Raw genomic sequence first — 72,089 nt, forward strand, 5'->3', positions numbered from 1 at the left:
ATTATTTTTTATATTGTTTTATGTTACATCATTTATAGATTGTAATTTTTTTATGCATGTTTATAAAGCCCCTACCAAAAAAAAGTTGCCATATGATTTTGGACTACGAATTTCCTTATAACACTGTTTGTTTGGCATTCAATAAGAATATATTCAATGTATAGTGTATAAGCGTGTAGTTAAGTTTTTGATTTTTCTGAATTAGTTAATCAAAATGGATTTTTCTAGAATCAAACAAAATTAATTTTTACAAAAGTAAAAAAAAAAACTAAAAAAAATTAGTACTAATTTGAATTTGAAAGGCTTGTAATTCTTGTTAAGCAAATTTTAATCAGTTTGGCAAAATTGATCGTTAATTATTGTTTCTTTGAGAAATGTGGATTGTATTATTAAAAAAAAACATGACAAAACTTCATTGTACTCCTTAATTAGTGTTAAATTTAGATCATATTTCTTTAATTGTTCCAAATATTATTCATTTTCATATTTATGATATATTTTATTTTCACAAATAGAGATTATTGATTAGACCAAAGACCTTCAATTCACTTCTATGTTAGGAATTGTCTTATTTGTGAATATCTTTTCCCAAGCATGGATCCTTCACGGACAAAAGCAAGTACTAGCATCTTTCATTATTCAACCACCTTCCAAAATGATCATGAAAGCATAACATGCATATTGTAGGATATCGAACGAACATGGAAGCATTACTATAAATGGAGTAATGAAGAAGACACACCATTCTACCCTGTAGCCAACGAGGAAAGAAAAATCCCTGCAATTCAATGTTATACAGAAAAATTAGATCAGCTTTGCCAAATGCCTTATGAAATGATGTAAGTCTTCCAAAGTAAGACATTCTCTTTTAATTTTAAGATATTGAACATTTCTTTATATAGATATTTTGATAAGTAAGTTATACCAACTCATCTTTGGATTTCCTATATTTGATGTATATTTGTAGGAATTTACAACTCCAATAGTAAGTATAACTTATAGAATGTATAAAATCCTTCATAGTATATTTGTTTGATTAATTGAATTTTAGTCCAGGACATAGGAGTAAGTAAAATCAGATAAATATTTAAAATAGTACTAGGGAAATACTTTCCTGGTAATTCTGTTCCCTATAAAAAAATTCTTTGTAAAATTCATCCTTGGACATTTTATGTCCATTTTGGAGAGGGATATTTTATGACGACATACGGTTTATATTTCTAATCTAGTTTTGTGTAATACTGTACAGAGAGCGTATTTGACCTTCAAAATCAATATTGTCAACCTAGCCATTTGAAGAATATTTTGGATGAGATCAGCTACAATCTACTGTAACAAAGAAGAGAAGGAAATAAAGAAAGACAAAGGCAATAATTACTACAATGTCGATCCTCGATTCTACTCTAAGTCAAACAAGGACTTACAAGTATAACTCCGCAACAAATTCTCCATTTTTCATGAGCGCACCCAAATATTCAATAAGGTTTTGAATATAATTAAATCTATTTAGAAAAATAAGTTCATCTACATAGAAATTTAATGATAATGATAAATGCTCAAAAAAACGGGCACCAAAGCTACTAACTAATTCAAATACATAAGCTGTATGGTGTTACTAAATATCCATTTTTAAAGAAGGAATTGAATATCCAGAGATGAATTCTGAAGGGAATGAATTTCCTGGGAATTGAATTACCAATATCGAAAAGACATTAAATTAAATTTTGAGGAATGGAATTACCGGTCTCAATTTAAAATGGATAAACGTAAGACCACATGTCAAAAGGAATCTTAAATGATCTAATAAATGAATCAGAAATGGTTGCATGAAGTGGCGGAGTATCAAGGAAGTCATGCCCCCCTGCCATTAATATTTTATAGAACTCCAAAAGTTAAAGGGGGACCCAATTTAAAAAAATAAAATACGGAAACCAAGCAAGTCAAACTTATTTTCTTAAAATCTGTTACCTAGGGTCACCAAATACATTCTGAAAGTGCGTCTAATCGAAAGAAGATCTTATTTTTATTTTTTTTTAAATGCAATATCCAAAATTTTCTTAACGAAGAGCTATTTTTTTTTTTTTTTTTTTTTAATATACTTTTTCATAAATGGGTAGCGTAATGCAATTAATTTTAGAATAACCTCCTCCGTTAAAGTTGTGCCAGTCCGACGTTGGCAACATGATAATATTAAAAAGATTTAGTTTTTTTATTAAATATAATAATTTGCGAGTTTAGTACAAGTGGTTGGATATTATCCTTACTGGGTTGGACTAAATGGTTTGACGGATATAAGGCTGAAAGGAAAGGATTTTAAATCAAAATGTGGACTGCGTAATAATGTAAGTGTACCTAATATAATCAAGTTTTGTAACCTATTACTTATTATTCTTGAGGATTTCAAATATAATGAGCTAATTGATAATCGGGACAAAGTTATGCCAGCTCCGTTACCAACCGTTGTGGCAAATCAAGTTAGTATTTATCTGACACATTTATGTAATCTTTACATTTATTATTGGTTTAGCTTGCTGCAGTAGCCCATTCAGCTACATTAGCCATTACACAGTCAACCCACAATTTTTTTGCCAACATCTTCGGGTTTCAAACAATCAGAACAGTAATCACCCACCTATTAAAATTACTAATTTTAAATGTCATTTATTTATTCTCATTTAAAGTTAAGTAGTCTCTTCTTTGATGAAAAAGAAGTAATAGCAGCAAATACATGCTACGATTACCCTTGTGAATTTGTGATTCATCGTAAGTAGAAAATATTATTCCAATTGATCACATATCTACAAGACTTTTTATACATACTATCAGTGGATTTACTTGACTCTCCACGTTCACACTTCAATGGCTACTATCTTCTTCACTTCACCCATAATGTATATTATCCTGGAAAGCCGATGTATAAGCATATATTCAAGAACCTTTATATTTTTAAAATAGGTTAATATTTTTTTAACAAATTATAAAAATATATTAAGTAAGTTCATCCTATATTCTCATTTTTATGAAAGACGAAAAGTCCTGGGTAATATCATCGGATCCACAGAGAAATAAGTTATTTCCACAAATCGCAATCACACTAGAATCAGAATGGGGAATGTACAATTATTATGGACAGTCTGCCAAAGGATGCTTTTCAAAGCTAAGAAACTTGAAATGGATCGTGAGTGAATGTAATGTATAAACTACAACACCCAAATTTCGTTGTTTTTTTTAAACATAGATATGGAATTCACAAAAGGGTTGGTCATAAGAATTTCAGTATTTACCATAAGAGTTAAATAATATTTATGTTCCTTGTAAGATTATGAACTTCAACCCACAGCCATTTTAACGGCAGAAACATATGAATGTGGCATTATGTACACCGAATCCAATAATAAAGTAGTAACATCGGGAATGAAGCCATGGGTTTTGGAATTGACCATCTACAGCGAGGATCATATGTAGGAATAATAATCATATATAGCAGAATGTATTTACCACTTAATAATATTAGGATCCTACATACTTGTGTTGGAACTCTTGTATCTGTGATGCACATCCTTACTGTTGGAAGTTGCTTTAGCCAAATCGATGTAAGTGATATATTTTTCAAGCCCTTCAATTCTACTATGATTCAACGTCTCCAATTATAGTACTTTGATCTACCCAAGACACTCATTAATCAATGCAAAAGTAAGGATTGGAGAGACTGTTTCCGTTGGTTCAGAAATAATAACTATGAAAATGGGTAATAGTAATTTCACGGAACTTATTATAATCACTCAACCTACTCCTTTCTTATAGAAGTGTCATAGTTGAAGCTAGACCGTATAAAAATAAGTACAATGTTCAAGTTTTCCCCATGAAGCTTCAGATTGAATGGATTGAAGTGAGTTTAGGATCATACATCACAAATACATGGTATATATTTAATTGTGATTGCAGTATCATCCTTTATATGATGGAGTAGAATATGATGTTGTACTTTTGGGGCTTACTTCAACAATCCAGCTATCATCCCTTCTTTATCCTATATGTCTTCCTTCTTTTCTGGAAGAAGATCTCTATTACTCCTATTTATGGGAGGGATATGAGCCGCTTTACTCATTAAAAGTACTTTGAAATATTATAAATACGTTAGGGCGGCATAAAACGAGTGTGTATTTGCTTTTGGAGGCTTGTTCCAAAAAATTGGATGCACTTTTCATATGCTTCACGTTTGTTTGTTAGCATAAGTTACAAAAGGCCCCCAGCTAATAATTTTTTTATAGGCACCAAATTTTGAAAATTAGGAAAGATTGAAATTCCTTTTATTTAAAAGGTCTTCTTTCGAAAGGTCAGCGAAATAATAAAAAGGGTCGACCTTATCTTAAATAAATATCATTTTAAAAAAGTCGTTTTCGGGAAAAATAAATCATTCAAAAAAGAAGTTTGAACTTCCCTAAATTTTTATTTTAACTATGCACCCCATAGTATATGCTACATAGAAGTATTTAAGTGAAACTTCCATAATTCTTGAAAGGGAAGAGTTACAAACCACAATCCGAAATAAACTCATTTGACCCCAAGCTCCTTTTATATATTTACTAACTTTTTCCATTCGTTATTTGTCTTGGCAGAATATTGTACGTGAGCAAAAATGGAATTCAAGAATTATAACAGATATAAATGGACCTAAAAAATTTGAAGTAAATAATATAATTAAAAAATAATTATAACTTTTCAAGGATAGAGACACTACTAACCAGAGGTGGGAGACTTAGAATTGAGACTTGCGACTTAGCATGGACTTACTATTTTGAAAGCTCATAATTCGACTGAATCTCAAAAACTGGAGACTCGACTTGGACTCTAAAACTTCATACTGAACTCAAAAAAAACCTCAACACTATGGATCCTATATCATTATTATGGATTCGATGATATATTCATGGACTTGGACTAGACTTGGAATTGTGAACAAAGACTTCATACTCAAATTGGACTTACGATTATAAAAACTTTTTCCCACCTCTTCTACTTACTACCCAAGATTCATTTCATATATTATTTTATATGTCATTTTAAGTTTTCTTTTTACTAAATAAGAATAATTACATAACTGATCTACTACTTTTAAGGAATGTGAAACAACCGTCTGCTTTAAAAGCACAAAAAACCTACCTCATTCTCCGGAAGACAAAAAGTTTCCTCACAACATTAAAGATAAGTATGTTCTGAAATCAATTGCTGTTGCCAATTAATTATATTTATCATTATTTATTGAAACGTAGAAACGCAAGAGGGAAATCCGTGTGCAATCGCTTTTATAACCTACTGGAAAAACAGGAGCAAGTAATTATATATTAGGCAGGATATATTATTTGCTTTAATCTAATTAAAATTATTACCGATAATGAAATTAAAAGGAAGGTTTGGAGGTTATTTATGGTCTACCTCGTGGAACTATGGAATGTTTTGCTAAAGTATCCTTTCAATTCCCAAAAGTTGAAGGAGGTTAGAAAATCATTATATCTTGTACATAATAATGATACGTAGTGTTGTGTTTGTTCCTTATTTAATTGGTCCAATCCAGTCTTAGAACCGGTCCTATCTGAGCTACATTTGATTGCAGATATTTGAAATTCAATCCTTGCAACATTTTAATAATGAGGAAATAATTTCGCGAAACGAAGAATATATTTTTTGGAGTAGGAGGAAAAAAATCTCGACTTTTTGAGATATCTTAAGAATGAGCACTTTGGAGGGTCTTGAAAGTAAATTAAAGGTCTTATTATTTGGAGAAAGTTATGAGGTTCGTCTCAAATCATTTTTTCCTGGAGGGAGGGATTCGGAGTCGATCCATTGACAAAAGGAAGTCTAACTTGGAAACTTATTCGAGTAATTGTACTACATCCCACTTCTCCGACTCCAATAACGTATTATTCGTTTTGTGAAGTGTTTCCTCGTTGGACTCAGCGAAGTTAATTCCTTATGATTAAAAAATTGCAATATTTGAATTTAAACGATACACTGTCACTGTTTTCAATTTCGAGTTAGAAAGGGAAAGTATGACGTGCAGGCAAACTTATACCATTTATTTATCTATCACTGCTTGAGACTGGTCCTTTAAACCGTCAGTCCTTCGGACTGTCATTACTAGAGCTCAAGGCAATAAAAATAGAAGGTTATACCATAACTCGTGTACGACTGATGTTTGACTTACACCACGCTTTTAACATTCACGTCATAGTAGATGAGTGGTTGCATGTTTTGTCAAAATCGCTTTATCCAGCCTAACAGTCGGTACGATACATTAAATTGAAAGTTCTAGCAATAATTGTGTCACAGACTATAAGGGATTGCATGTTTTCTCAAAATCTGCCTGTCTTACCTAGTAGTCAGTACAATACGTCAGATTAAGAATTCTAGCAAGCCCAATTACATGATGGTCTAACCTTGTATTTTTATTAACTTTGCTAGAGCTGATAAAAAAAAAGAAATAAGGTTGTGTGACGTCATCAAGGAATGAACTTGATAAGTTTTAGGACTGATATCCAGGACTTTGCTGGAGGGGACTGTAGTCTTCAGTCCTAAATAAGGGCCCCCACAACACAAATGAGACTTACTTAGATACTGTTATACGCTTTAGATTCGGGATATTCCATTGGTGATACAAGGGAAGGTATGACACAAATACACAATTACATTACTATTTATCAACTCATTTTCTACTCATTACAGCCAAAGGCGCCAGGTGTTACGAAAGAAGGCATAGGTGTATAAAAAGTATGTATGTTAAATACCAGGCTTGAACCTCAGGGGCGCACGCAAGGGAGGGCTGGAAGGGATGTATCCCCCTCCAAAAAATAATAATCATCATCTTTTTTTATTCTAATTAGAAAATTTAATCTTTAAAATATTTTTTTCAAAAAAACAAATACTCGAAATTTATTTTAATTTTTCAAATTTTTTTTCCAAAAATTTAATTTCCTGTAAATAGCTATTGATCCTACATATCTACATCTATTATATAATAGATATTGATGTGTGAACGGCTAAATGAACAATAAATGAAATAAAAATCATTATCATTTTTCTGTTGAGGTGCTCAAAAATAAATTAAAAGCATGAATGGCGCTTATTTTACTCTCAAACTCCAAGCCTGATAAATACATAAGCTTTTACATATTTTATTATTTTGTGTTAATTATCTAATTAGCTTTTGGTTGGTGTCCCACTGTGGACTACACAAAAGATATAAGCTTACTTTATTCAGATGCAACAAATTTTACCACTACAAAACCCTCATTTACGAACCCCACAATGGATGTCAATAGTACTCAATCCTCTATTAATAATAACCTCCCGAAGGATACTAGTAACGTATATAATTAACACTAATACTCCTTGTTATAAGTTATACAATATCACAGATTCATTTTTGATTTACAGTTAGATTACGGATATTGTGGTGAGTTTAATGATGAAGATTTAAACCATGTGAATGAGAACCATCCTCTCTATGAAATCCCAACTTTTGTGCTTCCAAGGCAGGTAAGGATATGAGATGGACTCTTGAGTTAATGACACATAAATCAAATATTCGTTTGTCTTCCACAGGAATGTCCAACCCTAAGATCCAAAACCAACATTTGCACTGGTCCATTAGCCACTGAACCTACAGAGTATGTCTTTGAAGTGTCATATGATGAGAAAAATAATTTGAAGTTTACTGTTGTCCATTACGTATGGGGTCATCAAAGACCCATTGCAAGTACTGAAGATTTTTTCTCACAACCGAGCGAGACATTGAGATCGTAAGACAGATTTTGTTTAGATTTATTAGCACCCTTTTTAAAATTAGACATAATATGTACATATATTTATCTTGGACAATAGGCAATTACGTGGCTTTTGTCACGGTCATGGAGATCATGCTTATGAGAAAGACATAGGAGCACCCACATATTTCAAGTAAGGTTATTATAAATATGGGATATTACAAATCGTTCGATTTGGTTGAGTTTCTACATCTATCGTACGTGTACAAATAAGCAACGAGTATCATTTTTGAACAGACGAATTTAAGAACCATGCATATTATACTTGAAGCCTTTACATTTCAAAAGCTTTCCTTTTGAAAATATGGAGGTTAGGTAGTTTTAAATATCTCTTGTTCTATGAAAGAAAAATTTGATAAACGCCTGCAATAGTTCCTTCATTTTTACATACGATTTTTATATAATATATGTACAATGTATATCTATTATTTCTTTTCTTTTTAAATATGACGTGCATACAAACAGAATACTTTGCATTATTAATACAGGTGATTTAATTTTTGGAAAAGGAAATTTTAGCCCAAGAGCTAAATTTCGGCCTATGTTTTAAGTCTGAAACCGTAGTCTGGAATAAATTACTTATGGTCAAACTTTAAAAAATTATCTCGGACCGAACATTTAACATTAGCGTTAACACAAAAATGATTTATTTTATTCGTTTATATCATAACAAACTTGAGAAAAAATTCTAAATATATATTTTATATATACATTAATCACCTTTAAGACGAAGAAAGAGTGTCGGAGAAGCTGGACAAAATATTGAACCAGGAATCTCCATTGCCGTACTCTATAGTTTACAAAAAGCCAATGGAAAATATTGTGAGGACTACAGATATTACACGGACCAAGAAGTTCTTATTGCCAGAAAGGATATTATAGGTAGGCATGGAGATGTTGTTGATATTATAATATATTTTTAAAACAGATAAAACTGGGTAAAAAAAGATAAAAAAGCAAAGCATTATTAGGACTCAATAAAACACAAGTGCTCTTTTGCTCTTACTCCAGCTCTTTTTTAGTCCAATGAGCGTGATGATCCCCCCCCCCCTTTGCTCAGTCAAGAAAGAAAAATTACTAGCTGCTTTTGTAGAAAATACATTTTCTTTAAAGCGCTTAAATGAGATATTTGTAAATCATGAACGTGCTCTACCTCATAAATACTGAGCGCCACTTACTAATGCTTTGCAAAAAAAACAAATTTTTGTTCATATGGAATCATTTAAACTTGATTGTGCAGATTTTATACAATAAACACGAATATAGAATTATAGTCTCGAAGGGTCGTTATTGAAAATCAAACATGGTCCCAATTTGAATAAAGTTTTATATGAACGTTTATTTTATTATTTTTTTTCCTATACTGAAAGACTTTTTAATTGTTTTGTTTTTTTTTTTCATTTTTGTGTCGAAATTTCAACAAAAAATTAGATTTACATTTTTTTGTATCCTGACTTCGATTTTTGATACTAAATTTACAAGACCCAAATTTCTTATTGGTGAGCAAACGTCCTTTTTACAAACAAGTAAGTCTTCATTTTGTAATTTGTTTTAAAAATCTAAGATATATCCTGTTTTTTTGTCGTTTAAGTCAAATTTTGTTCATTTAAAATAAAAAGTCGATTAAAAATAAGGAAAGACCAAATATTAAAAAGAATATTTTTAAGAAAAAAACTTCCAAAATTAACAAATATTTATCTCTTTTACATATTTCCTATATATATTCTTAGTGTCAAAATATTAACAAATCCCCCTTAAGAACTAAAACTGTTTATGATGGAGCCACGTGTCCTTTTTTCTGGAAATCAAAATATACTATGATATTTGAGGAGTTATGATCTCAGCAGCAGACATATATTGTATGTCTTCTATAAATATTCTACGGATGCATGTACCAAATTGGGATTTTCTACAACAATTTGAGTGCGTGTATATATTTGTTGTAATAATAAGGGGCTTTTTGGTATCACCAATTGTTTCATGCCTTAAGCCCCTCAGTATAGGTTTTTGGCTTCATATGTTCATCAGTTTTTATGATATTGTATAGATAGTTTAATTGTATTTGATTTTGAAGTATTTAGAAAGGGAATTAATTTTTTATATAAACGCAGTTTTTCTTATATTTATTTATATTCATAAATAAAGATCTCTCTTTTGAGAAAAAAATATATAGCTACCCTAAACATGGACTAATTAATATTTGGATAAACTATTCACTTTTAAAATCACAAAACCTCTGTATTATAACCATTACTGTTTTATAATTTAGTAATCATTATCATCATTACAGTACTGAGTATCAGTGGCGTCGTTAGCTCCTTTTTCATTGGGGACAATTATGTACAAGTTGCAATTTGTATAAGAAAAATGTACAAGTGTTCACAAAAATGAGATGAAGAATTTACAATACCTTGGATGAGGATATTCCATGAAATAAGTATAAAAGTATTCTGTTGCATATTATAAAGTTTAATTGCCCAGAGTTATATTACTTATAGTTAGATAATAAGCATGTCATTTTAATCGATGAAAATGAAAATTAATAAACGGTAATTTGCACGACAAATATTGTCATCAAATAATGCATTTTTAGACGAAAAAGGTACAACTTGTACAGACATCTTAACTTGTACACTACAATTATGTAAAATAAATATATTTATATCAGTAATTATATAAATATCTTTTGGGACAAGAACCCCCCCCCCCTCTCCCCGAACAATGAAAGCTAGCAACGCCTCTGCTGACATATTTTACGGAATCCAATATGTGTAACGTTTCACAAACACATTTTTCCATAGAATGGATGACTGAAAGTATTGAACGCCTTCCAGATTGGAACGTTTACTATTCCACAAAGGCTAACAGTGTTCCAATTTATCAAAGCTTTGAGGAAAAGAGCACAACGTCCTGGACGACGACATCCTATCCTCCGGTAATCCTTCATTTTTAATTAATTATTATTTAATCCATGAATCTTTTTTTCTTTTTTTTTCATAGACCACGACTGACAACGGTTTTAACACATTTTTTCAGGGATTTTTTTTTTTTTTTCATATGCTCAAAAAGAGACAAATTTATATCAAAACCTTGAAAAAATTTGTTATGTTAAACCTGATCTTTTACAAGATTTTTGGACCTTCGACCCTTACTTGTACACATATACTCCGAATATCACACCAATACAAAGTTTTATCACAACTCCTCCCATGATCTTTATTGAAAACTATCCAGAGTTGACAGAAGATGATCCCAACAAACCTTTTGAATTTTGTAAGAGCAAATAATACTTACTGTACATATATAGGGTCAGTTAGATAAATTTAGACTATTTTAAACCTTTTCAAAAAACTTAATCAAGAACAAACATTGAAAATTTATTATTTGGAAGGGAGGGATTAGGTGTTTAAATGCATATTTGTTTTCTCAGATAAAATAAGCAAGAAGTGTAAAGTTTAAAATAAAAGTAAAAATATGTACACATTAAACTAGCTCAAGCGAGTTATTGTCGTAGTGCAATCAATAACTTGCTTAGGTATACCAGGAGTAAGATTTATGATGCCTATAATCGCTGGAAAGGATGACAAAGTTGTCAAAAAAAAATCAAAAAGCCAATGTGTGTAAATAAGAGGTCCGTATTTTTTCCCTGACTTAAAATGGTACATTAGGTCCAATCTTAGTATTGTATCCGTATTCGGCCCAGAAAATAGGAATAAGAACAGTTGACCTGTCACCAAAGCCATAAATTTAGACCTTAAGTTGAAGCCCTATAAAAATCAATCCTTATAAAAAGTATAAGTCACAAATGGCTAAAAATTGTTGAACAAATGAAGTTCATTGGAAGAGTGAGTATATTTTTTTGTCATGAGATGAATTGGAGAGTGGGCAGATGTTCTGAATAATTGCTGGCTAGCTGAAGTGGGAGATGATGGCTCTCACATATATGAAAGAAAACTTCCATCCATAATCATGACCTTGGAGTCATTGAGAGCAGTGGCAATGACATTGAGCTTATATTTCTTCTGTGTAAGTGATAAATGCCTGCAATTCTTTTTGACATGGTATTGAGTGAAATATTTGATGTTGAAGATGATTTAGTTGAATAAATGAATAATTTTAGGCTTGTCGATATATTTTATAACACAGTTTAAAATGCGCTTTTAAAATAGTCTGAATGTATCTAATAAGCTATCCTATTGGTATATAACTTATTTATATGACTTTTGTACAGGGGAGAGAAACTATCAGCGATTCAACCGAAAATATCGGGGAAACGATGGAATTACTCATAGACTAACGAATGTCCTTCTTCTAAGTGTCTTGTTTCTTCACATACCATTTTTTTCTTATTATTAATTAGTTATAAACGTCGTAGCGTCTTGAAAATAAACTGCTGTCTCAGCAAATACTTTCATTTAAAAACATGTCATATACATCTTAGTAGTAAATAAATGCAATTATATTGACAGTGAGTGACTTATTAAGGTTCATATATCATTAAAAGAAATTGACTGGAGAATCATGGATGAAATTATTGAGCAGGTAAGTTAAGAAGATGAACTATTAATTCAAACGTTTTCCAAAGAGTCATTTTGACTTTCTAATCAAGAAGATTTAAGATGAAAAAAAGTGGGTTTTTTTGTAATCTTAGAAATTTCATGACATTCCATTTAATTTTGAATGATTTTACGCTCCCAATTTTTGTTACATTTAGATCAGAGCACACTGATTTGATTATTATATCACCACTCATTTGAAAAGGGAACACAAACGTACTTTAAGCCTGATACGGCCCCATAATGCCTCCCTCCCATATTTGCGCAGAATAGCAATTTATAATTTCATTCAACACTAGAAGGACAAGGGCATCATCATTTTTGATATCTAATCGAAGTTTAAAGATACATATTATGAAAGTTACAAATTTATTTTTCTCAAATTTATGCAATTTTTACCTAAAAACAAAAATATATTCAAATACATACATAAACAATCAAAATTGGTCCAACAGTCACCTGTTTTAAGTTTGTTACCCTACTAATGGTCCACATTCAGTTTTCAAATTTAGAATTGTTACAATAAGGGATTCCTGGTTTAACAAGTCACCTGCACTAAGTGACTCTTTTTCAGTTTTCCTTGCTTAACTTCTTAATACAGGTTTGACTATATATTTATAGATATATATAAGGTGGACCTTAAATACTGTAAAATAAATAATCGCATATTAATTTATATTATTAGACACCAAAAATTTTGTATGAACGCTACTGGATATTATATCAAAAGGTGAAAAAATATTATACAAAATAATTGTACATTTGGAGAAATTACAACCTAGAGTCGGTTTGGTAAGGCATAACTGTAGGTACAGAACACCTCCATGGGAATGTTGTCCCAATCCCTAATTAGGGAGGCATAGAGTACATATAAATTTGAATGGGCATTTTGCTGATCCTGTCCTGAATTGAGCATATTCCAAAATCCATCAGATTCAAATATGGACTGGATGGAGGTTAAAAGTTATTATTCCAAAATCTAGGAAAATGAGTGACACACCGTTTTGGATACCATATGGGGCATGCTACACGAAACACCATATTGTTGGAAGTTATAAGTATTTTCCCTTAAGTGCGAATTGGCTAATTGGATATCTTTCTGAAGCATGGTGCTCACGTATTCAATGTGGTTAATTTTGAACCCCAAGGGGTGAAACTCGGATAATTTTCTGATTTGAATATGACCTCCACAGAAAAACTTTACCATCAGTAAAAAATATTATGGGGAGGCGTGCCAGACTTTAGAAAACTAAGCGATTTATTGCTTCTGTTGGCTCTCTTTTTTCTCGTAAATGAAGGATTACCAAAAAATGTTTTAAACAAACATTGTTACATTTAATCAGTTATTTATTATGATTTTTTTTACAATGATATCTCTAAATCTCTATGAGTTATATAATTTTTATTTTAGTTTTACCTTTATTTAGGGTCCATCCAGAATATGTAGTGTTATTGATTAAAAATTATGTATAAGAAAATTTTTCAACGTCTCATTGCACTTTATTTAACCAAATCATCAGTGATTTTAATTATCACCAACTATAAATATGTTCACCTATTAAGAGTATTTAAAATTATATCATTGTATTTAAAATTATATCATTATAGGCACTTTAATCTTATAACGTGCCACAGATACGTATTAGGAATTAGTAATTACCAAATAAATAGTTAAAAATTAAACCATTAACATATCGAATAGTCAATTATTGATATATTATCTCATTTTTTGGTTGCAACTTGTTCAGTTTGTTTATACAAGTTACAACTCGAACAAAATCTTGTAGCAAGCCCGCCGTTAGAACTTTCTTCCTTCCATCTCGGTGACGCTTCTCCATGCTGTTGTCGTCCTTCCTTCTTCTCTGGACTGCGTACACAAGGGTTTTGGACACGCCCACTTGGCAAATAGTCTTTCCCAAACTCATCCCTGCATGAAAGAGTGCCGAGAGCATAATCTTGTGGTCTCTTTCCGTACTAATCATAGACTGGAGATAAAAATGCAAGTAATAAACACTGCACCTCATCGAGGGATCCTTTGTATTTCAGACTTTTGAACTTTTTGTAAAGATTGAAAATCTGCTCCCAGGATACAAAACTATTTTATGGGGAGGGAAATTCCCAGTATCTTTACGAATATACTAATCATTTCAAATTAAATAACTCGTATATGCAAATATCTATTATTGTTCAAAAATGAAAAGTTTTTTGTCAAAATGATGATCAAACGAACATAGAAATAAAGGAATGCAGATTCATCGAAAGAATGAGCAACAATATATGGATGAAAATAACATGAGGGAACGTACATGTCAAATTATCCACCCTCGTTTCTATTAGGAGATACCCATCTTTATGTCTTATATTTTCCTATGTCCCTATTATGAGCAAACAGAAATATGTATGTATAACCCGTGTAATTAATTGGAATTTTTTTGAATCACAATATAGTAGAGTTTGTTTTTGCGTCCAATCCATTGATACGATCATCACGAATCGTTTTCTGCTTATCTTATAGATGATTTATTCATATTCCTTCCATGTTATCGAGTCATTTCTACGTATATTGTGAGAAGGATTTTTAATACATTGAAGGATAAAATTGTTAAAATTATAATACTTAATTTATGGTATATTAGGGTAGTATTAGTCATTAATATGGGACTGAAGATCGGTCCCGTTCCAAGTACCGTCCAGTACTCCTTGTTTCTGTTTTCTGTTCTTGTTAAACGTCACGAATTTTAGATATCCTTCTAGCAGGCAACATTTTCCTAATATTATAGTTTACACATTGAATTAGTTTAATAAAAATTTGCAAATATACTTAATTTGTACCTCCTTTTTTATTTTCAAAGATTCCCAGAAAAAATAAAGAATAACAACAGATAAAACAAGGATTACATAACGCAAACACGCGTTTGTAAAATAAATAATATATAACTAATCAAGGATATGATAACATACTCCTGGGATTAATCAAAAAATAAAAGAAGACAAGGTAAGTCCATGAGAGAAAGGTTATGATTAGTGATGAAAATGGTCTGTTTTTAAATGAGGTTAAAAAAAAAGAACGTTACCAAGAATTTCTCCGATGTCGATCCACAATTCTAATCTAAGTCCAAGAAGGACTTACAATTATAACTCTACCACAAATCATCAGGGTGACGGTTCGTGTTTTATAAGCACACACGATTGTTCATTCAGGTTTTGAATATAATGGAATATATTTAGGAAAGGAGGTTCACTACTCAGGAATGAAATAATAATGACGACAACAGCTAAGGGGGAAAAAAATCATTCTTCAGATTACCAATTCCAACTTCTAAGAAATTGATAGGATTTACATCACTAGTCATCATGTCAATGAAATTTTGCAATGTTTTTATTAAGGAAGCTACTGCTACTGTTCTGTTTATGTTGATAAATTGATAGTAGAACATCTGTTATTATGCACGTCCAGCTTTTTTATCGGTTCTCAACCTCGATTGTCAATAGGGATAGGAAACATTTGGAAAAACTTATTTTAACTACTCTTCTGCATTTGCCAAATATTAATTATGTTTTAAAGAATCGTTCTTAATTATTATATGCATTGAATTAATAATTTAATCAATGACAGAAATTAAATCAAACTAATTCTAAACAAAGGACATTGATTGATATAAATTGCTGTAAAAAAAATTCAAAAGGTCTGAACACTATAGCATCTGCTACCTTACGACGGGAGACAACACTATAGCTACTATAGAAAAGGTGGGAAATGGACTAATTTCTGATTTACAAAAGAGCCCAATCTTTCTTCAGCCGGTTAGAGGTCTTGTTATTTGTAAATAAGGAGCATGAAGTTAGTTTATAGTGAATCAACTTTTGTTTTGAGTTTGTGAAGTAATTTTGTAGAATACATCTTTTATTATATAAACTAGATTGGTCAGGAGGATACCTTAGGATTTAGATTAACTTAAAGTATTCATTATTCATATAAAAATTGTTGAAGATTGATTAATGATCAAGTCATTAGGCAAAGATTGTTCTTGCGTTATTACTTTTGTAATGTATTAGGGTTTTCTTCACCCTTGTTCTCTTCTCTTATTTTCTAGTATATATATGTGTAAAGTACAGTCTTTAACCTCGTTTTGAGTATAAATACTCGTGTATTTTATGTATGTATTAGAGTAGGTTTTTGTTTAACTAATAATATAGATGTTCCTATAAACAAACCTTTGTATCATTCCCCCACGCATTTCCTTCTCCTCACTTCTCTCGGTCGTCCTGGATCTCTCCACCTTTAAATGGTTTGTGTCTCCTCAACCTTGTCAAGACACAACAGCTTTTGTGTCCGATTCGGACACGTCCTTAAGATTTAGGACGGGACTACTACATGAGGTGAAATAGTTAATATGACACAGTGGCAATAAAAGGCTAGATAAGTAAAAAATATGGCAGTTGATAAAAAAATACATAGGAGCTGTGGATTTCCTTAATTGTATATCGTAATCTTTTATGAAAAAGAAATACAATTAAAGGCCCCAAATCTGTTATCCAGATCTGTACAACTACGAAATTATTGTTAAATACTTGTTACTTAGCTAATTCGAATTCAACCAATCAATCTTTAGAACACGGATAATGTTAAAAGAAGGAAAATCAAAAATATAATGTAATTTTTTATATAAGTGAGTGTACGATGTACGATGTTTTGTATGCACCATTGTAATTGAGTTAAAATTAAGATTAAGCTCAAAATATAAATTACATATAATTAATCAATCAAAAATCCATTTTATAGAATAAATATTTCGGTACTTTTACAAATAACTCACTCAACTCTTCTTTAGGTTTACTTCGTCTTTGGAATGGGGGAGTGCGAAGAGTACTTTTATTAAAATATTCTGACTTATATCCATGAACAGTGGATCCAAATGCCAGTTATTGTTTTTATTTTTTTTTATTTGACTACTTTGGCCAGGAAGGGTGTGTTAATCCCCACATCCCCACAGGGGAATACCTTGAAAGAAAAGAAGAAGAAGTTTAATCCCATGAAAAATAGGGATCTTTATAATTTATTTCAATATAAAAATAGGGGAAAGGAGACTCTAGAATTGTTCCAAGTTGTTTTTATGAACATTTACAATATACATATATATTAGATCCTTAGAAAATGAAAATTTATTGTATAATAATAAGATAATCAGTCCTTCGTTTCTCTGTATGTCCCTATCTTTTTTTGATCATTATATATTATTTAGTTCTATGTAGCTCTTTCATCATCGTAGGGGAAGACATTTTGTTTTTCTCCTTATTTTCCCTTTTCATTCTTCTTTCTCTTCTTTTTTCAATGCCCATAAAATATTTAAGGCACATAGAAAATCATATGATGTAATTTGTTAAGGGAAATGAAGGTTATAGACATAGTAGATTGTAGAACACATAAAGAAGTTAATTTACATCTTTTTTTATTTCTCTCATTTTCTATGATAATTCAATTATTTACATCGTACATGGTCCTAAAAGTTTCTCATATTATGATGCTAACTTCTTCCATCAATTCAGTAAATAAAAATAAAATATACATATTATCATGTTAATAAGCCAGTAGAAGGCATTGCATTGAACAAGTTATAATTAGATACATATTGAATGGGTATTGAACGGATGTATTCTGTTGTACAGAGTCGATTTTTTGATTTTTTTTGCTTATTTTCCCCTAAGCAGTGTTCCGATTGCTTAAATTAACTCATGTTGAGCTGTGAACAGTTTTCGTCAATGATTACATAATAAATTTAAATTGGACAAAATTTTGGTCCATTTTTATTTTTTTTAGAGGGAAGGTTGTGAGATACAATAAAGATATTTAGTCAATACATATAGGTAAATAAAAAACATTCAAAAGAAACACCATATAGGAGGTACATTTATTAATATAGTCATATATATTATATACACAATATTGACAATTATACAAGGAAATTTTAAGAAAGCCCATTTAGTAGCCAAAAAAATTAATAAAACTTAACTGATTTGGTAAAGGAACAAAGTATTTATTCTGATTAAATTTGATTGCTTATGCAGTCAAGATGGCTAACTTCCAAACTGATAAAGTCACGTAAATCTGTCTGTCATAGATATATTTATATTTAAAAATACAATAAATTACACTTATTGTATTTTGCAACCCTTTCAAAATTTAAAATTACACCGTCTCTTAGAGGTTGTGTGATGATATTTAATTGTAAATTCTTCCCATTAAATCCAACTATAGCAATCATCCTTGTATTTATCAAAAAAAAATTAAAAAAAGGCAGAAATAATTTTTAGTAAACCAATTATTTTCAACTATGGAATTATTATTTAATAATATTCGGGGATAATTTAAAGTTTTGAATTCAATTAATTAATGTTCAAGTAGAAAATTAAGAAAATCGACAGTTGATTATAAAATTCTATGTATTTGTTTCAATATTCATATAATTTTTGAGATGGAGTTGCACTGATAAAATATAAGTAATTACTCCATTGCGTTTCAAATCCATATACATATTTGGTAGGGACAAAATTCGGGAAAAGTAATTAGCTTTTTAGTCCTAAAATTTTTGATTCTCTTAAAATTATATGACATCATTGATTACAAACTTTTAAAAGAGGTCTTATACGTGGCAGTTACTCAAAAGATGTCGAACCAATAATACCAAAGACAATTGTCTATATACTGATGTATTGTTACCTTACACGACAATCGCAAAAATCATCGGATTGAACAAAAGGACTGTCCGAAAATAACGAAAACGGTTAAAAGCCCGAATGAAGCCGTGGTATCGAACAAATTTCTATCCTCAGCTATGGTTTTAGGTGTCATCTCATCAAGTGGTAAAACATTTCTACCAACCATTTTCCTAGAATTAACACCAATTATTCAAAGAAGCATTTGTGTGCTAACAAGATGGTGCTCTTGCTACAACTCTAAAAAATCTAAAAAGTTCTGCTCTTTGCAATTTGCAATTCTGCATCATCTTGTGCTCATAGTCTTGGCGAAAATTGTTAAAATCTGAATTTTCTGTTTAATATTTGAAACTTCATAGTTTTCTTATAGGCCTTTAATCACTTCAGGCATGAAGTATTCATCACATAATGCAATATTCGATCTATTTTCTTCAGGAGAACCAATGACTAAGTCTAGTTTTCTTTTTACGGATTCTTGTACTTTTTTTTGCTTTGATAATGCATAGGTTTTTGATTTATCAGCTTTTCGTTGGTCAAATGGACTTTTCCCTAAAAGAGTCAGTGACTGATTTAAAGTATCCATTTTAATATTTTTCTCCGAAATTTCATCCTCAGTAAATATGTAATCAATTTCTGCTGCTATTAGACCAACACTGATTTATGTTTCTGTTGGTGATATAGGAAAATCTGTTTTATTGAGTGTTTTCCTGCATACACTGCCTTTAATAACAAAGAAAACTGCACTAAAAGGGGCTTTGAAACATCCCGAAGATCTGTTTCGTAATACTTCTTTTTGTGTGCTTTTATAGGATCTGCACAATACTTACGAAAATCCTTTTTATTAGCAGATGCCATTTTGTGAGCTGGTTATATCTATCAATTTTAGAATGTGTCTGACTTAATAGTTTTCTTCAAATTGCATGCAATAATGCATTTCGATGTTTCAATTATTTAATGCGCAATAAAACTATGTGGGGATTTAAAGTGCTTTGAGTACGTAATTTCTTTGTTATGAATACTAACTTATTGACTTTATCAATATCATAGTGTTATTTTTATTGTTATTTTATAAAATATATAAATTTTCAATCATATTATACTGAAATAAAATCCTATTTGACTTTATTAATCAACAAAAAATATATATATTATAAATAATACGAGTTTAAATATAAAACAATCATACCAATATGCTATAAAAGCGGCTCTATATAATCTAAATAATACCCTTGTTGGAGGTGATCCCAATAAGATCCCACTCGGAATTTTGGATATGTTTGAAAACATATACTGATCCATGTTCTACGAAAATAAAAACAAAATTGGGGTTGCTGTTTGGTAGGGGCGCCATTTTGAAGGCTGCACTAGAGCCCCAAACTTTTATTTTTGATTAAAACAGGACTATGATTAAATATAAGTTAAAGTTTGTGTTCTTGTGCATCTTTTGACGTAACTTGTGTTAAAATCGAGCCAGTATGAGCGGAATAATGGCCTTCTAAACAACACAGGGACAACACATAAGACCCAACTTTAAGCGGGCCTATAACGGCACAGGTGAGTCACAGAATCCTAATATTTCACACACTCTCTTATTTCATTTAGAAAAGCCATCTTACCAAAAATCCTCAAAATCGGTGATGGGCATTCTGCAAGGGTGAGTACACTTGACGCGGAATGTCCCACATTTTGTATATTTCCTTCTCCAGGAGCGCCCGAATTTAACCTAAGCACAATGAGTTCAGGATAATAATTTATCCCTAGTGCGTTTTTACTGTACTACCCATGTAAATGTATTTGTTATTAAAATGCCGAACTGAACATTGAGTGTCTTAGGTATTTTAAGGTTCCAACTTTGATTTCATGGGTAATTTTGACACATGTTGTAATACATATAAAGAACAGATTTAAATAAGTGCACGTAATGAGAATTGTTCATCCAGGAAGTTGTTGAATCTTGCTACAGAGAATACTTATATTGTATATACAAGACGTTTTGATTGTATAGGAGATCTTTATGCATGTTGTCTTACTAAAATCCACTATTCTTGACTAATTAGTATAATGATGGGATATTTAGTAATTATGGTGCATACAATTATAACAATAGATGTGAATAAATCAGTAAGTAATTTTTTTTGAGGACTTTTATACCTGGGGAATAAAAATATATTTTAAAAAAGAGTGCTTTATTCTCTGAAATTAGTGTTGTCATGATACCAATATTTAGGGATGGGGTTTTGTAGACCACGAGGAAAAAGTGGGAGAGATGTTAAGGTACCACTGAATTAAGAACCTAATTCAAATTTGCTGAATATTATATAGGGTTGATTTTATTTAGTGGTAAACATTTTATTATTTTCAATATCAAATGACATTGGTGCAAAATCACGGAATAGGACAACAAGGCATCTTACAACAAACAAGCTGAGACGGTTCGAAAATTTTCTCAAGACCAACAAACATTCGGTTAAAGTTTTTCTCTGACAATGAAATTTCCACAGTTGGTGGCACTTTAAATAAACAAAACAGGTGCTACATCACAACCGAACATCCAGACAATGTTTCGGCTTCAATAAAACATGTCTTCATTCTTCAGGAAAGGGCATCTAAGTATTGAGTATAAATACGTAAGAGCGTGCACATGAAAAACATAGAATAACACCAATGATTTGTCAAGGAATTATCTTCTAAGTTATTAAAGCAATATATTATGTTTCTCGACGCCTAATTACTCCGGATAATGCTCGGTACTACCACTATTATATTTTTATTTTATTTTATTGTCTTTTAAAATATACACCAAAGATAAAAGGTAAATCCTTTTTCAAAGAAAGAAATGTGAACACCACGAAAATATATTAATTTTTTTTTTAAAAAAGCACATCCCATATCCATGTTTCCTTTTCTGACAACAAAACAAAGTATTTTTCTACCAAAATCGCATCCTTAATAACATTTTTATGCAAGTTTTGCTACAAAAATTGGTCTAGGTAATCTGATACTTTTTTAAATTAAAGTATACAATAAACAAACACTCCTAGCCCCTACCAATGGAATATTATAGTAGTACGAAATGGGATCTCAATGGGAAAGTTAGGACTATTCTTGTAAATGGTTGGAAAAAAATTCGAAACGAAGTACCTTTGAAAAAAAAATTCACTTTAGAAAAATAAGTACTTTTTTTTATGACCAGCGGAATAAGGAAATAATACCCCTCCAGTTTTTTAAGTTTTATAATAAACCGTATAAACATTCATTTTCATACAAGGTCAGGCTCAGGTTCGGAGGTCTTCAAGGTCAAATTATAGTTTTGAAGGTAATTTGCCCTTTTTATATTCCAAGTCTTAAAATGAAAACAGAATTGGTTTTCTGGGATTATTACCTTTTCAATGATAGTTCATATATCGATATTGATCAAATTTGTCTACCACAGGCATCAATTGTGCCAAGTTTCATCAAAATCGGAGATGGTAGGTTTACATTTTTTTAAATTTTTTTTTGGGTGATTTGAAATGGAATGCCCACAGGTAGATGGTATTTTGAGTGGAGAGCCTCGTTGTGTGGAACAAATAGCGTCTATTTAGTATCCAGTCTTGGGAAGATAGGTTAATCTTTTTGCTTAAAATTCGGTGTAGTGTAATCATATCTTTACTTTAATTGCACGTCTTTAAGTAATGAACCCACATCTTTTGATTTTGCATTCGTAGCTCTCGTTATCTCCCAATGAGGGGAGAAACGACGAAAACCTGGCTTGCACCTTTTCTAAAGAATCAATCAAATTGTTCGTGCAAGTGTTTAGAATTATATAAAGATATTTCTGTGTAAAAAAAAAATTAAATTGATTTATATTAAAACCTTATTTTCAAAAGAAAAACGTCATTCAATAATACAGAATAAAAAGTTATTTTTTTAAGAAAGGCCTCTAGAAAAAAAAAATATACACTAAGACTTTACAGACCATTCCGAGGTTAGATGGATTCATGGTAATACTACAATGCATACTTATACTTAATCAGTCCAACTCTATCCGACCAATTAAAAGAACATTAAAAATAATGCGATCTCAGTCGGAAAGTTTAAAAGTTTTTTTTGTTTTTTTTGGTTTAACGTTACAACTATATTTCATACCATCATAATTACAATATGTATTCAATACAAACAGGGAGACAGGGGGTTCTCGTACTTCTAAATTTATAAAAAATATGCTGAATTTTGGTTAAAAAATATTTAAAAGAAAATATTGATCATACTTTTTGAAATAAGCAATGTGTTATCTCTTTTATTTTTGTAAGTTGACTCTTCCTGAATTAATCAACTGACTCTAAGATAGTTTTCAGATACTATAAAAAAATATAGCACGAATTTTCGACTACGTTTTCAACTGAGATAACAAGATATTACAATGAAGTACAATTCATGGATATCAGATAAGAATTCTTCTAAGTGTTCCTATTATCAAATTTCAGAATCTTAATAAAGCGATTCCCTCCCAGATTATTTACTCTACGATTAAATGACCTTTTTTAATAAAGTCAATGAAAAAATGACTTTTTTTAAACAGGTATTTTTTTTTTTTTAAATTATTATAAATGTAACTGACTTTTTTTTTAGAAAATAAATTACTTTTGTTTTTTTGTTAAAAAAAAAATTACTTATTTACAAAAAAACATAGATGGCCTTTTATATGATACCTTAATAGGTAGTGATGTAAATCATATGTATTTTTTAGCTTGCCTGGTTTTTTTTTTGGAATCGGTAACTGTCTTTATTATTCTTCACCGCCTGATAAGTGAACTTTTTTTCCTACTGCATTCAACCCAGGGTAGAATTAGAGATCGACATCGGAGTAAATCTTGCCAATGTCCTTGTTTATTTCCTTGCTTTCTCCCTCTTCCTATGTCACAGCTGATTGTAGCTGTTCTAATGAAAAGTCATGACAGCTAAGCTGCTCTCCCCCAAAACTTTCTTCAAATTGTCATGGTTAACTGTAATGTTTTCTGCACCCAAACATGGACGAAATACAAACGATCTTCATCACTATTAATTAAAGTCTAGAACGTCTTGTCAGTTGATGTGAGACGCTAGTATCGCGTCAAAAACTCCTAGAATTTGAAACGATAGTTATGACTCAAGACATCCAAAAAAAAAGTTTACATTATGGCATGGGCCACACAACAATAAACAGACACCTGAAAAAGAACCTAGATATGTTCTCTTACAGTCATCTGAAGAGACAACTCCTTTTGGTCATAACTAAGGAAAGAGAGTTTATGAAAGTAAGAAACTTCTCAGTCGGTTGAAGTCGGGCATAGCTCCCAACATTATCTTTAGTTATGAGAAAGTTAAATGGAACTGTCAAAATGATTGGCGTTTGGCTCTAAAATGATCTTATATTACGTGTAGAATCTATCGGACGCAAAAAAAAACACGGTCAGTGATGGTCTGAGAAGCCTTTACGTTGCATAGGCATATCTAGTCTTTTTACACTCTGGAGTCAAAATTAACAGCTTAGAGTACGTAAAACACCATCTTAGAGAAAAATTTGCTTTCATGGTCAAAGTCAAAAAGAGACTTTGACCTTTTGCAAGGATTGTACTCCATTTCATACGTCCAATATGATGCAGGTAGGGTGCTGCTTTCTAGCTTTTGGAACTGTTACTTTTGGCCTAAATTAAGTTTGGATGTGAACCAGATGCATGTTGGAATCTAATCTATTTTGAAGGACAGAGCCTCCAAGAATCATCATCTAAATTTGGATGCACTAAATTCGAAAATGGGACAAAATTCCCATGAAGATAGTCCTTTCCTGCTGCAATACATTCCTTTACAGCCTCAATGCTATAATTTTGGTAAAAGAAGACTATTTTGAATAAATTTTTTTAATCTTATAAGTAATTTAGTGGATTACTTCACTATCTAAATTGTTAATTAAAATATACTTAAATTTTATACCATCAAAATATGTTGTATGTGATTATAGCTTTATACACGTACTGTCGTACTGTACAAGAATTTTAACTATACTTTAGAACCTTCATTTGATTTATTAAAAGCCACGATATGGCCTTTCAAAATAAACTATTAATCCATTAATATTTGTTATTTCATTATGACGATTTATTTTTGCTACTTTGAGATAATTTTTTTACGACAACTCAACAAGGATTAATTTTTATCCTTTATAATTTTTTTATATATTGTCAAATTATCACTCACCGAATAGACAGTTTCCAGAAAAAAAAATATTCGTATATGCCATGATGATTCAAGGTATAATGCTTTGTAATTATAATTTCTATTCATGTTACTCAATTTTAAAATATAAAATATGGAACTATTTGGAATGGAATGATTAAGTGTTCATTAATTAATTATCGCCTCAAACTATATAATTTTTAATATGGGTTGGTCATTCTAGGATAAACTTTCACTACAGAAGGCGCACAAGTTCTTGTGAAATACGAACATCGATAGCGGACTACAAAATACACTTTATATTTTTATATTAGCAAGGTAACACCCTGGTTTATTGAGTGGTTGTCACTATACTTGTTACAAGGGATCTAATAACTGTTTGAGCATTCTCATAATGAAATGTCTCCATGAATTATGAACTAATGAGCACTTAATGACACGAATGGAAATCATAATTCAAAAAATAGATTTAATTTTTTCCGCCAATGTGGCTTTTGCCTAATAGTTTTCCGGAAGTGTGTCCTAGAACCAATTAATTAGTCGTTGAAGAATACAAATTTAATCCAGACTCAATTTTGAGAAAGAATCACTACATAAAGTGTATTTCTTCCTTCTTCTTTTGTATCAGAGGTTGCGTTGCACATAATATCTAATTTGACAAATAAGTGCTCTCTTATTACAAAAGAGTTTTGTTTCCTTTTCAAAGCAGTGGATTTTACCTAAACTCAATACTACTACAAATAATAACAATAACAAGAACAATAAATATGCTTTCTTTTCATGATGAGAAGGAGTTCTAGGATTGGTGGTAGGTAGGTAGGGATGGGGGAGTTAGGAGGAGGAAGTTCCTTTCTTTTATGTGTACGAGTACTCACTACATACATAGAAGAGGAAAACGAGAATTGATGGGATCAAATTGCTCTCCTGGGAACAGAGCCGAAGATTTAATTCGTTTTTTATTTTTTTAAATAATAATAAAGAGAGAAAATAAATATAAATGCTGCTTCAACAGAGTTGATGAAAGCTCTAGCTATATATTATTAGACTGTCCCTTTTTTGGATTCTTATTTTGTTCCCCCCTAAACCAAAACCTTTCCTGCTGAGGAGGACAATTAAATAACTGAATTTGGCTACGTTTAAAGTCTCTTTGGTGAGATACAGGCCATGTTGTTTTGAAAAAATGAAATTTTAGAGTCGAAATTGAACATTTTAAAGTCTTTTGTCAAGTGTTGGATTCTATGACAGATTTTCTAACCTGTTTTTTCACACACACTCTGTCATCTAATTGGTTAAACCTTTTTCACCATTAAACAGTCCTGAGGACTGATTAGTCGATCCTACAGTTCTAGCTATCTTTTAAATTTAATTCACACCTAACTAAGATTACAGAAAATAATGAGTTAGAACCCATAACAGGTCGTTACCTCAGAAAAACAATAATTTACTATGTATTTTGCTGTCAGCTGTGGATGGGTATCCTTCTTTTCCTCTTATCAATAATTATTATCCAATACTTCCATTGTTGGCCAGAATGTGTCTATAATTGTCAAACTATCAACTGATTCTGGCCTATTTTTTATTTAATTAGTTAATTTTCTGCTTCTTCTTTTACTTATATCTTTCAAACACTTGAGTGCATTTAACACCAGATCCAACGACCTCACTGACTTGCGTACACTTTGGATCCTTGAAGTGACAAATAGTCTTGGTACTCTTTTGTGAGTCCAATTTCAATATTTTTTCAGAGATAAAAGTTGTTGCTCCGTCCATAGCGATAAGAGTGTCCACTGTACAACCTTCAGAGGGAGTTTCCTTGAACTTCTTTCCGACTTCGAACTTCAACTGCATTGACTCCACTAAAAGTTTTGAAAGACCACACTTTGTCCTCCGCTCATTCAAGAAGTCCTCGTATTTCTCGGAGGATGTTTTTCCATGAAATCTTCCATGGTGAAAATAGAATTGAATGCATTTACTTTAATGTGGGACCATTTAGTTAGGAACTCTGATGTGGGCTTTTTAATCTTTTTTTTTTTTTTGGAGGAAAAGCTGTAAGATACCATAAAGGTAACACGGGTATATTTTTTGATTATTTTACGTGCTAGCCGCACACTTACTACTTTCAACTTCAGATATATCGTCTATTTGAAAGAATTTAACATACAACTTTAACGGCTGGAATGACGTAGTTACCATAAGAGAAAGATAAGGGTTGGCTGTAAGACTGATAAAATTACTCAGTACCAAACTGATAGTCCTGCAATCTTTGTATACCTATCTAAAACTACTCTTGTACCCTCCTAAATGTAACTTAATGAGCCACAAACTGTACTTTTTATATTTTTTTGTATTTGGTTCATCAGAAAAAAATACATTGTACACTTTGCTTTTATAATTGAAAGGATCAAAGATGTGCTCAATGTTTTAGAATTCCCTAATTTATTTAATTGTAAGGTAATCTCCCTCCTTGCATAATTTGCAAGGAACTTCAAATTTTTGTACACATCTTAGACCTCTTAAATTATTAATCACAAGGTGCACTGTAATTTTTAATGATAAATTTAATTTCTGCAGTTGAAAAAATATATTCGTCAAAAAACTGGGACAGTCTACTATACATACATTATGTATATATATACATGTTACCAAAGCAAGAAAGTAGAAGAAAGGAAAACAAAAAAAGGAAGAGATAATTTGATAATAAAAAGAAGGATCATTCCTAAACAATAATTTATTTTAAAATCTGTCAAAACATCTGTTGAGTTTTTTTTTTACGTATATGTTTATTCAACACTATTTCTCTCTTTTTTTTTTTTTTTTTAATTATTTTGTAATTGTATTTATATACATACATATCATGGAAATGTTATAAAGATAATCCTTATAGTTATCAATCTGTTCTGAAAGTGACTTGACAGTCCAGTTAATCTTCCTTAAATCTTCTATTTTAGTAAACTAAACACAACTCGCTTTTTGAAATAAATTAATAATCTATGTATCCATTCTCTTCAGCTAAGAGTATGTATGAATTTAAAAGGATTCAAAGAATTCAAAAGGATATTGATTAAATTATGTGAATTTTTGGCAAGCAACAAATATTTATAAGTTTCGGTACATTTACTATTTTGTTGGGAAAAGAAAGGTTGCATGTCGTGAAAATAATATATTTTCTAAATAAATAACGAGGTTTCGTGATTATTTCATGACAAGCCTTATAAAAAATATTCTGAACAAATAAGTACAAGGTGTTTATATTTGAAACCGGAATTTAGATTGCACCATTTCCTTTGTTCTAAATTCTGGCATAGAAGATTTGACATTCTCCACAATACAGGCTTCATACAAAAGTACATTTGTAATAGCGTTGAAAATGTGGAATTTTATGCCTTGAGACCAAGTCTGTAGATTTGGAGTCAGATATATATATTTTTTTTAAATTGGAGTAAGGAGTCCGAAAATTTATAATGACTTCGACTCCTGCTACGAAAATTAGTATATTTTTTTGAATAAAACTTATTAATAATCTAAGGCTTATATTCAGTTTCTTAAAAAAAATTCTAAACGCTTATAAATCATAGGTATTATATATTTAGTACTATTCATCTGTTACACTTGAAAGTTGAAACTAATTTATAAGTTTACTTCACCAAATGCAACCGTGCTTTATAGGTGCTTTATAGTTTATATAATCGCAATTCCTGAACACCTCTAAAGTCCAAATGATTATGTTGCGTAGAGCGTATTCATTAGCCATGCTAGTTAATTACTTAGTCATGTGAATAGTCAATGTTGTTCTATTGAGGAGTTGTGTATATTGCTTATCATCAGTTACGAGTGCATAAATTATTTTCAGAACTTTATGAATGAACTAGCAATAGTTTTAAGTCATAAATCGGTTGATATATTTCATTTGCTGTTTATTATATTAAAGATTTTATATTCCAAATATTTTCTTTATACCTGGAACAATTAGATAGAACTAATAACTACCTACATAACTTAAATATATATTTAAAGTCCTTCCACTCAAACGACTCAATAGTACTGATATAGGGTAGAATGTAGTATTATAGAATTGTGCGTTGGAGTAGGAGTCGGACATTTTATGCACCGACTCGGTAGCCCTACCGGGAAATACAATTTCCAGACAGCATTTATTTTCTGTAACCATTTAAAAAAACAGCTTCAAAATTGGATCGAACTATTGTCAAACCATTTTCTTGATAAATAACAGTGCTTTGATTGGTTTAAAACATTCAAAAGTGATCATTTTTAATATATTCATCTAATGCCAAATTTTATCCTAAATAAGTCCCTAATATGTATTGAAAACATGTTAATTTATTGAATGTTACAATCTTATTTCATATTGTAAACAATAAATTAAGTATATCTGCAATTACTCTACTTTTCTCGTCCTTAACCAATCCAGTCATTTCATAAGAATTTTTAATACACATTCAAATGATTTAATTTAAATATAACTGTTTGTCTTCTACATCAAGTTTTTATACTAATTTATATTCTTAAAGCCATTCGTTGAACTTTCATCATAACATAATAAAATATATCAATTTTATTTAATAAATACTAGAGTAGGTTTGCCTGGTGTTGCCAGGGAGATTAAGAATTTTAAATAATTTCTGAGCTCTTTTGTATAATAAATAAAAAATATGAAGTTCCATTTTCACACAGATCTTGTATGGCATCATCCTATACTTTGATTAAAAGTAAAGAGTAAAATACAGTGAGGAAATAAATATATATTTTAAGCGTTCGGTATGTTGTTAACATTTGGTCAACTACTATGGCATCAACTACTTCCTCACATCATTACTCTATGTTGTTTATCTGTATGCGTACAACAATCGGGAAGAATGCCGTAATAAGGAATGAGCATTCTTTACTTTATAAACAAGCAGCAGAGAGTGGCGCCATCTTGCAGAAAAATAATACAACTTCCTAAATGATAATATTATTTAATATTAAACAAGAGTGCTTGCGTTGCAGGGCTGAACAAAGAGGAAAAAGAAAAAAAAGAATGAAGGTAGAAGAAAAAAGACAGAGAAGGGTAGATCTAGAAAGAGAAGAGAAGGAAAGAGAAATAGAAAGAAAAGAGGAAAAGGGAGATTTATTTTCGTCAAAAAAGCCTCTTAGTGACTTTGGAGGCCAAAAAAAAAGATCATAGGAGAATATTTATTTATTTCCTACGTCTACTTTATAAATTTCAGACTGATCTGTTCGACTGTTTTGAGTTGTAACAACCCCAAAAACAAAATTATAAATATAAATAAAATATGACATGACCATTAACTTTGCCGTGAACATTTTTGCCTCTGCCAATTTCCAATTTTCGAGACTTTGTAGTATCATATTTTTAACGTCGTTGTATTTTTTATATAATAGGTTCGAACTTTAACTTTAGTATTTACTTTTGTATCTCGGCTATAGACCTAAAGAAGAAGAAAAATTGAAAATACTGAGCAAATAACGAAGGATCGGGTCTAAATGAGTCACAGATCCAGGATCATTAATCCATTTCGAAAGGACTTATGTTTTAATACTAAAGGCATAACACGAGCCTATAATATAAAAACATAAAAAAGATGGTGGACATATTTGGTGTCAAAATTTCCAAGAGGAGAAAAGGTATGCGGCAAAATTACCTAGAATCAAAAGATGGATATTTTATTCACATAGAGAGTGTATAAATTATTATTTAATTGAAAATTAAGAGGGAATCCGCTTTTTATTTATTAATGTTGGGCGTCCAAGCTCCAGACTGTTACACTAGGACAATATATTGTTTTTAGTCTGATCATGCCCTATTGGGATTGAGCAGTAATTTTAGTATTTTTTTCTTCTCAAAGAAAAAAAGGTTAAAAGATGTTAAAATAATAAAGATCGCTATGTGGCTTATTTGTTTATAAATTCTTTGATATCATAAAGAGGTGTAATAAAAAAAAACGCAGCCAAAACATAGAGAAAAATATTTATTATGGCACACTCTGTATTTTCTATGTATTTGTACATTATACAGCTGATAGGGGTACATTAAACGGAGAAAAACAATATTTATGTATCTCTCTTGGTTTTAGAAGATTATTTATTTATTTCCACCGTGACAGTTGCTTAATGCCTCTAGGATTTCCCTTTTTTTTTTAGCTGAAAAACAATGGATTTATTTATAAACATCCCTACTGTGCTACAATAACCTTTAAATGTATTTTTTTTTTTTTTTGACCCATTGAGTAATTATGTTGACGCGTGGGTTGAAAATAATAATAACAAAAACAATACAAGAGAGAGAGAAATGAATGGTTTATAAAGAACCAAGACCATTATTGATATCCTTAACGCCTCATTAAAAGGGCAGACAAAACAATGTCAGAGAAAAAAAGGGAGAGAACACACAAAGAGGATTAATGGCAAATTAACAAGAAAATCTCCCAGAAAATCAGAGGAATTACATCGCCATGAACGAATGGGGTGATGAAGAAGGGAGGGAGGATAATTCCTTCTTCTTTCTATGGATGGGTTTTTAGTTCTCGTTTATTTTATTGACCCATAGATCTTTGTCACTAATTGCTGCGCAACCATTATTATGACATGATAGGGATCGACTAATTTGATTCTTACCCATTACTGACAACATGGCTGCAAATGACGTCATTGGCTATAAGAAAGAATATATATAGAGGACTCACTTCATGTAATAAATAAATATGTAGCGTATTTTCCTTGCGGCTGTTTTCATTAATTTTCATAACTTGACTCTTGTATAATTGGAAGATATTACATAAGATTTGGTTATTTATATAAACTTATCAAGGGCCATCGTATTGAATTCGTTTCATTTCATACTATCTTTTTGATACTTATTCTAATTCAATGTAGTTAATAACTAACAGTTGATAACAAGAAAAATACAGACGAGGCTGAGAGTGGATAAAAAAGCTAGTCATGATATTTTTAATCACAAAGCTATTGCATTTGTACACAAACATCACCTCAAAAATATCCTATTAACTGTATGAACTAAAGGAAGAGATTTCTTTGTAAAATAAGGTATAATGGTTTATGAACCAATGTAAAAATGTTGTCAAAGGTAGTAATTATTCGATAATAAACCAAAGTATATTTTACTCTGCAAGAAGCTTGTTTCTATCTTTTTGATTCCTGATCCCCGGCTTTGAAAAAGTAATAGAGCGTTTTAAAAATATTTGAACAAATTATATTTGACACTCTAAATTATTAGTTTAATCTTTAAAACCTAGTAACTTTGAAATAATCATTTTGTCATATAATTCAATTTATCAGTTGATTAACTAAATCAATAAGTAAATGAGTAATTTCATGGTTAATAATTTAAAATATGAATTAAATACAACCACATGACTGTTTGGAGGGGGGGGGGGCGGAGGTGGGAATAATTTAACAAATGTTGAATCTACAAAAGCCTAAATTGGTTTTCAAAAAACAAATATTAAGAAATTTACCTTTATAGAAATAGGATCTACAATTTCTGGCCAAATCACTAAATCACCACACCCCCAAAACATTAGTTTTAAACACAGCCTTCCTTAGTAGTAAATTCAGAGTTCCATGAGAATTGACGCGTTGGAAGGATACTGACATATTTTTTTAAAGGTTTTATAGCAAAAATCCACAGCTGTTCCCAAAAAATAAAAAATTTTGAAAAATAAACAGATATTGACAAAAAATTATTTTTTTGAAAAAAACATTTTATAAATAAAGCTCTTGGAAAAAAAATTCAAATATTCTATTTATTTGAGAAAATTTTCAAAAGTCTATAGCTTTTATAGAAAATCATATTTGTTTGAAAAAAATTTGGTGAATTATATTAAATTTTCTAGTAAAACGCAAAAAATCATAAATGGGGGGGGGACTACAGCCCCTAAAGCCCACCCCTTGCAGACGCCCCTCTATAGGGTCACATAGGTACATTCATTTGCCATTTGCTATCACTTCATTAAGTATCAAGAACTTCCTTATTATCACAACTCAAGGGATTGAACTTCTTTTGCTATTATACTTAATGGGCTCCGTAAAGATCCATGTAACTTTGGTTGTGGTTTATGACCGTTATGTCGCTAATCTGCTACCAGAGGGTTCGGGTGTTCTTTAATACTAAAATGTTAGTCAAAAAAGTGAGCATTAAAATGAACGTGATAAAATGTTGGTATATCAGGATGATTTCAGCAACAAGTAAAGATCTAATAAAAATTTACAGTAGAATTGTTGATCATATTTAATAAAATTCGAACTACCCAGTTATATATTTCATATAAATTTTATAATTGATGCGGTCTGTCACTTCCTTCTCTCTGGGAACTTCATCAACACTGAGGAATGACTCCTTGCAAGGCTCAAACTGCTTTCTTACATTGAGCTGTTTTAAGACATCATTTTTTGTCCCTAATCTATAATATCCGTTCTCTACTGCATGCATCACAACAACCAAGACGTAGTGGGGATCTATTTTTTCACGGACGATACTTGGAACTGGGACTTCAACGAACTGTCCTACCTCAGTCTCCTTAAACTGCCTTAAGGAGAATTGCATAATCCTGTATATGCCTATTCTTGTTGCTTGGGATTAGCTCTTATCTGTTGCACTTGGCCGTCCTGAGCAAATTGTCAATTTGAACACTTTAGATATGTCCAATCATCTTCATTTTACCCCATAGCAACGTTGAAAGGTTCTGAAGCGTGGCATTTAAAACCGCTGATGGAAGAATTTTGTTCTCGGGGTACAGATTATTGACAGAATACCTATTTATTGTCATCAAACGGTGTTATCTCTATGCCCCCACTTTGGGCCTTCCCTGGTCTATATCTCCGCACATCTCTAATAGAAGCTACTCCATGGTTATGTCACACTCTTTGGATAAATGTAAGCCCTCAAGTCCGACCTTAGTATCCAATTAATTGGGATAAACTACGCCGAATACCAGAGTGAAAGCGGCATAGGATATTGAAATGAGTCTTTGATGCTCTGGGAAGCGGTGGTGGTGGTTAATAGTCCAACTTTTGGACCAGTGGTTCAATTGCACAGTCTGTTGGCTAGGGTGCATCATAGGATATTAGAAGGTGTCCTTGATACTGAGTATAGTGGTGGCAATAGGTTTTGATCCACCTTAGAGACTAGCTGTTCACCTGCACAACCTGTTTGCCGAAGTATATTTTGCAAAATAAAATGGAGTCTCTTATGACAATTGCTTATCATACTATAGTTAGATTATCTTAATACAATATAAATTTCAAAGGAAATGTACTAGATCAGGAATGCCTTTTAATATAATTGACTGCACTACCACTTGAAATATTTTAATGGACCGTAGAGACTATTAAGTTAAATTTCTTGAAAAATGGCTACATAAAATAAAACTACTATATACAAATTTATTTGAATTTTAGACAAAATATAAAAAAGGTCCAATCTAATTTTCCCTGGCAAAACTGCTTAAAGAAGCCAATTTGGCAACTCTATTACGAGATACCGTCAAATATTTTTCATTGTTTGTGCGTATTATGATTGTTCTATGCGTTTTGATAATATTGGGACAATTTGGATAAAAAATACTAATTGAAGTGAAAATGAGTAGTAGAACACACCTAAACATTAGGCAGTCTGCAATACACAGATTGGAAATCCCTGCACTAGATTATCAAATTGCGTGCAAGGAAATTGTATCTTAATCAAATCCTTAAAGATCAAGTTCCTTGTAATGAATTGTTTAATAATCAAATTACCCACAATTATTTTTTCTGGCAATGTAAATTAATTATTTGGATAATCTATTGGAAAATTTAAAGACTACACCGGCATTTTTCACATTGCCCGTAATATATTCATACATAAATATTTGGAAAAACATCTCCCACAATTGCTTCAATATTATTGCATGTTTACTTACCAACTCTAATATCAAATCCCTACTATAAAATTTTAAAAAAACAGAGCCTTAGTTTAATGACATTTCCATTAAAACATGTAAAGCCCTTCCAGCCGAGCCTCTTTTTCTACCTGGATCTCCGTCAATGACTAAAACTACCTGTTATGAATGCAGTACGGTCCTTGGGATTTCTTTTTTATGCAAGAGGGGGTGGGCTTAATTCCTTGATTTGTGAGAGTGACTCAAGCTCCTCCAGCCAACCCCTTGGGGATGCCCTTGCAGTGAATAGATAGCAGTAGTTTTATATTATCATATTTTCGTTGTACCAGTCCTCAAAGGCCTCCCATAATATAATTTAAGAAGAGATCCGTGTAAAGAAAAAACTAAATATAGCAAATAGAAAAGAAAATACGTTTCATGCATGTGCTCTTTTTTCTTTTTGTTAATAATTTAATAAGTCATGGATGTGTTAACATCTCCCTTGAAAGAAAACAGGTTCAGGAATTCAGAAATTCAGGAATACCATATCTCCACTTCCGCCTTCTCCTTGCGCTCTTACATAAATTCCATCTTTATTATTGTTATTATTATTATTTCTTTTAATTAGCATATTTATTTTGTCACTATTATCAAATTCAGGCTTGACACCATTCTTCTATAAGTAATTACTTCTAAGTTTTCAGGACTTATTATAACATTCTAACCTCTCCCTCCGCCCCTATCTCTCTCTCTCTGAGGTAACTCCACGTCCCTACATCTGAGAAAGCCGGCTTTAACATATGGTAAAGAGTGAAAAGCATTTGCAATCAGAAACGAACTAGCTAGTTTTGTTCCTCCAACGACAAATAATTTGCACACACACACACCCTCCTAAGTCAACAGTCTCATAATAATTATTATTTGGATGGGCCAACCGGATAAATTACGGCCATCTATCAATTTTCTACTCATTCATATTTCCATTATTACCTTTTCCAAAATTGTCATCCTTATGCTTTAATATTTGAGAAAAGAACCTCTAACAATAAGGCATCCATGAGTGAGTAAGTCCTTATTGAACTTGGAGTAGAATTGAGGATTGACATCGGAGTCATTCCTGTCTATGCCCTTACTAAATACAAAGTTGTTGTTTTTTTATTATTTTTTTTATCTCCCTCTCATAGATGCTTGCAATTAATCTAATTAAACATTTATATGTTGCTCTTCTTGTAAAAATTGTCTGGGTTAACACGTCGTTATTGTCAAAATGAAACGTAAATTTCATTTTTCAAAGAAGTTATCCTTATGATTTCATTCTTGAGAAGAGAACATCTAACTCTATATTTGTAAATCCCTATGACTATTTGTGTTCATGAGCTATGGAGAGTAACACTAGGCAGGTGAGGGGGATTTTTTGGTGTAAGTCCTTATTGAGAATCGACATCAGAGTAATTCCTGATTATGCTCTTTCCAAATGCGAATTTGTGGTTAACGTTTATTTTCTTTCCCTCCCTCTCATAGGTACTTGTGGCTAATCTAATTTAAGGTCAATATGTTGCTCTTCTTTCAAACATTTTTCAAATTGTCTGGGTTATCATGTTAATTTTTAGGTTTTTTTTTACATAACAAAAGCTTGTAGGGTTTACAACTCTTTGTATTCAAGGAACTTTTTTTACAATAACATAATATTGCAGAACCTCTATGGGACTGACGTTATGTTAATTAGTTGAATTCAACTAGTTTGTACATATTTTTCACTATTACTCATTATATTATTGATTCATTATTCACTTGTCATAATTATATGAAAAAAAAGATAAAGCAAAATTTTAAAAGTATAATATCATAGTATGTTGTATGTAATATGATGTACTTATTTAAATGTCAAACCCATATTTCAAATTGAGCATTTTTTTATACTTTATTACTATTGCAAGTGAAATGCTTTTTCTTCAGTTAACAACATCTTACATGTATTATATTTTCAAATGTACATCTTATTTACTCATCAGTATAAATTTTTGTAGCCTTCGAAATAGGAACATAATATTGTTATATACTGCAGCTTTTCCCTAGACGATGATCAAATAATTACTTATTTTGAAATAATTGTACTACAACAAATGTGCAACCAACAGCTGGAGGTGAAAGGTTATAATTGACGTTTTATTTGTCATAGTAAGACTATTCGCAGTATAGTAATAATTCTGACAATATTCAATATTTACTAGCTATAGGTATTAATGCAGGCCCCTCCGTGTTCCGTGTCATTCCTCAGTGTTTATTAAGCTTGATAAGAAAAAGAAGTTACATGGCATCTGACCGTATCATAGACTATTTTATTGTTAGCGAGGTAACACTGGTTTATAAATAGAGTGTTCAAGAAGATTTTGGAATTAAAATGCCTTTCATCTGGAGTACATATAAGTGCCATAATAATAACTTTGTTTGGGGAAGTGTGCTGATTTGAGGGATTATGGAGGATGTACTTTTAATATGGTTGATGAATACTGCAACTGAAAAAATTATTGGGCGCTTGAATCCCACTGCTTTTCCGGTGGTTACATTACTGCATTTATGTGTGTAGTTAACAAAAATCAAGTTTAAAAAAGATACATTTTACTTTTATCAATATTAGCTTGACATAAATCCCATTCCTGTAATGGTTTGAGATACCCAGGAACGTTAACTAGACTTTAAGACAGTGTTTCTCAAATTGTGTACCCCGTGGAAAAGATCTAGTGGTATCCCAATATTTATGTTATAGCTTTAGGAATTTCATACTAAAAGTTTTTTAATTGGCAGGCCGCCTCATGATTTCAGATTTCTTCTTATATTACTTCTACTTTGAAAGATCGAGACTATTTCACATATTAAACTAATAGCCCCTTTGTGTATAATAAATTTTGTATACTAGTTATTAATTTAAAAAGTGTTGTTAGATATAATATTATATGCGACCTTCAACTTCAGAGCGCATTTTTTAATCCTGTGTTGACACAACTTAAGCACTTAAACATTTGAAAAAAAAAATATTTTAAATTTAATGTAATTTTTCAAATTTTTTTCCAAAAAATTAATTTTCTGTTAATAGGTATGTATGCCTTATTAAAATTTTCCTCCAAAAAAATTAATTTTCGAATAGAAACACCTAAACTTCCATATTTCCGCATAAGTGTACAACTTAATTGTTCCATTGCAGCCACAAATAGTAACGGAGATACGGGACATCCTTGTCTACAGCTTTTTCCCAAGACTATATGGTTACTCTGTAATCTATCAATCACTATAGTTGAAGTTCTATTGAATAGGGCAGCACGAATTGAATTTGAAAAACTTCTAGGAAGATATTTCATTACAGCACGGAGGATAAAATTATGACTTACAGATTCAAAAGCCTTGCTGAAATCAATGGCAATATTTGGTACAATTTTTATTTTATTTTAACGGAAATAATAGTTACCTGAATATTTCGGGAAATATCGGCAATATGTCATATTTTTTTAAATCCTTATTGTTTTTATCCCAACTTTTTGTTAAGTATAGGCTCGATCTGTTTAGCTAAAACACCTGCTAAAATTAGGTATGATTCATTAAGTATTGTCAAAGACATCCAATGACAAAAGTTTTATTTTTTGGATTTTATTTGAAAAAAATTACAAACACCAAGCCCTCCCCCTCCCAACCCCCCAAATATATATATATATATATAACCCTTAGCAACAAAATAAAGATCATACAGCACTCAGAGGCTGACCCTCACAATTATTATTGTTATTTAAGCTGTAGAACACGAATATGACCATTAAAACTTTCAATCTCAAAAGATTTGACCTTTAAAGCTTTTTTTAAAAATTCACGTTTATACAAGGGAATAACTACGATTCAGTGCCATATTTCGACATAAAGAACTATATAGATGAAAATCAAAGTAACTAACAAATTGATCCGAACATTTTAGGATTTAAAAAATGGATTATTTATTACTTTATCTAGATTAGAATTAATAAAAAATGCATATAACAACCAAGAAATCAAGTAAAATGAAGGACCTTATATAAAGACTAATATCTTTTTTATTTTTTATTCAAGTACTTTATATCCTAGCTGAAATTATATAATAGACCTTTTTAATATTCATAAAGAAATTTATGATGAAATTTCTCATAATTTCGTCAAATAATTGTATTAAAATTAGTTTATCGATACTTCATTTTCAAAATAATTGTATTAAAACAAGTTTATAGATATTTCATATTCAAAATAATTGATTAATTGATTGTTTTAAACTGTTAAACAATTCAATTTTTCCCCCCGGAATAATATTGTAATCTATATTTATGCAACCTAACCAGCTTATTATATTTTTTACATGCATTTTTTTTTAAATTGAAATATTAGGCTGATTATATAACTTCAAGTAGGATACAAAGCACTTGAAGTAAAAATAAAAAGACGTTAGCTTCTTAGTAAAGTCCTTCATTTTACTCGATTTTTTAGTGGCTATATATATATATTATTTATTGTAATCAAAATAAAGTAAAAAATAAGTCATTTTTCAAAAGCTGAAATGGTTGCATCAATTTTTTAAGTTACTTGGATTTTCATCTATATAGTACTTTGATGTCGAAATAAAGCATTGAATTGTAGGTATACCCTAAAAACTGAATTTTTAAAAGAAGCCTGTAAAGGCCAAATATTTTTAGATTAAAAGTTTTAATGATCAAAATTTGTGGTTTATGGCTTAAATAACAATAATAAAAGTGGGTTTCAGCCTAAGGGCAAAAATGTTGTTGCATGGTGTAATCCTTCAAATGCCCCTCAATTTCAATTATAAGACTTTGTTTGCCTGTGATGTTACTTTTCAAATATTTATCATACTATTTCTCTTTATTTATGATTGAGTGAACTATATATGAAATATATAGCACTTTCGAAAGATTCATTCGAATTATTTATGAACAGAAATGGAAGATAGATAATTAATTAATTAGATAGATAAAATATACAAATACATGTGATCCAGAAGTTTTATTTAAATACTTGTGTGTAGATGTGTTGACAGATCACATAATACATATATATATATCATATACTTCCTTGAACTCCTAGCATGTCGATAATGGGTTATTTCATACTAGAATATTTCCTTCCAGGAAAAAATATTCAACTATGATATTTAAAAAGGAATATACATATAAAGATATGCAGTTAATTTTAAAGTTAGGATTGAAATTAATATAGTATATTAAATGTCGTAACAGATTATGCAGATAACAACGTTTAAAACAAAGTAGAGTTTAAAATTTAAATGGTGCTAGGTGATTTCATTCCTAGTCAATTCATTCCCTGTCTCTTTATTCCTACAAATTTCATAATTTTCATTAATATAAAAACTATAGTTACAACTACTTCTGATCCTATTAAAAAACAAAAAAATGTTCAAAAAATTATCACAAATATATGGTTAAGCGAATATTGGAGTTTTGTAATACGTAGATATACATTAATTCATTGCAATTTTGTAATGTCGTCTGATCTTTTTCTTTTTGCATTTCCTTTGTTCCTTGATTTTTTGTTGTCTCAAAATATCATAATATCAATTGTCCATTAGACGTTTTGTCTTTGGACGTTTTTTCCGTGTGTCTTTTGTCCGTTCGACGTTTTGTTCGAGCACTGTTATGTCTACAAAATTCCGACTTTTGCGTCTGAAATGCATTATTTATTAGAACATTGTCTATTGTAAGTCTCAACTATTAATGTAAACTATCATTAACCTTTGATTTATTCAAATTACATTGTCACTATGTATTTATGAGTAATAAAGATGTGGGTATTTGAACTTTATATCGTGCCACAAAATACAAATATTGTAGGTATTTGTATTAAAATAACGAAAAATTACACATCAATTATAAATTGATCATCCATGCAATAATGGAATATTGCATGGTCCTTATTCCAAGAATTGACAATCCTTTATTTTAAATTATTCAACTAGTACAATTTTTTAGACAACTTGTACAAATTGCAATTTCTGTATTTCTACGACACATTACACTTTATTTAATAACATCACCAGTCAGTTTAATTACCAACTATATATTGATGCTATCATGGTATTCTCATCTATTCAAATCATACCTTTATGATTTATTTAGGAATAATACAACATAGATTGTTTGAACTTTATAAAGTGCCACAGAATAAATGTCAATTAAAAATTTTGATTGAACAAGTCAAAAATGTCACCATTAATATATTGTCAATCCGAGAAATATCCAATTGTTGCATTATCCTTATCACAAGTACTCTTCATTTAAAATAATTTACGTCATTTTTGGGATACAACTTGTACAGTTTACTTATACATGCTACAGCAAACCCTTAAACAACACCTATATTTCAAAAAAAAAAAAACAACTACAGTATAGCTGAGTATTTGTAAAAGTATTCTCATTGCGTAAAGATTTAACATTTAATTCTATAATATAAATGTCAAAAGTAACTCTGAAATGATGCGAAATACATGTACATAACATAAAGTTAAAATAAACATAATTATTCAGTTAAATATTTTGATGTCTCAAGAGTAACTGTTGTGAAGATTCTGTTTACTAAGCCTTCTAGTTCTATAATAAAAGAGTATGGAACGGACAAATCTTGCGAGCCCATCAAATATGAGCAATTTTATAATTTACCGGGAAACAGTTTTTCAGTGAGATACTGGAGAAAAACTTTTTGAATCACGGGATCCTGGTTAATTCTCTGAAATTTAAATATATATTAATACATGATAAAAAGAAATCATTATATATTCTTCATTCTCATTTTATTATTAAAACTAATGGTGTCCAAGTTGTTTTTTTAGATCCCACGGGCCCCACTTGTTTGAATTCCATAAATGATCCGACAAGCAACGACAAAAAATTAAATAGTAATAGATAAACGAGCTAAGTTTTGGTGGTACTGTTTATTAAATAATTGTAAAATACAGTTCCGGACTGGTGGCTAAATATTCACTCGCACATCCTTAGAATCCATTTACCTCTTTTTATAAAAGAAAATATGAGTCATATGTAATTTCACATTTAATACTTAGGGTTGTGAAAATTGCTCAAACCTTTATACATACATATAAAATAAAAGCATATGGAGGTACTCTATAATATATGAGTGCAAATATCAATTATTTCCACCTATTTGGAAAATTCAAACGTATAAACGAATAAGGAGCACAAAACTTTATTGCGTAATCTTTTTCAGTAGATATGTCGTCTATCAAAGTCTCCAAGATATACTTTTCCTTTTTATTTACACTCACGAGGATTTAGCTACGGAACAGTTTTATTTTGTAGTATAGTGATTGTTCCATATCTATTCAACGTTTAATTTAATTAATTATGTATAATTCAATGAAAGTTATAATATAAAATAATTAAATGCGAGACCTTCCGCTAATAGACATATTTCACAGGAACTTATTACGAATGGTATAAAATTTCGAGAAATTACAGGAAAGAACCCCTAGTCAAGGGCGGTCGCAAGATTATATGTATATTTGATTTTTTTAGGGGGGGGAATTTATCGAAAAAATTGCAAAAGTTAAAATGTTTCCTCTCCCCTATATTTCGACCGAATGAACTATTTTCCAGAAAAGATACCCATAAAAAAAAATTACCCCTAGTTTCTCGTAAAAAATTGACGAAAAACATTTCCAGTAAAAAACAAATATTCTGTGATTTGGAGGGTACAGCCCCTCTACCCCCGCCCCTTGCGTAAAACCCTTCTACTACTTATTAGTGTTAAGACTCGTTTTTAAGAAAAAAAAATTAAGTTTTGTCTTTTTCTGGACCAATATTTCGTTCCAGATCGTTCTGTAGATCGAAATTTACTTTTTTTAAAGGACATAGGTCTGGAACAAAGGCTGATTTTACAACGAGACCGGTCCAGGATTTTCAGAACGAAACCCAACTCTAATACTAGAAATTCAAAGAGAAAGTCACAACGATTATCTTATAAATTTTTATCATGATCATTTAACATTTCAAGTTCTTAGAGGCAAATGACTACTTTTATTCATTGAAGCAACTACAAAGAGTTAGTTTTCATAGTTTAATAAATAAAAAGTGAGCTGTTTTACCATGTTAGAGTCCATATCCACTTCAAGTTCTATTGCTTTTAAACGGCATACTTATAACAAGAAGAAATTAAAGAATATATCCGAGTCTGGCGATTTTTTCTTTGGTAACTCTGGCTCTCTGAGAATTAAACCCAATAATAATACTCATTTGTCGTCTCCTGAGGTATACTTACTATGTACTCATTTGATCTCAAAAACAATGTGTAGTCAGATTTTTTATTGTCTTTATTATCCCCCCCCCCCTCTTTGTCTTTTTTCCATGTGTTTGGATCATTCATCTGTATTGATTCGTTTCTCTACATAGTTTTATGTCCTTTTTATCAATAGAGTCAATCTTCCGGATACGGTTATAAAAATAGTAAATTATTCCAATTCTTCTTCTTTTTCTTCCAGATAACTCCTGTTAAAGTGAGTCTCGATGATTTAGATGAATTGATTGCTGCTTTAAGCCCCGATGAATTGTCTGAGCTCTCCAAAGTGGATCCGGATGTAATTTTATACAAATATTCATAAATTATCTAGGCACTGTTAAAGTGCATTCTTTTATTTTTTAAATAAAGGATTCAAGTATGCCTCCAAGTATGCGGTGCGTATACAAATGTGAAAAAAAAGGTTCCTCAACAATGAATAGAAATGCTATGCTCAACCAGCTGAAAGAGAATGCTCTCAAAACTCCGGATCAAGAAGAGAAAGTTAAGTTTGTTCCTGGCATGATTCGTGGTAACAAGGTGAGCTTCCTTATACATAGTGCTGTTTTTATGGGAGGAAGGGTTTGGGAGCCCCTTACTTGATTGTAAAAATAGGAATCCCCTTTTATAAAAAATATACCATTTACTTAAAGAAAGAAAAGGTTATTTGAGATAAAATTAGAAATTTTTTTCAATCAAAAATATTCAATATCTTAATATTAAGAAGGGTTATTTGGAAATAAATAAAAAACATTTTAACAATTATAAAAAAGTTATTTAGTTATTTGGAAAAAAATAAACATATTTTGACAATCATAAGACAAGTTTTGGCACACGGTAATATCGACTCTGTCATAATTCCACGCTTTAACATAAAAAAAAATAAGGAGCTCGTGCGAAACTATTTGATATATAATCCAAGGTTTTTGAAGTATTTTGTAAATAAAGCAAAGATTCAAAACTATTTTCTTTTTAATAAAAAAGAATCGATTTTTTTCTATAAAAAAAATATTTCGAAATAAAATTTAAATTGATGAAAGACAGAAAAGAGCCTCTAACACGGTAAAATCGACACTGTTTCCATTTCTTAATGATATGGATGTGTTTCAATCTCTCAACTTACTGATATTCTTAGTTTGTTCCTAAAGAGGGCATTCCTCTACCAACGAACAGCGAGTCTGATGATGAAGATCCACCTCCAATTATTGATCAACCATGTACTTTAGATCAGGAATACATATCCGTACTTGAAAATGCGTCTTTACAAGAAATAGTGGAAATGGCGGATATTTTAGGGATCACGTTTCAGGATAATTGCAAAGCAACAGAGTTAAACCTTTATCCAAAAAATGAGTCCAATGACACGGATATTGAAGAGATATATAAACTCATTGCAGCTAATTCTCCCGAGGTCATTGATGTCAACTTTAACAACATTAAGGTAAGCCTAAACGAGGTTACAAAGAGTGAATAGTGTTGGTATTTGGTCAGGTAATCATAGAACTCTGTTAGAATATTATAATTTTTGTAAGACCGATCAAATTCGGTCCAACTTCGATCTAAACTGGAATTATTCCTAGCATACCCAAAATTTGCAGTAGTATTTAATCAAGATTTTATGCCTGTTCTTTTTAATAACGCTGTTTCATTACATGAGCAAACGACAGCTAAAAACAAAAATGAAGAGGTTTTATTTCTATCCCATCTCTCTAAATGTGAAAATGTCGGAGCAATAGCAAAAAAAGGCAACGCGTGTGCGATCTCCTTTGCACCAGTGTAATTGCCGAGACCGTTGGCATCTGCATCCGGACTACCTACAACATCAATAATTCCATTACAAGCCCATACCAACAAGAAGCACCATGAACTTCTGGAGCAACAGTATGGCGGAGTTCTGGCCTGCCTCCATGTGGGGGGTTTTGGAGAAGAATGACTTCCACACTTGTCATCCAAATTTGGATTCTCACCCACTTGCCATCAGCATAGTACGCCCTGGAGACAGCCTTCATCGTCAAGAGCTGTCAATTTCTTCGCGCCGGTGTCATGGGATCTTACTGGGTATACATTGAATACAAAAATACAGCTAAATATAGTACTTAAACCTATTCAAATTGGTTTAGAGTTGTCTTTTCTTGATTCCATAAGAATCACGTTTTTCGTAATTTAGTCATGCTAATGCAAGTTTTGGGTAATCACTCTGTTTTAAAATTCGGACCAGATTGGTCCCATGCAAAAAAAAAATGAAATCTTTTAAGACCAAACCGGACACTAGACTGCATAACATGTAAATTTAGAATTTAAAGACTCTTCCTAATACTTAGGGGATTTCCAAGGCTTATTGGGAGAGATTTTTTGAAGCATTAGGCACAAATGAAGTCGTTGAAAGTCTCACAGCCACAAATACAGGAATCAATGATCCAATTGCTCTCCTCATATTCTCATGTCTAAAAAACAATAGAACTCTACGCTCATTAACCCTGGACTCTAATCTTATTTCTGGAGGATGTCTCCTCAAACTCATTCGTGCCTCTTCTATCAATAAGAGTTTAGAAGAGCTGCGTGTCTCTCATCAGGTAAATGTTTTTTTTTTTTTAAATACACATAATTAATTATTTAAATGAGCTGAATATATTATAATAATTTTGTTTATAATTTCTAAATATTATGGATGCTCAATGATGTAATTTGAGGGAGGGAGGAGGGGGGTCATAAAAGAGGCTCCTCTGCCCCAAAACAGTGACATGTACCTACATATTCTAATGAACTACTCCAAAGATTTATTTTTCTTAATTTACATTTTAATAGGAGCAGTAAAATACATAGATAGATGATGACGAGTTTACGACACGAGCAGGGGTCATATTATTATTAATGCTCAGTAGTTAGGTCTTATAATGATCACAGACATATGCTACTTGTTGTAATATTTTGTCTCTTCTTCTTTTTTTTTACACAGATGAACTGTCGGTATTTAGGACATCAAACAGAGAGTGACATAGCACATGCTCTTCAAAACACTCCTAACCTTGTCAAATTAGGTGTTACCATGGAATTTCGTGACTCTCTAAATAAAACAGCCGTTGCACTACAGAAAAATTTAGATAAAAGTAAGTATTTATTATATAAATAGGTATTTACCAGACTTGGACTCATACACACTTTTTCTGTTCAACCGTTCTTTGAGGGAAAATTTAAAGTTCTTAATGCTGTAAACCAATTGGCAAAGCGTGCTTGTTAGCTTGAGTAGATTCCTTGGCTAAGTGAAATACTTTTTTAAGTCACAAGATATTGTTTTTTATGTTACCACTGGAAATGACGTTCATAGAGAAAGAAATAACATATGGGCTGAAAATTCCCGGGCTTTACACATATAGATGGCTCTATTTTTTTTTTATTATTATTATTATTCACCTCATTTTCAGTTGATACCAACCTTCAAAAGACAGCTGTCAAAATTTCATGACAATATATTATTTAGTTTGTGAGTAATTTTGCTAAAGGTGACGATACTTTTGTTATCTCCAAAACAATGGATCAAAAACAATTTTATGTTTAACTTTATACGGTTTCTTTATGGTAAAAATACCGTTTAAGCTAAGCAATTGCTTGAAAAGTGCTATGGGGAATTCACTACACAAAACAAATAAAAAATAAAAATAATCTTATAAAAGCCAAATTTACACGCAAAAAAATGTGCTTATAAGCCAGAGATATTTCAGCCTATGTTTATATATGGAGGTGACAAGGATTTTTACTTGGCTGCTGTTTGGGTTAGTTAGGCAGACATAAAGTAAATATTATCATTTAAAAAATTATAAAACAGCTGTTGTAATTGTAGATATGTTATAATCCGAAGATAAACATGGAACTTGATTTGACTTTATCCGAATGAGCACATCTCTAACTATTTGAATCATCATTTTAATTTAATTTACTTGATGATCTATTCAGCCCATTAAATCTTTGGCTTTCTCAACGTTATTAATACATGAACAAATAATCGATAGAATAGAATTAGAAGAAAGATTCAAACTAGAAATCACTATTTAACTCAGAGTTCTATTCAAAATGTTGTATCTCTATTTAAAAAAAAAAAAACACTTTTAAATTCTCGAGTTTGTATAAAATATCGAATGTATCCTATGTTATACCAAAGTTAGCTGCTGAAGGCCTTTTGCATTTATTTTTCGATGATTCTGTTATTTTTTCGTTTTTCTTCCTGAAAAAGATGCAATTTTTTTCCCTTTGCAGAACTTACATTGTTGACTCCAATAAAAGGGTGAATACATGGAGGCTGCGCATTTTGTTATAAAATAATATTCCGCACCTCTAGCGGACAAAAAAAATACCACTTCTTGGTAAAAATATTGATCATGTCGGCATCATTTTGCCACCTAGTTTATAGTTTTGAGGCGTTCATTCGTTAAAGTAAAATGTCTAAAATCGATCACATAGTCGTAATTAAAGTATAGTTCCTCGGCTAAAAGATATTTTAAAGAATAATAAACAAAAAGAGTTAAGAAACAAACGGATAAGTGAACGTCGTTAAAATAGTTTTTCCCCGTTCAAGCGCTCAAAAATGAACGGAAAGCATGAGCGTTTGTATTTTTTGCTGTATCTCCAAGCCTGGTATTTTCAAGCACTAATTAATAAATGTCTATTGTTTTTACGATTAACAGGACGATTGTGTGAAGATAGGAGTGTGACTCTCAAATTGGATGGGAAAGAAGGGCCTTCACTCCTAGAGAAATAACAATTATACAAACTATAAAAGTTATTTCTTCTACTGAATCAAATACATACATTCATCAAAACCAATTATAACCATCTATTCTAAAGAAAATTGAGCCAGATGTGAACCTTTTTTTTTTTTTCGGTCTACAGTACATACATATATTCATTCAAATTACAAACTGACAAAACAAAATTGAATACATATTTATATGTTCATAAAATAACTATTCAGATCTTTGTATTGAATCATTTTAAGATAAAACTTTTTTATATAATAAAAAAATAAAACTTTTATTTGTTATTTTTATCATTAATGTTCCTCACATAGCAATTTTTATTGTATCTCGGAACCTTTTTTCCCTCCAAATAAAAAATTAAAAAGACGGCTAGTTGTTATTCAATGACGTCATTACTCTTTACTATAAGAAACTCTTTCATAGCGATGAAAATCGTGAGATTGAATTTTCTTTACCTTTAAAGTTGTCACTATTACTCAACTTCTCATTAATTAACTTCTTTTCCTAAATAGACTCAATTATATTCGAAACCTGATTGAACCTTAATTTGGGCTTATAGAAGATGATATAGAGTAACTATGCGGATTTGTTGCAGAGTTATTATTGTAAGTCTTTGTTGGGCTTAGATTAGAATTGGGGATCATAATCAGAATATTTCTTGCCAATGTCATTGTTTATATCCTTTAATTTCTGATCCACTTATAATTTCTAACCATTTGAACAATCAATCAAGTATCAGATGCTGTTCTTTAATCGCAACAAAATTAAGGATTATCCCTTTTTTTATTATTATTATTATGTCCCAAATTGCCCTACCTTGCGTATGCTTACTACCAACCCCCCAATACACAATCACCCAGCTACTCTGTGTATTCAAACACTAAATACATAACTAAATAACTGTATTAAATTCTTTATGTAACCACAAATAATTAGTTTGACGTAAAATAAAATGGGTTTTAAAATGTAGGCTAATAATCAAGTTCAAGAAGAGAGGGGCAAATTGTATAAGTTTGCCTAGACGTCATATTTTCTCTTTCTATCTCGAAATTGGAGACAGTAAGAGCGGATAGCTGAAATTCAATTATCGCAACATTTTTTAATCTAAGGAAATAACTTTAGTAATTGTAGTGAAGAATATGTTATTGGAGACATGATATTTATTACGTTAATCTTGTTATTGGACTGTAATGGTTCATGCTAGATACAAGAAAAAACTTTTCTTAAGAAGATGTTATCTCCTCCGGCTCATTCGATTCGTGGATAAATCCGAGTCCTCCTTCTCCACATAATGAGACCCTCAATTTACTTTCATTATCATCCAAAGTGCTAATCGTCCAAATATCTCGAAAAATCGAGATCCCTCTCCTCCATGTTATATATTATAGAATTTCCTTATTATTAAAAGGTTGCGATAATTGAACTTCAAGTATCCAATATCACTGTCTCTAATTTCGAAAAAGAAAGAGAAAGTATAACGGGTGGGTAAAATTGTACAATTTACCCGAAGAAAGTTAATGAGAATGAAAAAAAATATCCTGAGATATTGTGAACTCAAAAATGTGTCAGAGCTCAGAATTAAGTGTATTTACCCCCATCAAAAAGCTGTGGTTAATACAACACTAATTTGTGGCTATTCCAGGAAAATGCTGAAGTACAATTTTGGACCGGAATATTATAAGCATGTACAATACTGCAATACAATATGCAAATACCTTAAATTTGAGAAAACCCTCTAATATAATAGGAACAATATTTCCCCTTACTAAAAAAGATTAAAAATACGCTACAAGAAATGTCTTCATAAAAATCCCCAATATTCCCGAACACTATAACCAAATTTTTTTTGTCTTAAAAAACAACATTTTCTACGCCTATGTTTTTTAGATACAGTGTGCAGGAACATAACTTCTGTTTTCAAAAGGCAATAAAACAATTTTTATAAATAAGACAAGTTTTATTTTGTTACATAATGGCAGTACACACTTCAAATTAAAGGTTTGAAAATCATATCAAATAGGTGACGTCCCCTATTGTCTATTTACTGAATAGACCGAACTTCTTTATTAAATACTAGGGGTTTTTTTTTTGGTTTTTTCCCCCTATAAATTAAGAGGTTTTAAAGGGATTTTTTTACAGGAAGGTTCAAAATTTAATTAACAATATATCTTATTTTGTAATTGTAGATAATTAGTGGATTTAATAAATGGAGATTTTTCAGTGGCCTTCAAAAAGTCAGTTTTTCCATAATAAATCCGGTTCCAATTACCCCATTTGAATACATGAATCGTACCAATTCAACATTCTTAGATGACACCAAATATGATGATGCACTATTTCAGGTATTTAAAATCATTAACTATGGAGTTCTTTACGTTCGAATAATTTTAAAAATTTTAAATTAAGAAAATTAATTGAAAAAAGTTTTTTTCGTATATTACAAATTGAAGCATATCATAAATCGCACCAATGAAAACTCACTATCTAAATCAAAATTAGTTTAATTATATAAAATATTATATCAAACCGTTTTGTTGGCAATGTATTCATGTATTTTCGATTGCAAACGCACGTTCATCACTACTCCAACACATGATAACAACTGACTGTATGTATATCCAAGAGAACTTTAGAATCTCACCTCTATAATGACAACCACACCATTCCGATACTACTTCTACGGCTTGATTGTCATGCATTATAAAAAAGGAAGTTAGGTTGTCGCACCCTGTATAATATGGTAACAAAGTCGTTAAATAAAAATCAAAAAATCCTTACTTCGATTGAATGTCTTGGGTGATTGGGTCATACAAAGAAACTGTTCTGAGGAACTTGTTTGAACTTTCTATGTTAATTATTATTATATTACATATCTCATGTTTGTCTGTTTTTATATATAAAAATATATTGTATTTAGGGCTTAACGACAATCAAAGGATTTATGATGGGTTATTATGTGCTTTGATGACTTGGTGGACACCTTATTAACTAAGCCTCTCTTTTCTCTTTTTTCTTCTTCTCCTTTTTTGTCGAGACGATGACGTGAAGAAGACGAAGCGCTTCTTACATTATACACAATATATATAAATTTACAATGTTGTAATAATAGATTGCTCCAAATTTTATTGCTCTTGGGTACAACAATGTTTATCTTATCTTACAAGGGAGGAAAAAAAACATTGGAGAACATTCATTTATGTATGTATTAAAAAAATATATTATGGAGAGCTACTGGAAAATCATATTTTTTATTTTTTTTATTATTTTTTGTATAATTCCATCTATTATTATGGACGAACAAAAAAATGTTAATTTGAATCATCAGATCTTTTTATGAGAGTTCCTGAATAATATGCGCAATAATAACGATAATGTTCATAATATAATATGTTCTGTACATGTTACAACTTGTACAGGCGGATTGTACAAGTTACGATATGTACTTTTTATAACGTCTTATTAAATCATTATGTGTCCAGTTACTTTCATAACCAGTTGTACCAGCTAGATGTGGGCTAACTACGACCTGACTGGACCGCATGAGTCCTCCTGGAAAATACAACTAAAAAGCTTCTATGAAGGGATTGAGATGAAGTTTCTAGAGGTGGAGAATTGGAATGGAGACTTGGGACTCAACTTGAATCCATATTTTGAAGATTTGCGACCAGTAGCGCCCAAACTATATGGGCCAGGGTACCACAATCAACTTACAGAACACAAATAAATAGAAGTAAAAAATCATAGTTGTTAATTTGGGTATACTTTTGTGAAAAATCTTTTTTTTTTCTTTTTAAAATATTGTATTTATTTATATAATGGGACAATTAATTGGAATCGGAGAATCGGCTTTTTTTCTGGAATCAGGATCGGCGTTCAGAAGATAATGTTTAATTTGCGATTCCGTTTCTTATGTATTATTATTTATTAAGTTGGTATTTAACCACTTATTACTTCTCTAAGTTATGAAAAAAAATAACCCCTCCCCAAATTAAGGAAGTTGTGCTTTTTACTTGAAAAATTAATATATGAATTTTTTTTCCAAAGAATATTTAATTTAATTTTCATTTTTTTTTTCAAAAAATTTCATTTTCTGCCTATAATTGTATTTTCAAATTTTGACAGCTGTGGATTTTTGAATTTTTTGAAAAGAGTTGAGGTTTTTGAAAAAATTTAAAATATCAAATTGTATAGTTAATATTTCCTTCCAAAAAAAAAAAATTTTGAATTTTTTTTTCAAACATTTTAATTTTTACTAGCAAGGGCGTGCACAGGACGCCCCTGCTAGTAAAATGGTATTTTTTAACTGTTGTTTAAAATATCAAACACTCTGAATTTTTACTATATTTGCATCGGAATCAGCATCGAGATATCTTTTTTGGAATTGTCCCTCCTCTTGTATAACCTTAAAAAAATTACTTTTCGGAATGCCATCATTTAAAATTTCCTTTATTTTAGCCCTTTCACTGTAGAACTTGCCCACCCATAAACTATATGCTGATACTATAACTTCATTATAATGTATTAAAATTACTTTATTAGTATTTATTTACATGTAATAGACCATCCAATGTGCCACAGAGTACTTATCAATTAGTAATTTTTACTTTAAAAAAGTCAAAATAACACCGATTAATAAATCGAGCATCCATGGAAAATTCCTTTTTTTCCTTTTACACTTCTCACGTAGCTTCTTAACCTCATTTTTTGATTGTAACTTGTACAAGTTGCTTAAGAAAGATAGAGCTTGAACAAAATCGTAACTTGTACAAAAAATATATGGTATATGTACTTATAAAGGAATGCTTTTAAGAATTATGGGATTGTTTGGACGATGAAATGCTATAATAAGGATGGATAGATATTTTATGTTGGACAAAGTAAAGTGGGCAATTACAATATTTAACTATGCCTGTGTACATATTATATTTGTAATTAAGTTATATGTATACACTGTACAACTATCTAGTTTATGGATGAAAAATAATGGCCCAATAAGAAAACGTTATGTATTGAGACAGCAAAAAAATAAGATGTTAATTAAATGCCAATTTACCTCACGTATATTCGCATCTATAACATAGTTTATTTAGTAATACATGTAATTTCACCATTAACATTAATTCCATTTTACAACTAAAGTTTTCATAGACAAGCGGAGTAATTTCGAAGAGGTGAATTTTGATTTAATATGGCTTCTGGAGGTATTTTGCGGTGCCGATTTAAGTGTCCGTAAAGATAAATATGGAGGCCTTTGACATCGCTGGTCAAATGTTTTGTAATACCGGAGAAATCTGAACACTTACTAATTCAATAATTAATTATGATTGAGTGATTGATTGAAAATAATTCATATTTCGATATATTAAAGCATAACCAATTAGTTACAAAACAAAACAAACTTGAGCTATCTAGCTTAACTACAAGTCGAGAAAATGACAGATGAACGTGATAGACGAATTTTCAATCGAGCACTGCAAGCAGTTGGGCGTCTCAGGAACCACCGTCGACGACGTTAGCAACTCCGAAACGCTCGAGAGGAAGAAGGGCTCTGTCAAAAAGGAAAAACTGGATCCAGATGAGTTAAAGAAAACAACCCAGACTAATATTAACAAGTCCATGAGTGGCCATGCAAGAGATCTCAGTAATTCACACCAGACTGCCTGGAGAGTTATCAAAAAAGTGGGTGGAAAGAGACTTGTGAGGGTGGATAGGCCAATTTTTACACCAGAAATGAAAGAAACCCATCTCCTCTGTCGCAAAACTATTATAAATTAGTACTTTGAGTTCTTTTGAACTCTTTTTTTGACCTTTTTGGCCACCGTACAGCTCTGATGCCACCCCTCGACTACACCTTTGGAGTGTATATAATAAAAAAACAGCATTGAGTGTATACAACGCCCCCCCCCTCCCGTGCCACGTACTAAAACTAACCCTGCATCAAAGGGATTCTCCAAGACCATCATAATATATATTATTACATTGTTAGGTTGTTTAATTACCTCAGTTCGTCTGTTTGTTAGAAGGATTACGGGAAAAATTACGGACCGATTTTGGTCAAACTTTGTAGGAAGATTCTTCATGTTAAGCAGTAAGAGTCCATTAAGTTTTAAGATATCAACGTCATAAAAAACATTAAAAACGCATAATCGACCATAACTTTAAAAAGAAAATTGAGATATAGATAACTCAAAATTATTTTAGGTGGAGGTATGCTCTCTACCGTGTCCCATTCTAGTTTTCCTTTTGTGATGTTACTTACTCGGCAAATTAGAGTTTGGATCATTGTTTCTCAAATTAGAAGAGACTAACCAGATCCGCTGAAAGAAATCCCGTTTTCTGTATTTATAAGAAAATAAGATTCTTTTTTTAAGTTTGGGTTCCATGGTTTGGGTTATCTCATTAATGCATCCTGAGATTTAAAACAGTCTTGACAAGCACTTGTTTGTTTACATTAACAAACATTAAAGAAAATTGGAAATGAAACCGTTTTTTCTCAACATTTGAAGGTGATAAAAGGGCTAGGATTTAGTTCCAGTATTATTGACCAAAAGTTGCATTTTTGAACTTGCTGAATTTCTGATGGTCAGTATAATATCAACGTTTGTAACTATGTTAAATTAACAATATCATCCGGGAACATATTTGAAGAGGAAATTTTATCTACATTGCCTTTGAGAACACTTATAAAACAGATTTCCTTATAGTGTTCAATTCTTGAACTTTGTAGCCAATAACCATTTGAAATCGTTCCTCTGCCTCAATAAATATAGCCAATTGAAATCTTTTCTTTCTCAAGTTTTGTATTGGATTCCGCTAAAAAAATGAATTTTGCTTTGGGAGTGGACTCTTCAAAAAGACAATTTTAAATTGAACTTACATCATTCATAAACAATTTCCTTATATTTTTTTCCTTTGTGTTCCTTTAATTGGTCAGATGGAGTCGCACTGATTAAGTATAAGTAAACATTAGAGTATTACATTTACTCCATCTGACCTAGGAATCTTCTTTGAAATCCACATGTATAATGTAAATATCCTTCTCTAGGAACGACCAAGGCTCAAACCTACAAACATTCAGTTCTAAAGAACAATTTTTCCCGAGCACGTTGTCCATTGAGCTACTTCGTTACATTTTAGTTTTTCAAAATTATATTAAATGGCAGCTCCGACCCATATTTACACAGGTTACAGTGGCTGAGGTAGGGTACCACTCATGAAAGATGTTCAGGCCAATAGATTCTGTTAAGCAATGCAAGTAAAAAATCGTCATTTTGTTGATGAAAAATGTAAAAAATTGCAATTTCCGTGGAAATTTGAAAATTGCAACTAAATCTCAAGTTCTCATCTTATTATTGAAAAAAAGTTGAACAAAAATTTGTTCACCTATTGAACACATAGACAATAATTATTAATTACATAAGTAATTATATTAATTTGTTACTTTTTATACAATCAAAGATGTAAAAGAACAACCCATAATATTAAATATAAAAAATTAAAGTTCATTTCTTTTTTAAATGGAACAATAAAATTTTTGGTTCCTTGAGTCTGTGCCATGAACATTCCAAATGGATAAATAATATGAACCATGTTCCATCAATAAATAACTATTCTAAATATTTTATTGATGACTGATTAAAATAAGATAACTGAAAAAGCGCTTTTAGTCGTCAATGATGATTTTAACTTTTCCTTCATAAATAAAATAAAAAGAAGATTCATTTTATGATATCCTTAAGATTAAGGAACGCCATTGTCTCTCACTGATTTTTATTACAATTTTCATAAACGAATGAATATTTCTGAAGCGTGCAACAATTTGCTATGGATTATATGTACATTGTACATACATTTAAGTTCCTAAGTAGGAAACCATATAAGAACATTCAAGATAGATACCCTCTTTTCAAATAGAATATGGCATTGGAGAGGATATTATTAAATCAGGAGTTGACTTTATGGCCATATGTCAGGTAGATTCAACTTTTTATGAAAATATTTTTTATATGTATAGTCTCAATTTGTATTCAAGTACAAAAATGACGCTGATTGAAACTAAATTCATTGACAGGCTCTAATTTATGATAATCATCTATTTCAAATAAAGTTCTTACTAAATTATTCGTATTTTAGCTAAAGTAATATCCCCTTTATTCCAATTTCCATCTAAACCCAGACAGGGCTTTGTTAGTATACGGTTCATTATTTCAAGACCATTTGAGTAATAAGGTCCGATATTTACACAGGCTGCGGGAGTAAAAATTTCAGTCGACTTGATTGTTTTATTGCAGTTTTTGTTTTGAATTAGCCAGAAAATGAGTGAACAGAAGGCAAAAAGGCGTCGTATATCCGACTTGCTTGACACACATATTGTCTAAAAAACATCGTTACCATCTTTGGGGTCAATGTGAAGACTGTTTACAATATCCAGCATGCCAAAAACATTGGCAAAGGGACGTCCAGAGCTCCAGGAAGTGGAGTTCTGCGCACAAAACTTTGCTGATTTCTGGATTAAGGACAAGAAGCCTTCGTCATCCTTCAACATGAACCCCATTCATAAGTTTTGGTGTGCACAATCGATGGAATCACAAATAAAACTCCACGCCGAAATGAGGATAACCTGAAGTCTAAAATCTCTAAGGTCTTGGCCAACTACCCCGAGGACAAAATTTTCAAAGCCTGTACCAGCTACAGGCAGTGGATTGAGGCTGTTATTACTTTTAATGGAGGAAATATCGAATAAGTTGAAGCCTCTGTGATTTTCCAACAGAGGCTTAAATATTTTATTTTTCAAAACATTAGTTAATAAAGTCTTTAAAAAAATTGTTTGTGCAGACTAGAAAAATTTGCTTCCGTATCATGTATATGTTGAGTACTTGTTGTAATTGTTGTTAAACTTGTACAAGCAGATTGTACAAATTGTATTTTCTACATCTGATTTCTCTTTATTTAATTGTAATACAATCCATTTCAAAAACCAACCATTATAAATGGATGCTATTGTTTCAGTTTATGTATTTACGTGCAATACAATTATGGGATTTGAAGGTTAAAAATGAAATAGTCTATATTTGCACCATTAAAATATTCATTTCCCCAAGAAATTGTTAAAGTTACAACTTGTCTCAAACTGTCCGGTATAGCTGGAGAACTAATTATCTGAACTGTTTGGGGTATTGCATCTAATGTTTGTAATAGATTAAGCCTTGAAATATAAAGAGTTTTCGTTTGAAAAAGATCATCTGTGACTTGATATTTGTGAGTAATCACTTGGATTGAGCTTTAAAGAGTTGAGACATGACTAAAACTTGAGGTCAGAGACTTGAGACTCATAAATTGGTAACTTTTGCAACTATATACAGCAAGTCTCCAAAGAGCCAGGCCCAGTTTTACCGTAAGCAGGTCCCTAGAGAAAACATAAATGACCACTTTATTTTTTTATCTTAATTCAAATATATCGAAAAAGTATTTTTTTCAATGTCCTTTTTGTATGAGAAATAAGTTTTTTTATTATTTTATTAATAATATTTGTATAGAATCGAAACCTATTTTATTTACATAATAAAGTGCAGGGCTAAGGCAAGTACCCCAAATACCCTATCCCCCTTAATCTAACAGCTTGAGTAATTCTTGGACTGTTTGAATCTGGACTGTCTGGAAAACAAGGCATGTTTCAGTCATACTGGCTTTTTATCTTTTACGTATATTTGTAGATAGTTGATTTTATTACTAAATCGTGTTTCAAATGTAAAAAACTGCACTATAGTGAAATCTGAATGTATCGATCATATCTGGTTTAAATATATTTTTTCATACAAATCATTGAAAAAAACATTTTTAAATAAAATTCAAATGTAAAGATAGAAATATATGCCATATATTTTTTCCCTAGGATCCCCTTAATTGTCCTGTCTGTTCTGGGTATTGTTGTATATCATTTTTATACCAAGTAGAAGCCCAAAACTTGCAGTAGCACTTATCTACGATTTTATCCCCATTATTGTTAATTACAAGGTTTCATTAAGCAACCAATCGACAGTTGAAACAAAAAACAATATGTTTCTTTTTATTCCGTGACTCAAAGTGTAAAAATGTCGGAGCAACAACAAAAAAGGCAACGGTCTCAGTAATTAGAATGCAGCATAGATCGTTGGCATCTACATCCGTACTGCCTACAACACCAAGAAGTTCATTACTGCCCCATATTACAAAGGAGAACAAAAACTTTGGCAGCAACAATATGACGGATTTCTGGCCTGGCTCCCTGAAGGTGTCCTCTAACCTTACCTAAATCCCCTAAATTTTGGAGTTTGGGCCGTCTTGGAGAAGAATATCTTAGATTAATTTCGAGCTGTCATCATTAGAGAGATGTACGCCTCGGACACGGCCTTCATCGTCAAGAGCTGCCAAACTGTTTTCCGGAGCGTCGAGGCGTTATAGCTTATAAAGGAGGACATAGGGAATAAAAAAATATAGTATTTAAACATATCATAAATTGGTTTTTAATTGTCTTTCCTTGATTCTATAAAAATTACGTTATTTGTAAGTTAACCATGTTACTGCATGTTTTGGCTACCCACTCTGTCTGCATATTCATCAATTTTCTGATGTGGAAAAAAGTCACGAGTTTACGATTCTCAAGTCTTAGCTATGTCTCAACTCTTGCTGTACTCAAACTCTATTTGGTAGTGACCACAAGTGTCATTATGAGGATAACAAAGACGATGAATAGCTATGCTTTTGTTATTGTAACTTTATATATTTCATTTTTTAGTTTACAAAAATAACCTCAGGCCATGTCGGAGATTTTAGCCCGTAAAACTTATAATAGATCAATAAAATCGAATGAGTACATACATATAACATATAAGTTATAACGACGTTTTGAGTACCGTGATTATTGTTTTATGTCTTTTGTTGTAATAAAGTCCTTGCAACCCCATTTTTCTGATAGTTTGATCATCTCAATGGGCCTGTCTACATATTATAAAGAATTCAATCATTTTATAATTTGACAACCGCAACATCACATTTTTTTTTTTTTTTTTAACAATAGGTTCTTTTATGTGGGTCTTTATACAGAAATAACTGATTATTTGCGATACATCACTGATATATAAGAAGATCTTTAAGTGTTTTTAGAAGAACACATTTTTTATCGTGCTTCGATACTAAAAGGTTTCAAATAATGGTTGAAATTCCTTTGAAACACTTTGGACTTATTATATCGAGAGGAATTAATAAATTAGTTTAAAAATAATAATTGCCGGGTTTTTTGAGTTTTAAATTCACTAAAAATTATTATTTGTAGTACATATACAGGGCTGTGGAGATAAACTTGGCAAATTACAATATCATTAGCATGGTCATTTAATGATCAAATCTAACCAAAATTTATGAAATTGTTGCCAGATTTCTTGTGTTTTGATTCATTTGATTTGATCCCCTCTAGCTCCAATAACCTTTTACTCGCAATACATTTTTTTAATTCTACTAAAAATCGAATGCCTTCTACAGGCCAGCAGCGATGGAGGGGGCTGAGCTTGGCCTGAATCAAGATTACATGATCAGCTAGGATCTTGGTGATGCTGTTCTTTAGGGAGTTAAGACTGCTGTTGGAGTGTTTGTTTACCTGTTATTGAAGGATGTCCCACAGATAGTGATCAAAAATGTTTAAATCTATATTATTTCTATGCCAGATTTCAGCCTTCACGAAAAAAGAGACCCTCTAAGATAGGAATGACAGAGTTGCTGGGGGGGAAGGGTACTGCACATGTACCACATTGTTCAAGATAAAATTATCTGCAATCTAGGATAGTGAGACGTCCTTCAGATACTCAGTTGTGTTAATCGTAAGTCCATTCTCGGTGAAATGTGGTGGCGTGATGGAACCCTCGCTGCCTACATCTCCAAAAACCCATGACTTCGGCCGGAATCTTTGATTTCAGTGTTATCATAGCCGTTCTTTTCTTGGTCACTATTTATATTTATTATCTCATTGTATTTACAGACTAAGATTCGGCCTATATTGAATAGGTATAATTGATAAAAAATAAATAAGAGATTGATGGGAAATTGATTTTTTTTTTTTCAACCTTAAAAATCCAGTAAAAATTGTATTTACATACATACAATCTCAGACATGTTTACTCCGATCACTGTTTGTCTTTGTCTTATTTAATTTTCAAACTATTTGGGTGTATTGCAATCATATTCCATGATTAGGACTTAATACACTTTTTTATTTTTTAGATAATATATGATCAAAAAATTATAACAGCTTAAAGTGATGCCATATGTATATATTTAACTTTACACTTTGATGGTACGTGTCAAATAAAAAAAATTATTATACAAAAAGATACAACTTTCAATAAAGTAAAAGGATTTTTAAATACAGTATCATGTCGGCCTAAATATTAAGCTGGAAAAATAGAAGCCAAATACAAGACAAGAGTGGACAAAGCCCTCACTCAAAATTCCTAGGGCAAGGCAACCCATGTAAATAAACAAAAATACAGCAACAAAACAGAACAATAAAAACAAGAATTTTTTTCTCTTTCTTTCTTTTCTTTAAAGAATCCATTTGATTCTCCTTTCATAAATTGTTTTGTTTTATTGGATCTATGATGTGATAATTGGCTAACAATGGGCTTCAATACGAGGTAGGAGGAGGCGAAGAAGAAGAACGAAAGAAACTTGACTCATAAATACTTTTGGAAACCCCAAACCGATTCCAAGGGTTTGTTCTTATTCCTCTTGTGTTTTTCTTGCTAGTATTTGTAATTTAACACACTAATAACTTTTTAAATAACAAAAAAGAAAAAAAACTTTTATGAGGGGCTCTCATAGACCACACATACATCATAAATAAATAGATATTAGATACATACATTTATGAAGGCCTTTGATATTATCTGAAGTGAACTGTATCATAAAATAAAGTAGAGAAGACGAACTCTGGATGATGATAAAACTTAGGATATATTAGTAGATATTAGTGATGTGGTATTCGAGTATTACTCAAATATAAAAAAACACGATTCTACTAAAGTTCACAATTTAAGAAAAAAACTCTGAATATTGTTTGAAGGATTTAACTTTACTTGAAATCAAATTATAATTAAAATATTTATTAATTATATAGAAAAATCAAGGTTTTGAGTTGTGTGTCGTGTCAAATTTGTGTTCAAACAAAATATTAATTTTTCCATGTAGGTAGAGTTCGAATTATGGTGTGGAATCAAGTTAATATTTGGACAATAATCCACATTTCGAGACGAGTGGAGTAACAGTTTTTGAGTTCTACATAAAGTCCAGTTCGTGTTAAAACAATATTACAATTTTCACGACATGTCAAGTTCGATTTTCGCGTCGAATCGAGCTCTTGTTAGGAAAATTTACCAATTTTTCAGACGGGTTGAGTTAGAGTTTTTGAATTGTGCCCCGAGTCAAATTTGCACTAGGGCAACATACCAATTTTCAAGCTTGGCCACGTTCAAGCTTGGGAACTATGCGTCGAGACGACTTTTTTTTGGGCAACTTACCAAATTTTTGAGTTGGTCTTGCTAGATTTTTTTAGAATTATCTTTTAATATGAAAGGAACGTATTTATGTAGTTTTTTTACTCAACTTTGTAGTAGTGATACTACAAAAAATTTGACTAATTGAAATAATGTTTTGATAACCATTCGAGTTCAAGTAAATTAGAATTTTTCTCAAAAAAAATTTGACTAATTGGAATAATGTTTTGATAACCATTCCAGTTCAAGTAAATTAGAATTTTTCTCAAAAAAAATTTTTAGGGAGTTAGCGTAATTATTAGACATTATAGGCTTTAGTAATAAATGGGACTTTTTTCGAGTTCGAGTATATACCATAACTCAACACTAGTAGATATATAATTTATATATATATTATATAGAATTTCCATTAGAGACTCTTCCATAAAAAGAGTCTCAGAGTCACTACTCATCATATTATTATTATTTTATGTATTTAAGCCAAAGTCGTTTATGACCCTGTTGTCATTTCTCCATTAACGATATGAGATGAATCTACGATAAGTAGGTAGGACTACTGTCTATCGAAAAAATTTAGTTGCATTGCCTCAATAAAGATGTTAATATTACAAATGCAAACTTGGAAAATGGGAACGTCATCAGGTTCATAATTTTATATAACGTATGTTATATTCTTCTTAAATATCAATTTATCTCCTTTATGATAAGTACACGACTGTTACAAGGGGCAGCGTTGGCCTTTCTCTCTCCCTCTAATGTATAAGTTCGGTCAAGGAATATTCTATAGGAACTAAAGCCTTAAAATAAAATAACAAAACGCTTGAGGAGACACGATGGTGCAGCATTTTAACATTTTTTCCCAAGATGTCGCTTTTTATATGATGTCAGTCAGTGATTTTTCTTACTGACGTGGACTTGAATATAATAAAAAGGCATAGATTGATGAAGCATGTCTCAAACTCTAACATTCATATGGGGAAAGAAGAAATTATTTTATTCTTTGAATTTCCCCCTTTTGAATATCCTACACAAGAGAAAAGGAGTTTTCAATTATCCATTAATGATTTATTCATTGTTATTATAATAATTAGTAGTATAGTAATAAATGTATAATTTAAGATACAATAGTAAATTATTTTTCAGAGGTGTGAACATGGACTCCATAGCTAAGTCTTGTTTAGGTAAGCTAAGTCTGTCTTCCAGACCTCGAACGAGTAAAAGTAAAATATACTAAATAATATAATAACTCCTAATTATATCTCCACAACTAACAATAACTAAACACTACCTTTATCCGACAAAAAAAAATTCTGTGTACCAAGACATTTTTCAGCTATTGATTACCTGGGCCCTCGTTTCACAACTTTGTTTAAAGCTTTAATAAAAACTGTTTAATGTAAGACAATAGCCACTAGGGAGCCCTCTATCCAATTAAAATCTGACATATCTTTAATTCTAAACACTAAGAGGAAGCCCAATTTTTGTCAAAAAAATCAAAACACTCCGTGACATCATTTTTTTGGAATATAAGTTTTGATTTGAGCTTTGATTTTTAATATTTCATAATTTTTTCAGTGCTTTTTTGTGTGGCACCATTTTGACATTCAATAGTTCATTGTACATTAATAATAATTGGGTTTCCATTCTTATACAACTTGGTTGCTTAGGCCTCCAAAATGGCCAACGTCAATAATGATGACCTCACGTAAAAATAATCTATGGAAAGGAGAACATAGAAATGTCAAGGATATTACTTGGCTGCTTGGCTTATTTAGGAAGATAGAGAATAAATATTCTCTATCTTGAGAAGCTTAATACAGCTGGGTTTTTTTTGGTTTACTCCAAGTTAATACTATGTTTAAATCCTGAGGAATAAAATGAGCCTATTAAATTTATAGCTGTTTTGACCCAATACTATACCTAACGCCGATACCAAAGTTAACAGTTGAAGGCAATGGAACAATCTTTTTCATAGCTTGTCATCTCTGTTTAGTGTACAAGACGTTCTCTACCCAGGCAAAACCTGACAAGATTTCAAATTTTAAGCACCAAAAGGAAGTAGATTTACTGGCAAAAAATTCAAATTACTCTGTGGCATAATTTTCTCTGGTGATATATACTTTGCTTTGAGCTTGGATATTTCACATTTCATTATGTTTTTATTCTTAATTATCTTTTAAAGTTTGATTTTTGCCGAGGTACTAGCGCCGTTCATATACAAACAAGTCGTCCCGGACGTTAAACCCCTTTTCCATTGATATTCAGGAAAATAGTGAGCTATTGGATGTCAAAATGGGATAAAGCAAATAGAAGGACTTAAACTTTACTTTCTTCTCTACATTGCCTAGTTTTATATTATGCCTGACCCTAAAATGTATTCAAAATATGTTTATATATAGTCGTACATTCTTATTTCCATATAGAAGATATTACTTTGATTTTATTCAAATATCATTGCTTTTCATGTGCATCAAGACATCATACTTCAATGTATTCAATGGAGTTTTTAATTCTTAAAGCCATTTGATGAAGTTTTCAAGAAGATTTATTGGAAATTTGTCCATTTTACTTAGTAAAAATATCAAGTTTGAGCCTCTAAAAATGACGTCAACTTCAAATTATGATGCAATTTATGACGTCAGTGACAACGATCTATACCAACTATAACAAATGAAGGTAATAGAAAAGTCTTTCGTATATACCATTTGAAAATTCATTTCCGTGCCGCTGATCTCTTGAGGGACAGAAGTAAAGTTTTAGAGCGAAGTAGTCGATAACTTTAAAGCAAGTTATCGACTACTTACTTACACTACGACTACATCAGAAAGAAAACAAGATCATATAAGTATAAAAAGAAAAGAATAAGGGGAACCAGATGAGAATCACTGTATATATGTATATCTGTAATAAAATGTAGAAATACAACATATCGCTGCTATTATTATTATATGAGAATTTGTAAGAATGAAAACAAGATATCTTCTTCTTATTCCATACTATAATAATCATTATTTCTATTATCTTCTGCACGAACTACATACATACTTACTCAGAGCTCAGTCTATGCCTTGAATACTACACGTCTCGTAATAACAATAATATCCGTTTTATTATGCTTTTAATCTTATTATACTACTAACATATATGTATAAAGTAAGAGAAAATATCATTGAAATTCAGGGAAAAGTAAGACGCCTTTTCAAAAATATATTCATACTAGGAGCGGCTTTTTATGAGTATTATAATGATCCGAATACACAGGACACTTGATAGAATCAAGACTCTGAGATGTCTAGCGTTAAGGGCTGTCCGCTGATTATATTTACCTTTTTTTCCGGGGGGACTAGGTTTTTGGAATTTCTTTGCAAAAAAAAATCCCATAATCTATATACACAAAAATAAACTTTTTGGAAAAAATAACTCCTAAATATTACATTTTTGTACAATCAAATATAAAATTTTGAATTTTTAGTGGAAAACAATGTTTAAAAAAAATCCAAATCTATTTACACAAAAATTAAATTTTTCGAAAAAAAAATTATAAAATCCATTGCTGTTTAGGAGAAAGTTTATTTTTGGGAGGAAAAATTCAAATATTTGCTGCATAATTTGGCAAAATTATCTTTCTTTTTTCTTTTGTTTTGGAGAAAATAATTCTTTGAAAAAAAAAAAATTACCCCTAAACTCACGTAAAAATTTTTAAGCCTGACCAAAAAAAAAATTCTAAAAAGCAAAAAATTCTTAATTTAAAGGGGAGCTACATAGCCTCCGCCCCCCTGCGAACGCCCCTGGGCGTGCATCATTGGAATGCTCAAAATGTACGTATTCTATTATACATAGTCATAGATGATAGATTATAATGCAAATTAACCCCTTTTAAATGATTGCCCTCATTAGAAGAGTAGTTCTCATACTGTCTCCCTCCCCGATTGGACTCAGTCTCGCTCCTCCTTGCTACAAGCTCTCTCATTGGACGCGCCTTCTACTTATCAATACTTCATCATTTCTTTCTTTCTTTTCTTAAAAGTGAATTATCGGCAATGATGAGGGAATCGCACGCCCTTTTCCCTCCAGTTCCTGCGCCCAATAATATGTACATAATCACAAACCAAATGGTCGTACAGTAGCAACTAGCAGTAGTTGTTATATATTTATAATAATATTCCACATATTATTTCCCTCTGTTGTCATCTTCACTCTTCAGTGTGTTACAATTAAGTGCGCTGAGTGGATCCTAATCACTATGCATCATCAGCACCATCACCATTCCCATTTCTCAGAATTAGAGAGAAATCGTGTAGTTTTAAATGGAATACATCGTGACTTCTATGAAAGAGGGCCCTTTGGGGGATTTGCTGCTGCGGCGGCCGCAGCAGCAGCTGCCCTTAATAACTCGGAGCTGGATTCTTCTAATAGGCCCTCATTGGACTTGAACAAGGGATTCGGAGGAGCCAAGGAAGTTGGAGGAGGTAAGGAGAAAGAAATAAATCTTTATTGTTGTGGTCTTTCATGTTTTTTTTTTTTTTTAATTTTTGACTTGTGCAATTTCCCGAATAATAATTCAATATAACAAATTAGTCATTTATTACTACAATAAGGATAAATATCCATTTGGCAGTCATCATTTTATGTATGTCGTACGTACAAGTTGCAACAGACAATAAGGAGATAAACATTTACTTTAAATGATGAATTCACAGCACTTGGGGAAAAAAATAATACACTAGTTAATATATTAACGTTACTTATTAATATTAGGCATACTTCATGAATTATTACTTTTCAATAATAAAAAAAGTCACATTACATCCTAAATATATTGTCTTGACCAAAACTGATGCTAGTTCTTCATCTCATTTTTAATTGTTGCAACTTGTACACTTTGCTTATACAAGTTACAACTTGGGCACAGTATGCATTATAGAGTTCAAATGCCCATCGTTATTTTAATTATATATACCTAATCAATAAATAATTTTCATCTATTAAAATGAAATGATAAAATCTATTAATATGACCTATTTTTTGATCAGTCACAATTGAAAAGGCTCCCAAAAAGAAGTGGTGTATATTTTTGGTATACTGAAAAAAGAGGGTTTTCCCCTCTCTCCTAAGTCCAACTAGGAGTATATTTGGTTGTCTTAATCCAAAATTAATCTTCAGTTTATTTTGACTTATGTTGTAATTTGAATAAAGCATAATGTGGCGTAGAAATTCATACATTTCTACAATCTGTTAATTCGAGTTTCAATTTGAACACAATAAAATATTAAATAGAGGCCATCCTTCCCTATAATAGTAAAAAGGAGGAGGATGGTGAAGGAACAGGCTCTCTATGGGACTTTCTACGCGTCCTTTCCTTTCTCATTCATTTTGAAGGTATATTTAATTTTACTATGGCGAGACGAATAGGTGTTGATCCACTTTTATCTAATTAATAGTTGTAGTAAATCTATTAATCTATTTCCCGTATCTATTAGTTAATTTTTGATAATATTGCGTTCATTGAAAATAAAGGTTTAATTCATGACTAATCTTTGGTTCTTCTTAAAATCTTTCTCTCTAGGACTGAGAATCTCTCCTCCGCCGCAGCCTTCATCAACTTCTCTCAGCGGCGCTAATAGCGGAAATTTATCATCGCATTACTCTTCAAATAATAATAATAATAATCACATTAGCAACGAAAATAATAATCACGTTTCCAATTCGCCAAATAATAATAATGTGGACAATATTCGCCGATATCGTACGGCATTTACTCGTGAACAAATTGGACGACTCGAAAAGGAGTTCCTCAAAGAAAATTACATTTCTCGACCAAAACGATGCGAACTTGCAGCAGAGCTTAATTTACCCGAAAACACGATTAAAGTATGTAATTATAAACATTGGCGTAGGAGATGATTTTTTAAACAAATTTTGCCAAATATTGAAGATTAACATTTTATTTATAAAATATTTTTTTAATGATTTTCAATTATTGCCCGAATATTGCGCAGGTTTCTCTAAATGAGGGGGGGGGGCAATTGTCCGATTATTGATAGTATTTTCTCATTTGCAATTGCTTTCATGTCTTCTATGCCAAAAAAATGATCTTAAATCAATACTGACATATATTTGTAGTCGTCTTAGACATTAAATCATGTTTTTTCTCGTTCCAGGTCTGGTTTCAAAATCGCCGCATGAAGGACAAACGTCAAAAAATGACTCTAACATGGCCTTGTGGTGATCCCGTACTTGCAGCATATGTACTTCAAGCAGCTGCAGCCTCTGGAGGACTTCCCTATCCACCTCCTCCCGGTCTCTTCCCTTCGTCACCTTTTCATCATGTACCACGTCCATCTCATCACCCCTATGGGGGATCTCCTTATCCTCTACATTCGACTCCTGAGACGACGACCTCATCACCTTTTCTAAATACATCCTCACGAAAGCAAGAGCCCTCTGAATCGGATCTCAAAAGTGATTCGTCCCCATCTCCTCCTCCGAATATACCTTCATCGGACCTTTATATCAAGGCAGAGGAGGAGGATGCTGATGAAGAAGAGGAGGACGGATCTGAGACCTCCAAAAAATCCCTTACGACGACAAAAAACTCTACTTCCTTATTTCAGCCCTATTTGGACATTGAGGATAAAAAATGAAAAAAAAAAAAAAAAAAAAAAAAATCTATTGATATTATCATTTACTACTACATAATATTTTGTTTGTTTTTATCTTCGTTAATATTTAAAATTGTGGTGTAAATACATACATAGATGAATATTCAAATAGGTTTAATCGTCACCACCCGCCATTTATATACATATATATATATATTTAATTTAACACCCCTAAATAATACATTATTAGAATTTTTTGTTTTTTATTATATATTTTTTTTGTCAATGTGAGTTTTTCTCCGGGGTTCTTGGAGCAAAAAACATTTTAAATGTTCATTCTTTTTTTTAAATAATAAACTACTATATTATTATTACTTTTATTAGATGTATGTATCTAGTCGTGAATGACCTTTTTTTTCATAAATAAATCAGTAAACATAGTTTTGTATTTCCTTTATTCTTCAATCCTATATATTTATATTTAAATCATTATCACAACAAACTTCTCATATAAAATAATATACTAAATATGGTATGAATACAACTAGAGCTGAAGGTCCCAGGTGTGGAAGAGCTACTCACATAGGACATAAGGACCCAAGGAGGTGCATCATCTATTAGAACGGTGTCAATGAGATGAATGTAGCCATTTGTGCACTCAAGATTCGGACGCAGGACTTTGGCATTGATGTCTCCTTCCCATTTGACAATGTGATCCCTATACGCCACTAAAAAGAAGAGATGCAAATTACAAAAGAGTTGAGCTATGAGTTTATTTCGTACATTGAGCTATTTCTCCAATCTGTGCAAACTCCAGCTCGGATCCCTTCATGGATACTTTTCTTCTCGGACTCCTTCGTGTACGCTCAACGAGTTCCTCAAAAGAGCAGGCCACTGAGTCGATGAGTAGATGTCTTTCAATCAATTTTTTTGTCTGTAAAGTAGTGATGATGGTAATAATGAGACAGAACTTGGCTACTAACAAGTTTATGAATAGTGAGTTATATGGCTTATAATAGAAATAAAATGAGTCAACAGCAGCCTTTCAGCCTCCCTCCTCATAAATACTTGTCAAATCTTTTTTCAAAGAAAATATTTTTGAATTGTTTTTGTATCTACGCTCTACTACTCTGAAAAATTCCCCCCAAAAGTAGTAGTCTGTCGTCGACGATCATAAATTAGCTAGGGCAAAGATAACAATCTTTGTAAAAAGTGGTTTCTGGTCTTTAGAAATATGTACATATAAGTAAAAGAGTAATTTAACAAAACATAAAAACATTTACTAGAGTGTTGTCACTTAGAATCGAATCTATAGACTCTGAAAAATGTGCATCGGCCTTTGCCCAAGCCGAATTACTTGGAACCAACAATGTTATCCTTGTATAATTATCATAGAATAAGTCCTCCAAATTCCATTTTTGAAGCAGGGAAAACATGGAGCTGAAAAGAAAAGCAAAGAGAGCGATAATAATAAGAAGAAGAAGCGTGAAGGGAGTGAATGGCGCATGCCATTAGAGATTTTTATTTATTGACTTCTGATCTGGAGGAGCGATAACTACGTTACATTACATTACAATTTCATGTTTCTATACTTTTTAAAACGTTTTATTTTTGTTTCCAATATTATGCTTTAATGACGACAAAAAAATGAGCTCTTAAATGACAAAGTAATTCATTTAAAAAGACGGGGGAATGTGCACTTAACAGTTAGCTAGGGGGGAAATTAAGAGTATGGATTGATTTGTTCCAGAAGCTCGAATTTATTACTACATAATATGAATATGTCACAACTCAAAATATATTATATACTTTAGTTTTACAGTTTTGAATGCAAGTAAGTATTAGAACAGGAGATCCGGCCGTGAATAGGATTGCTCTGTTATTTAAGCGGGGGAAATCAAAGTAATGCTGCCCATCAGATACCTTGCGACGAAGAGGGATCCTTTTTCCTGAGTACAAATTTGGAACTTGTATAGGCTGCACATGGTACCAATTGTTTTGCCTTAAAATGAATTATTTTATTCCAACATGTATTATGTATTCACAGGGGCGTCAGAAAGATTATATTTGGAGGCAGGGGGGAGGAGGCGGGTTTTTGGTCTTTTTTTTAAATTCAAAAATTAAAATTTAAAAAAATTAATTTTCAAATATTAAATTTTTTGAAAAGAAATTTCAAAAATCCACAGTTATTCACAAGCAATTAAATTTTTCGGACAAAATTCTCAAAAATCCACAGGTATTCATAAAAAAATAAAATATATCTCAAATATTAAATTTTTTGGAAAAAATATTCAAAAATCCACACAATATTTACACAAAATAAAAAAATTTGGAAAATTGAATATCAAATATTGGATTTTTTTAAATAAAAAATCCAATATTAAATTTTCCATTTATAAAGAAATCTTTAATTTGGGGGGAGCTTCAGTTACTCAAGCCTAGCCCCTCCGGACACCCCTGATTTATGAGTAAAATGACTCTGAGCATTTGAACTTGTACCACAGAATACTTATATTGTAGAAGTTTGTATTAAAATACTCTACAATTAAACCATTAATATATCGATCATCCAGTGAATATTCAATTATTGCATTATACTCATTCCATGTAGACCAAATCCTTCATATAAATTATTCATCTAATTGTATAGTTGAAATTTGTACAATTTTCATATACAAGTTTTTAACTGTTTTTCTCCTAAAAAGACCAACATTTCAAGAATTGCTCAAAATTTTCCGAACCCTCTAAATAGGATGTAAAAATAGGACATTTTCTATAGAAAGAGGACGGTTGGTCACCCTAACTTAAATAAGAACTGGAGTAGAAATTATATTTTAATGGAAATATCAGGATATAATCATTAAACCTTAACTATTTAATTTCAAGGGTTTTTAATCACGTTTTTCTCTTTAATCAGTTGAAGCACATAGTTTCTTGCCTTTATCACACAGTAAACTCAATTTTTCTCTAAACGAGTGATCAGAGCCGATTTTACGGTGTGTGGACCCGAGGGAAAAGATAAATGTGTGGGAATTTTTTTTAAATTTGAATTTAATTTCAAATTCTTATTTTTTTAGAAAACAAAAGTATTTTTATAAAAAAATTATATATATATTAATGTATAAAAAATCTACCTGCGCTCGGCCACTACATATTTAATTTGGAAAATGTCCAATCATTATTGTATTACTTAATTCTGGACCCAACATCAATTTTCCTAACTCAGTAGTAAAACTTACCTCATTTGAGGATTAGTTGACAATTTTTCTCCAACACTCTGGTAAGGGATCCCAAGAACTCGATCAATGACGTGAATAACCCCATTGATTGTACCAATATCCTTTTCAGTCATTGATGCATTTACTCCTCTCGTCTCAACACTCATTCTATTGTCGTTCACTTGAAACCAGACTCTATTATTTGGAAGAGAAGCTGGGACAGAGTACGTCTAAAAAAGAAATTAAAACAAACTGACTTCCTAACCATATTGAAATATGGCTGAACGGGCTGTAGCCCCCCCCCAATAAATGATTTCACTTTTTTCCTAATAATTTTTTCAATTTTTTTCAAAAAAATTCTAATTTTGGAATTTTTTTCTAATAAATTCCAAAAATACATAATCCAGCGGACAATCCTGACTTATATTGTAGGCACTCGTTCCGAGACCGAATTTTGTTGGCAGGTGGGTCTTAAGTAAT

The 72,089-nt window shown here is 31.1% G+C and overlaps 4 protein-coding genes across 12 annotated transcripts in view; 3 read left to right on the plus strand and 1 right to left on the minus strand.

The window, feature by feature from the left end:
* The first annotated feature begins 513 nt into the window (after nucleotides 1-513).
* Nucleotides 514-12,291, plus strand: LOC121119763 (uncharacterized). 7 transcript variants are annotated; one of them, XM_071889120.1, is made up of 31 exons: nucleotides 514-619; nucleotides 688-839; nucleotides 903-985; nucleotides 1,052-1,065; nucleotides 2,239-2,342; nucleotides 2,397-2,474; nucleotides 2,528-2,620; nucleotides 2,682-2,763; nucleotides 2,827-2,955; nucleotides 3,027-3,178; nucleotides 3,239-3,257; nucleotides 3,320-3,461; nucleotides 3,515-3,593; nucleotides 3,654-3,748; nucleotides 3,805-3,889; nucleotides 3,946-4,113; nucleotides 4,620-4,688; nucleotides 5,121-5,209; nucleotides 5,274-5,334; nucleotides 5,409-5,496; nucleotides 6,632-6,664; nucleotides 6,724-6,768; nucleotides 7,202-7,365; nucleotides 7,435-7,536; nucleotides 7,603-7,799; nucleotides 7,882-7,956; nucleotides 8,551-8,705; nucleotides 9,255-9,349; nucleotides 10,625-10,758; nucleotides 10,824-11,096; nucleotides 12,055-12,291. In XM_071889120.1, the coding sequence occupies exons 3-28, from the start codon at nucleotides 954-956 to the stop codon at nucleotides 9,275-9,277; spliced, it is 2,373 nt and encodes a 790-aa protein (XP_071745221.1). In that variant the 5' UTR covers nucleotides 514-619; nucleotides 688-839; nucleotides 903-953; the 3' UTR covers nucleotides 9,278-9,349; nucleotides 10,625-10,758; nucleotides 10,824-11,096; nucleotides 12,055-12,291. The 7 variants fall into 7 exon arrangements, with proteins under 7 accessions (XP_071745221.1, XP_071745218.1, XP_071745220.1 ...); XM_071889117.1 differs by lacking the exon at nucleotides 9,255-9,349; XM_071889118.1 differs by lacking the exon at nucleotides 9,255-9,349 and having other exon boundaries at nucleotides 526-615.
* LOC121119764 (tropomodulin-2) lies at nucleotides 12,276-48,541 on the plus strand. Of its 3 annotated transcripts, none has more exons than XM_040714554.2 (7): nucleotides 12,276-12,365; nucleotides 43,721-43,816; nucleotides 43,888-44,055; nucleotides 44,651-44,956; nucleotides 45,837-46,088; nucleotides 46,472-46,622; nucleotides 48,195-48,541. In XM_040714554.2, exons 1-7 carry the CDS (start codon nucleotides 12,345-12,347, stop codon nucleotides 48,266-48,268), a joined length of 1,068 nt encoding a protein of 355 aa, XP_040570488.1. In that variant the 5' UTR covers nucleotides 12,276-12,344; the 3' UTR covers nucleotides 48,269-48,541. The 3 variants fall into 3 exon arrangements, with proteins under 3 accessions (XP_040570488.1, XP_071745225.1, XP_040570487.1); XM_071889124.1 differs by lacking the exon at nucleotides 12,276-12,365 and adding an exon at nucleotides 43,215-43,490 and having other exon boundaries at nucleotides 43,888-44,019; XM_040714553.2 differs by lacking the exon at nucleotides 12,276-12,365 and adding an exon at nucleotides 43,216-43,490.
* A 17,357-nt stretch (nucleotides 48,542-65,898) lies between these two features.
* LOC121119861 (uncharacterized) lies at nucleotides 65,899-68,831 on the plus strand. The gene is made up of 3 exons (XM_040714674.2): nucleotides 65,899-66,258; nucleotides 67,356-67,660; nucleotides 67,951-68,831. Exons 1-3 carry the CDS (start codon nucleotides 66,033-66,035, stop codon nucleotides 68,431-68,433), a joined length of 1,014 nt encoding a protein of 337 aa, XP_040570608.1. The 5' UTR covers nucleotides 65,899-66,032; the 3' UTR covers nucleotides 68,434-68,831.
* LOC121119860 (fasciclin-1) overlaps nucleotides 68,830-72,089 on the minus strand; it is a 13,297-nt gene continuing 10,037 nt past the window's right edge. The window contains exons 5-8 of the mRNA XM_040714673.2: nucleotides 71,631-71,839; nucleotides 69,675-69,831; nucleotides 69,175-69,325; nucleotides 68,830-69,119 (exon numbers count right to left, since the gene is read on the minus strand). Of these exons, the coding sequence (XP_040570607.1) occupies nucleotides 68,884-69,119; nucleotides 69,175-69,325; nucleotides 69,675-69,831; nucleotides 71,631-71,839 (753 nt within the window). The 3' untranslated portion in view covers nucleotides 68,830-68,883. The remainder of the gene's footprint in view (nucleotides 69,120-69,174; nucleotides 69,326-69,674; nucleotides 69,832-71,630; nucleotides 71,840-72,089) is intronic.

This window comes from Lepeophtheirus salmonis, chromosome 6 (genome assembly GCF_016086655.4).
Source record: "Lepeophtheirus salmonis chromosome 6, UVic_Lsal_1.4, whole genome shotgun sequence".
Lineage (NCBI taxonomy): Eukaryota > Metazoa > Arthropoda > Copepoda > Siphonostomatoida > Caligidae > Lepeophtheirus > Lepeophtheirus salmonis.

What these genes read in the sequence shown, in the direction of transcription:
- LOC121119764 (XM_040714553.2), top strand. Translation starts at nt 43,329, where the DNA reads ATGTTAGAGTCCATATCCACTTCAAGTTCTATTGCTTTTAAACGGCAT. An exon ending in AGCTGCGTGTCTCTCATCAG is followed by an intron (nt 46,089 to 46,471) that starts GTAAATGTTTTT and finishes TTTTTTACACAG; the next exon opens with ATGAACTGTCGGTATTTAGG. An exon ending in ACAGAAAAATTTAGATAAAA is followed by an intron (nt 46,623 to 48,194) that starts GTAAGTATTTAT and finishes TACGATTAACAG; the next exon opens with GACGATTGTGTGAAGATAGG.
- LOC121119861 (XM_040714674.2), top strand. Translation starts at nt 66,033, where the DNA reads ATGCATCATCAGCACCATCACCATTCCCATTTCTCAGAATTAGAGAGA. An exon ending in AGCCAAGGAAGTTGGAGGAG is followed by an intron (nt 66,259 to 67,355) that starts GTAAGGAGAAAG and finishes CTTTCTCTCTAG; the next exon opens with GACTGAGAATCTCTCCTCCG. An exon ending in TACCCGAAAACACGATTAAA is followed by an intron (nt 67,661 to 67,950) that starts GTATGTAATTAT and finishes TTCTCGTTCCAG; the next exon opens with GTCTGGTTTCAAAATCGCCG.
- LOC121119763 (XM_071889117.1), top strand. Translation starts at nt 954, where the DNA reads ATGTATATTTGTAGGAATTTACAACTCCAATA. An exon ending in TACTGGAAAAACAGGAGCAA is followed by an intron (nt 5,335 to 5,408) that starts GTAATTATATAT and finishes TGAAATTAAAAG; the next exon opens with GAAGGTTTGGAGGTTATTTA. An exon ending in TGCCAGAAAGGATATTATAG is followed by an intron (nt 8,706 to 10,624) that starts GTAGGCATGGAG and finishes ATTTTTCCATAG; the next exon opens with AATGGATGACTGAAAGTATT.